Source organism: Aythya fuligula, chromosome 3 (genome assembly GCF_009819795.1).
Source record: "Aythya fuligula isolate bAytFul2 chromosome 3, bAytFul2.pri, whole genome shotgun sequence".
In the NCBI taxonomy this organism is placed as follows: domain Eukaryota; kingdom Metazoa; phylum Chordata; class Aves; order Anseriformes; family Anatidae; genus Aythya; species Aythya fuligula.
The window spans coordinates 72,199,271-72,271,359 of NC_045561.1; the positions used below are offsets into that span (position 1 = coordinate 72,199,271).

At 38.1% G+C, this 72,089-nt stretch overlaps 1 long non-coding RNA gene across 1 annotated transcript; it reads left to right on the plus strand.

The window, feature by feature from the left end:
* Window positions 1-718: 718 nt before the first annotated feature.
* Window positions 719-41,023, plus strand: LOC116487746. Its single transcript, XR_004253102.1, has 3 exons — window positions 719-867; window positions 1,724-1,788; window positions 40,808-41,023. It is a non-coding gene; the product is annotated as an uncharacterized LOC116487746 (long non-coding RNA).
* Window positions 41,024-72,089: the final 31,066 nt, after the last annotated feature.

Below are 72,089 nucleotides of genomic sequence, written 5' to 3' on the forward strand. Positions count from 1 at the left end.
CCCTCCAGGCACCTTCTCCTTTTTCATCCGCCAGCTTTTCTTAGAGTCTTGAGGGGCTCCTCCTTTCCATAAGGCAAGGTGGTTTCCTCTTGTCTTACCTCCCACACAAATGGACCTGAATACTTGTTGCTCCAACATATATTTGAAGACTTTTGTCTTGTCTGCCTACTGGATTATATGTTGTAGTATAACCAGCTCCAGTTTTCTTAGTGTTTCCTCCCAGCTTATTTACTCAAGTAAATCCTAATCATTCTTACTGAACTATTCTCAGTCTTGCCCAATTGGTTCATATATTTAGGCATTGGAATGGGCTGCCCAGGGAAGTGGTGGAGTCACCATCCCTGGAGGTCTTTAAGAGACGTTTAGATGTAGAGCTTAGTGATATGGTTTAGTGGAGGACTGGTTAGTGTTAGGTCAGAGTTTGGACTAGGTGATCTTGGAGATCTCTTCCAACTTAGACGATTCTGTGATTCTGTGATATTTTTTCCTTGGTTACTTCCATCACTGACATCACTGACCAATGCTGTGTGGAATACTGCTGATATGTCTTGACCAGGATGGGGTAGAAAGGACAGATGACTTCAGGTGCTTTATAGACTACATTTGTTTATACGTATTGTACATATTGGTTTGGCTTTTTTTTTTTTTTTTTTTCAATAGCAGGCCATTTTCAGTTTCTGATTAACAATGACACAAATCCTTTTCCTCACAGCAGCACATGCTCTGATACTACTTCTAAGCACAGAAAGAAGATTTCATCTCCCATCCCAGTGAAGGTACATCACCAGTTTATAGAGAATTTTGAAAGAGGTTGATCAAAATCATCTTCTGCATGGAAATCAGCTAATACAATTAAGAAGCTTCAGGGTAAGTGGACTTATACTAGAGGTCTGTCATATAACTATATCATAGATCGGGGGAAAAGGGAAAGACTTATTTTTTCTCCTTTTCACAGATGATCTAGGGGAAGTCAAATTATATAACAAGAGTCAGATTCAAAACAACTGGACAAGGTTCATCTCATAATGCAAATTTAAGATGTTTTTAGTTCTTGCCACAGGATGTTTTGGATGCCAGAAAAATATGCTGGTTCAAAAAAGCAACTAAACAATTTATAAGGAAAGAGCGTAAAGAGATCAACCTGTGCTCAGACAGACCCTGAGCCAAAAGCTGTTTGAATCCAGGAGAGTATTCTGAGAAAGCACTGCTCTATTTTTTGCTTCTTCTTCTCTTCTTCCCTGGGGAGCCACTTTTAGCCACCTTTATAGATGAGATTGAACCACTGGTCCATTGAACTGCTGGTATCATCATGTCAATGGCTGGCTGTATTTTTGTATCTTCAGTGCATAAAAGTACTGTCAGAATGCATCCTTCCATCTGTATTTCCCTAGTTTGCTTAGGAAAATGTGCAAAATAGTCAAAATATGAACTAATATCAGGGATGTGGTGTCTATTGTTTACCCTTCTTTGCCAGACCTGTTGCCACGTCAGAAAAATAAATGAGATTGGCCTGACAGACTTTGCTCCTGATGATTCCATATGGGTTGTTATTCAACACTTTGTTTCCACTTACATGCTTGTAATCATGTATTAATTTAGTTGTTCCAGTATTTTTCCAGAAAGTGGAACTAAGTTGATATGTCTGCATTTCCTTGATCTCTCTCTCTTGCTCTCTCTCTCTCTCTCGCTCTCTTTTTTTTTTTTTTTTCTTCCTCACTTGAAGATAGAAGCCATGTCTGCCCTCTATTTGGTTTCAGACATCTCACGTTTTTCCATGATTTGTCAAAGGTAACTGTTAATGGATTGGTGAGTTAATCAACCAGCTCTTTAAAATTCTCTGTGATGACATTATGTCAAGATTTGTCAATTTTAAAATATCTGACTTCTTGAAGTACTTTTTAACCTATTCTTTCCCTACTGAAGGTGGATGTGTTGCTTGTCTGTTGCTAGGGCTAATTATACTCTCTGATTGCAGTTGATTTTTATATTTTCTTAAAGATATGTCTCAATGACTTTTCATCTCACCTGCTTAGTGTTAAATCTTTTCTTTGCTTTTTCTCTTATCTGTGAACATATTCATAAACTTGAACATAAATAAAACATTTCACATGTCTCTACCTGTTACTCTTGTCTTGACACGTTTTAATTTTAAGCTTGTCTTCAATAATCTGACCCTATTTCCACTGCCTTCATACTTTGTTGTATAATATGTATGGAGAATTCCTCACTTAACCAAATTAATTCTTTGCAACATTTTATGTCTTTCTCCCACAGTGACATAATTTATGCCGGTGATATTTTTTCCCCCCAGAAATCGTCTGCTTTTTAACCCCTTTTCTTATTAAACTGATCTCTCATGAATTCTGTCTTGGCTTTCTTCATTGGCTTTGGACTTTATTTGTGACCTGGAGAAGCACTGTACCACAAGTGTTACTTGTGATCGGTTGCTGCAGTGACTGTTTTTTCCTATTAGTGGGATCCATTTTGGAACAAAGACAGAGAAATAATAAATGACCTGGAAGACAATCTTGAGTTCAGAAAAGAAGAAATGTCGCTATTCAGCCAGGCCTAACTAACTGCACAGGACCAACAGAGTCTGATAAAGTGTCTGAAGTTCAGTAGGCAGTTGTGTCCCTTGCTGACAGTGCTATGTTGGGCAAGTGCTGGGCTGACTTCTGGACCAAACTTTGGCCAAATAAATTTCTTTTTTTTTAATTTAATTTCTTTCTGTCATGAAAGAAATAAGTTCGGGACTTACTGTTTTCACTTATTATTTATTTTAATTAATCACAAAGGCGGCAAAGAGATCATTTCTTTCTGCATCTCTGTCAACTTTATATTCTTCCTGGGGTAAATGCAGTAGAGTTGGGTAGTCTCTCACCTTCTCTGAGGAATATTCATGGAAGAAAAACTGCAAGCTGTACAAAACAGATTTTATTTTCTTTTGATTTTCTCCTACTCCATTTTTACAGCTCCTTCTTTGCCCTCCTGTGCACCCCCTCACAGGTTTTCTGCTGGGGTTGTGCTTTTACGCCCATAATATCTACACAGTCTTAGTTATGTCTGCATGTGCTAGGGCAACATACTCAGAGAAATCTATGACAACAACTACAGGGTCTTTGGTAGTCTCTGGTGAGTTTTTGTCAAATATTTTTCAGTCTATTGGAATTGTTTAAAGCTATGTTACTTTGCTTCAAAGCCATCTACTTCAGAGGATGCACCAGTCATTTCAGAACTCCCAGCATTCCTTAACCAGATGTTTCACAGGAAAATATTTTCTCAGCTGTATGGGAAATCAGGGAAACTGCAGAAAGCAGTGGTGGGAATAATCAGCATCAACGAGACACTTATATTCTGATTTCATGTGGGAGAATAGCACAAAAATCTGAAATATGCATCTCCATCTTGCTTCTGATTTACCTTAATAAATTCCAGTTCCATCACAGCAAATGTAAATTGACAAACATGGACTAGACAGAGTGTAAAAATGTGGGACATATTCAGAAGTTATTACAGCCCATCCTGCTTCCAATCATACATTTGTTCTACTTCAGTGTGATAAATGAGTGTTCATTGCATGCTTGCAATATTTATGAATGTCAAAAAAATGTTGTTCCTGCTGCAAAGAATTTGTGGAACCGAATTACATCAGGCCTGAAATCATGACAGAGATGTGATTTGAATTGATTTTGAAAAAGAATTAAAAAAAAAAAAAGGATAAATAATTTTGTCATTTGGTGTGGTTCCTGAGCTGTATCAATGTTAATGCCAATCTTATTTATTTACATATTCATATACTAGCTTTGCATATAGTGCATTTCTGTCTCTGAATTCTCTGCCCAAAAAGGTCATCCAAATTAGTACCACTTACCTGTGTATTTACAGAAAATTGTGAACTGAAGACTGGAATCCTTGAAAAAACAAAGAAACGTTGAGCGCAATCTTCAACAGCAAAACAGCACAGATTTTCCCTACAACATTCCCCCTACTGTCGTTTTAGAGGACAGGTTGCCTGAAGCTGGCCCCAGTGCATCAGTTTCCATGTAGTTCCAAGGGAGGCAAAGAAAGGTGGCTTTTGTAGCTAGGAACACCTCTTAAAGCTGACTTTCTTGTCACCGCGTTACATGTCCCCTGTGTCAGTGTGGTTTCTAATAAAATTCTAAATAAAACATATTGATGAACTTGGAGAATTGTCCCAGCTTTTCCTGTTCAAAATATGCTGCTGTAAATCTGATTTCATCTCAGTAAAAGCTCAGGGATTAGCCTTGTCATGTGCTCAAGTTACATGTTTGGGGTAGAAATCAATATCTTCATCTCCTCTCCCTCCCTCGTATCAAAAAAGCAAAGCAAAATTAATCAAAGACTGTATTTCAACTATGTTTTCAGAGTTTTACTTCTGATGTTTCAACTCACCATTGGAAATACAAGACCCAGCTAAGAAATGTAGGCTATCTATCACAGAAAGGAGTGGTGTTTCATGGGAAATCACTCCATCCTTTACTCTTGCAACAGCTTGCAACAGAAAAGGATGGCCTGGTGTATATGATCCATTGCTTTTGTCAGGGCTGCAGCAGTTATGAGTGTAGCTGCACTTATGGTTATGACCTTTTGGTAGCTGGCTGATATTAAAATTTTGTAGGAGGAAATTGCCTGATTTTACAAGTGCCTTCAGTTACTGACTGAAGAGGTGCACTGCCATTACAGAGCAGTTTTCTTCTAATGAAGATCGGAGAAAACGTGCCCATGACTTCTGACTATTTTCAGATGACTCTAGAAACTGGAAAAAAAAAAAAAAAGGTTTACCAAAACATTTTTTTTCTGTTGTTCAGTACATTCTCTTCAAGATCTAATAACACCCTGAAAAAAAAGCATCAAAAATAGAACCCTTTCCAAAGCTGAGTTCCCCCAGGCCCATCTTGTTTCACCTGAGATCTCATGCTTTCCATGAGGAAGGCCAGATGCCCTTAGTATTTTAATTATCAGTGACTGACATGGTGTGTTATCTGGTACTGAGCCTTGAGCACTGTCTCTCTTTCCATTTGTACCTCCTGCTGCTAATGGTGGCAATATTTATAAGGGTATTTCCGATCTGACATTTTTTATGAATCTGAATTCCAGCTGTGTTCTTGTCACTGTGGAGAGCCAAATGTGCTCCATTTATGTTCGTTGAGATCTTATGTCAGTTAAGGATGTTTCCTGTTTCTGTAAATAATGTTACCAAAGTCTGTGGGAGCATTAAGGTTTTGGACGTGATTGACCCATTCAGTACTCCCAGTTTGGCTTCCTGGTCTTTTGGCCTCTCAGCACATACCTTTGTTCTTTTCAGCAAACGCTTTCCTCAGGGTTAGACTCAGAATGTCATTTTGCCGGCTCCTTCCTCTTTGTGTCTGTGAAAATCCCTTTCATTGCTTCTCCCTTTGGCACCATCCAGTGCTGCTCTCAGTCTGGAAAGCCAACAAGCGGTTCCTGTGCACACTGTAATCTTTTCCGAAGTCCTGGCGGTCGCCCTCCTTCCTCCACTCATCCCTGTGACATTGGTTCCAAAACAGGGCTCCCGGGAGCCCTTGCTGCTGGTTCGCAGGGAGCTGGCAGCTTGCTTCATTCAGCCTTGCTTCATTGTTTCCAGCTCTAAATTGCATTAGAAGAAGTCAAACTCCATTAACATTTTCCTAATATTACTTTCCTTCACACTTAATTGGTGTTGTTGCCAGGGGGATGTTATGCGATCCCCTTTGGGAAAGAAGGAATTCAGTGCTTTTCCAGTGGGGAGTGGAATGGGAGGGAAATGGGAGCAAATGCATGTCTGTGAGAGGGAGGGAGGGGATGGAAGAAGCTGGGCCAGGATCTGGGCTCCTTGATAAAGAAGGGAAAATGCACCTTTCAGTCTTTCTCCTCCTGGTAGCAGGTCTTTGTGTGCTGCTGGTGAGGATGGATATGTGTTCTGTCCTGGAATAGTTCTGAAAGGAGGAAAGAGTGAAAAAGGATCTGTGTGCCTTCACGTACAAGCATGTACAAGGGGCCGTCCCTCTTCGTGTGAGCCTGAGACGTGGTGGTGTGATCATGCAGACACAGCTGCTGTCCTAGCTGCCCCTCACAGCTGAGACTGGAAAGAAATTTAATAATATTCCCTCAGTTTAAGAAGAAAAAGGCAGATTTCCTACAGATTCACAAAATTCAAAATATTTGCTGTGGCCATCTCTCTCTCTTTCTCTCTCTCTCTCTCTCTCTCTCTCTTTTTTTTTTCTTTCACATTTAGGAACTGATAAACTGTGCCCTGATTTCCTCAGCTCTTCAAGGTCTCAGGCCAAACTCAGTTCAGTGTAAGCTGCAAGCCAAGGAAGGTGCCTGTGACTAAGCTTGGATCCTAGCCATGGTAACCCTTTTCCTATCCTGGTGCTTTAGCTAATTCCTTCCTGCAGACTGCCTGTGCCTGAGGTTCCCAGGCATTTGTCAAAGCTTTATTGAAGTTTCTTTTTGCATATGTAGACAGGAACTGCATGTAAACACTTTTTGCTGACAACTAAAGTTGTGAAATAGCTTTTCAATTACATTGTCTGTATTGGCTTTTTCCTAGGCCTTTTACTACATGTGATGCAGATCTTGGCAGCTGAGCAGTGACTGGGTCAGTGTTCTCTTTGGGGTCTGTCTGTCTGTCTTCCTCCATAAATCCTCACCTGTCCCAGGCAGGGGTCTGTGGGACAAAGGGAGGATTTATTTTTTGCAGGCCACGGAAGAGCAGCTGGGTTATTTCTGCCTTGTTTGACAGCTCCACCTCCTTTCTTCAATCCCATGCCCAGGGAGATTTCTCTGCAGGGAAGGAGAATGCTTTGAAACCCACCTTCCAGCTGACCTGCACAGAGAACTTTCCACGGGGCCTTTGACAGACTTTGATGGGAGGGAATATTTGATTTGGAGAAAAGACTAGGAAGCTGGGATGTTGTGCTGTCTTGAAGCCTTCTTGCTCTGTCTGTCAAACACTGAATATGGTATCAGAAGTGAGTTGGCTCTTGCAGGTTTCAAAATCAGAAACAATGAGCATTTCTAATCCTCTCCAGCAAAAAGCCCTTTTAAAAACAAAGTGAGCAAGAAAACAAAAAATACCTCGTCAAAGCAGATTGTTTGAACAACATATCACATTACTATCCCTGAGCAGATGGCACTGATGTGTTCAGTGAGTAGATGTACTCTAGTTCATGGTGGGGAGAAGTCAACAGCACATGGAGCTGGATGCTAGTGTCCCTGTCACTCTGTAGTGGTGGCTGAGAGTATAAGAGGTGTCTTTCTTGACCCTTTTAACCACCATGGACAGACATAGCAGAGTCTTTTCTTATGTTGCCCAGTTTTGGAGAGCTCTGCCTAGCTTCATCCTATATCCTCCTCACGTAATCCCATGGCTGGAGCTGCTCACTGGAGAGAGGGGACTCCTGCTGAGAGGCAGGTTAGGCAGTTCCTGGAGTCCACATCTCCCTGGGGGAAAATAGGGAAGCAGAAGCTGCCTGTGGACTGGCCTTCCTGTAGGTCACTCTGGATAAAGGATGCTATTCTAATGGGGTAAGTAGAATGAAGAAAGAAAGAAAGAAAGAAAGAAAGAAAGAAAGAAAGAAAGAAAGAAAGAAAGAAAGAAAGAAAGAAAGAAAGAAAGAAAGAAAGAAAGAAAGAAAGAAAGAAAGAAAGAAAGAAAGAAAGAAAGAAAGAAAGAAAAAGAAAGAAAGAAAGAAAGAAAGAAAGAGAAAGAAAGAAAGAAAGAAAGAAAGAAAGTATGAAAGAAAGAAAGAAAGAAAGAAAGAAAGAAAGAAAGAAAGAAAGAAAGAAAGAAAGAAAGAAAGAAGAAATGAGCCAGATTCTTATATTTTTCAATTCAATACATTCCATCTTTCAGGTTTCCAATTCAATACATACCCTCTTTCAAGAGTGTTTGGTCAAGTGTGCAGAGGTTAAGGGAGCTGTATATAAGCTGCTAAAACTAGTCCAAACACACTTTCAACCAGTAGTCAGAGAAGCATTTATTTAGTGAGTTTAAGCAAGAATTGGAGAAACAATGACTTAGTGTTTTGGTGACCTGACTCATGCAGTTAACACGTTTTGAATCTGATTCATAATAGGTTGGTAACTGGAATGCAAAATGCAGGTGTTTGAATGAGAAATACTTTGACATCCCACGCTAACTCTGTCAAAAGTTGTTGGCAGATAAAGCAAATTGAAAGTTCATATCTAAACACAGAGCAGAAAGGGAGCAGTCTCAGAGATAATCCACTAGTAATAATGACAGCACAGACTCCCCAGTAGCAGTATTATGCAAAAGTAAAAGCAAAACAACAAAGGAGAAGAAACCATCACAATACAGAAAAAGATCTCTGAGCACAATAGGAAAAAACATGAGAGCACCTATTCATTTGTGTGATTGCAAGCAACTTAAGCAAAGCAGTGAAGATAAATCCTTGCCCATTGCTTGTTATTATTTGGCTTGGCAAAAATAGGATCTTATGCTGCTGATCTGGGTAAGTGCCACTGCATAAATTTTATCTGGACACATTTGGGATCTCTGGAAAGTAGAGCCATTGGAACAAAATTCTGGGGCTCATACCCGTTGTGGGATAGTATTAAGACTGCCAGAAAGAAGTGCTCAGTTTTGCAAAAAGCTGTATCAAAATGAATGACTTTAGTTGTAGGGACACATAGATGGTCTGACAGATGGGTTGCAGACATATCCTTTCCTGTCAGCTTAAAGACTTAGAGAAATAAATTTGAATAGAAATAAGAGAAAATTTTTATACAGTGCCATTCATGAGACTCGTCTTGACATCCACTGGGCTGTCACTAAACCCAGAAAATATAGCAAAGCTCAAAACAGAAGATGTTAAAACTTTTTTGAAAGTGTCTAGATTTGTAAATAATCTGGGTGTTTGGATTGTGCAGAAAACCTTTGGTGTACATAGACCGAGGTGCAGCAAGGCCAGAGTTACCAGTCACTTCATGCATTAATAGTGTTATGAATACAGCTCCTGGGCTTAAAAGAATAAATTGAGGCTACTAGCTCCAGAAAGCTTTCTTCATGCACAAATGAAACTGCATCGTAGCAGCTTTCTCCGAGAAAGAAGCCAACTTATCCAGAATGGCTTAGAGAAGGACAAGAAATGTAGGGATGCTCAAAAATTTTATATCTATATCTATATCTATATCTATCTATCTATCTATCTATCTATCTATCTATCTATATATAAAAATAAATTTCCTGTTGATGAATATCATTGTATGGAAACTGAAATATCTGCAACAACAAATTAGCTTCTAAATTATTGTTGCAAAGACTGACACAGATAGAGGCTGAGCTAGTGGGAGACAGACTTGGTGGTGGGTGTTGCCTACAGCAAGTGAATGCTGGGTTGGGTCTGCATTTCTTTCACATTCTCATGTTTGTGACAAAAAAATGAGGAAGGACAGAGAATTTCAAGAAAAACAAGATTTCATAAGATAATTTAAAATCAAGGGATACCCTTTCATGGTTTTCTCTTTTCTGTCATCCTAAGTCTCACCAATCCTGGAAAAAATTGAGAGATGTATGTGTAAAAGAATAAATAATGCAGAAAAATTGCTTGATCATATTTCTGTGTTCACTGGGATGAAAAAGTATCCTGAGACTAGACTGGATGCATTCTGAAAAAGATGTATTTGCTAGAAAACTTACCACTGGCCAGCCATGAGTAGAAATACTCAGTTAGGTGAAAGCAGGTGGTCTCTTGCAAGAAGTAAAGAACAGTTATTTTCACTGCATATCTCCAAAATATATTTTATTATAGGCTTATATGAGCCTGTAGTATATAAGTGTATATATATATATATATATATATATGTATATCAAATGTACATATATTCATTGAAATTTGTAAATCAGAGCAGGGTTATTTTTTTAAATTGTTTTTCATGAACCTCACAGAAATAATCTAACAATTCTGAAGGGTCCAAGGACAGCAATTTGAAGATCACTACTGATGTTAAATCATGTGTACTCTATAGCAGATAAAATGCAATAAAATGGTTAAAACTTAATTGTTTTTCAAAATTGACTAGACTAAATTTGTGAGAGATGCAAGAAACAAATGGAACAATGGGGTTAATTATTCCTCAATGAGAAAACATTTTAAAACTTCCACACATATATATATATACACACATACATGTGTGTGGAATATATGTGTATAAAGGAAGTCCCATACAATGTTTCCTTTTAAGAAGCCAGTGAATAATAATGACTATATCTCTAGTTTTATCTCAGTCAGTTTATATTTTGCTTGCGTTTCACTGCACAAAAGCTGTTTGCTTCAGTAAAGGGTCAAGACTTGTTCTTAGGAGCTGAATAATTTATCCTGTGAATGTGCTCTGAAATCCTTAACTCTCCTGTATTAGACAACACTTTGTATGTCTCCTTCAAAGCTGTTCCCTGACTGTTATATCTGCTGATACCTGGGTACCAGGTGGGAAGATTCTATGAGGCTCCATATTTACTGAAGGTAATTTAGTACATCTTCTTGTAGGCTTACTAGGAAATATTGATATTTTATAATGAAATTATGGCCCTGTACCTATGCAATTCCCTGCTCTGATCTCTAGTATAATGCTGCTGATTTTCTTAGCCAAAAGTTGACCCACATCCATCTCCTCATTTAAAAGGCCTTTATGGATCCCAAATAGACATCATGTTAAATTATATCTCAAGTCTATATCTAACAAGACCTTTAAAGAAAAGAAATACTATCCCATCAGTCACCATTGATGTGTGTTTTAATAAATTAGCTTTGCAATTGCTGGAAAACTATGGCAAAGAAAATGTTTCCTTTCACTATCAAAGCTAAACAGAGAAATTCCCTTAAATGTCTCACCCTTCTTACCCTGATGATTTCTTTATTTTATTTTATTTTATTTTATTTTATTTTATTTTATTTTATTTTATTTTATTTTATTTTATTTTATTTTATTTTATTTTATTTTATTTTATTTTATTTTATTTTATTTTATTTTCATTTCATTTCATTTCATTTCATTTCATTTATTTTTTTTGAGCTTCCAACCAGTCTGAACCATATTGTTCAATTCAGTGCTGTCTTTGTCTTTGGTTCTTTCTGCTGACCTGCAAGAAAACTGATACTGATTTAAGTCTGTTGCTTCGACATTCAGCTCAAATATCTAATGACCATTTGTCTGTTGCTCACTGCCATGTCTATCTCTCTTTATCTGAAAGTGTTTATGTGCTTTAACTGAAACAGAAACAATCCAAGAGGGATCTCCAAACGCAGCATCAGTGAGCTACTTATTTCAACAGCAGAAACATGGAAATATAACATCACTCTACAGTAAAATGCGATGAACTTCAGCTGCAATGAGAGAGCTATGAGGAGGTATTTTATTTCTGTAGCTGTTCCAATCGTAAATCCCATAATTTCCTCATCTGATGACTGAAAAATGCTCAGGGAGGTGTTGTGTGTGCCCTAATCTATCACTGTGTCACCTCAGGCTCTCATAATGCAGCAAAGCTAATTATCATGTTCCCAGCAACACAGCATGATCTCACATTTATTTACTTGGAGGAAATATAAGTATGGTTTTCAAAACAAGATCCTTACATATATGCTGTGGTATGAATTAACAAGGGATACAGGAGAAGGAGTGAGGAAGAAAAAGAGAAAGATTCCCTTTTTACAATGTTTATAGTTCCCTAGATTATGCTGCAAACAGTCAATTTTCTCCCGTGCATTGTGTGACATTCTACATTTAGTGAGATGGTAGTATTGGATGTGCAAAGGCAAAGCAAATGCTGTGTTGTAGGAAAATGACCAAATGACCTCAAAGGGATCCTTTTTATGCCCTTTTGATAGCTTGGAGTGTTATGTGATCCTGACGAAATTAAATTTATATAGGACAACTGGCACTTCTTGAATAAACTGCCTTGATTTTGCTACTGAAAACATGTGTGAGCATGTTCAGGCACACTAGTGCTCTCACAATTCATGGCATCCAGAAAGCTTTATTTAAAGTTCTCATTTTTATTTGTTTAATTTGGTAGCAGAAAGAGATCCAATCACAATGGAAGTTTGGTTATCTTTTCTGGTGTATTCCCAAGCAGGCTAAGCACGGCAGCCGTGGCTTGTCACGCACCTCCCTGGCGGCTCTGCCATTCACATGAAGCTTCTGTTTCATGTGTCCCAGTAGAATTACATCAAACACGCTGTTCTCTGGGAGATAACACACTGATTCTAAAACATACCAGATTATAAATATCTACTGGTGCACAGAGGCTTTTTAGACAATAACAGAAAAATAACAGCTTGGTCACTATACCTCCCCCTCCACACAAAACTGAACTCCTGTTTTCTCAGTTCTCTGGGAGGAAGCCTTTTTAATGATAAATCACAAATAATGGGATTGAAAGGATCAAGGCACTACGTGGATCCAGCCCCTTGCATTGAGGAGGGGAGGACCCTGTGGTACTCAGTTCATTGTGTGCCTCTGACCTTTTCTTAAAGCTACCTAGTGACTGCACCATAACTACCTCATTAGTCAAAATGTTCCACCAACTTTACTGACAAAGAAGTTTTCCTAGGATGTGAGTGAGATGTATCTATTTTTCATCTCTAGCCTGCAGTGCGTTAATCTTGTGGAATCCAGCATGAGGATTTATTTTTCTCTCTGTGCTATTTCCTACCTCAGATAATTTGATGAGATCAGAACCAACTGAATGATAGATGCTCAAGAGAGGTGAGACTGGAAAGGTCACAAATGAGCTGGGCCCAACAGCACTGAACCTTATAAGCGGTCCCCATCTGATCCACTGAAGCTTGATGGCAAAATTTATGACTATTCCTTTTTTCCTTACTGCCATTCCTCACTCCCATTACAGCATCAGTTTTCCAGATGATGAACAGAGAGCATGTCCCATGACCAGATAGGCACCACTACCGCTTTGTTGGCTGACAAACACCCATCCAGGCAACTTGGTGAATAGGTGTCTTCCCAGTGTACGGCTCCATATGTCTTGGTTAGAAATAATCTGTGAATGATTCATGAACTGGGAAGAGTCTCAATTCATTGACTTTTCATTTCCCCCCACTATTGGCATCACACTTCCTTTTATGAATATTTTGAAGCTTAGTAATTTTAGCCTAACATATGTATTCTATTTCCAATTTATATTTCCTAAAATAAAACTCACACATACTCTTTTAGTATATCAACAATATTTAGCACATCTATGACTTGGAATGAGTCATAGCAGGTAGAAACACATATGACAATACTTTTATGATAAAAGATGAGTGCATTTTTTATAAACACTACTCCATTCAGTAAATTGACTTTCAACTACTCTTACTCTTTATAAAAAATGTGTGACATCTTTAAGCTTGAAAAGCATATTCAGGAACAGGACTTCAGAGGAATCAAAAAAGGAGACATCACCTCAGAACAGAGTCATTACCTGCACCTGAAAAAGTTGGTGGGACTAAACTTTTTCAAAAGTATCCTTTCTATCCTTTCTCTTTTTCTACAGTTTTCTTCATAGAAAATTTTTTGGGGGTGGAAGAAATAAAAATGTGTCAGATAACACCTCAGCTCTCTGTTGAATTCTTTCAATGTTGCATTCATTTGAGAACATGAATATAAGTTGTGAGTTGTGTTTGATAAATGTCACTGACATTCTGACATTTGATTTTTTTTTTTTTAATGGATTGGAGCAACTGTTCAGTTGTTAGGTAAGCTTTAATCTTTCCCTGTCATTTAGGACACTAAATTCCTTGTGCCAGTGACACCTGGGAGAGTCTATGGAGGGCTCTAATCTTTGGTGTTAGCTTTTCAGTTTAGTTTTAGTTTGTTGAAAATATCTGATTTTGAGCTTGCAGCCCCATTGCTTACCAGATGCCTTAAGTTCGACAATGGACTGTCTTTAAGACTCACTCCAATTTGCAAGAAGATTCATTTGTTTTGTTGAATCAGGTTCTGTGATTTTAGTTTTTAATCCCTATTTCCTAGTGATGGTGATAAATAATTATGGGGGCAGAATCATAGACAGACACTCCTAAGATCATGCAGACTCAACTGTATCCATGGAAAGTAAAATCTCTTATTGATAGTATTTGATTTTTGGTTTGTCATTATTCTCCCTCTTATTGCTTGATAACAATAGATGTGACTAGTACTGCTTTTTTCTTTCTTTATGATTTCTTTAGTAACAGCAGTGAAAAGGTACTTCAGACACAATATGAGGTCACAGAATTTAACTATCTCTGAATATTAATGATTGAAATCATTAAAAGAAACAAACCTGACAAAAGAGACATCAATGTTTCTTTATAATTTTAAAAATACAAGAAAAAATGCTATGTGTCCACTCCATTTTAGTCAGCTAAACAACAAAAAGAAAATAATCAATCTGTCCTCTCAACCATAAAAAATGTTATAACTAGGAAAAACTAGAAGCCTGACTCATTTGGCAATTAACACAGAGATATTAATCCAAAACCCATTGAATCTTTCTCCCATTACCACTAAAAAAGGGTGATATAAGTAAGTTTGAACAATATATTCCAAACATAATATGAACCTGAGAAATACCACTAACATCCAGAGTTGGAAAGTCTGTGCTCACTGCCTGAAAATTTATTATCCTTTTCTGATGGTGTTTCATTTCTTCCTGACTGAGCTGCCCATCAGCTCTCTGTAATTTACAGTGTGATGTCAGACAAAGAAAACATGCATAAACACCACCATGCAACTCACAATTGTGCAGGTCTAGGGCAGTTTAAAGGGAGTTTCTTTCAGCCAAGAAGTTAATTGTTTCCCCCCTCTCTTGTGCAAGCCATTTCTGTACAGTTTGACAGCCTGAAATTCATCACATAGTGAGGAAGAGCTGCTTCACTCAGATGAAGTAAAATACAGTTCCATCTACTTGCATATGGCCCCAGAAAACTCTGTAACTCCTCTGAATTCTCCCTCATCTTACTGCTTACCCTAAAATACCTTCAGAAATTCAGAAATTACCCTAAAATACCCTCTGGGAATACTTGCTTCTACCTGTTGCCCACCTTAAATTGAGATGCCTCCACACCCTGAAGAACAAAACCAATGTACATTTGAAAAGACATGATGGTTTGAGGCAGACAAAGAGGTAATAACAAGTCTTTCAATTTTCTAGGGTGCAAACAGAGTATAATTCTACCCCAAAGTGTGCAGTAGTGTGGGCTCTCACTGGGAAGTTTGGACAACAAGTTAAAGGCATTTAGTCAAATTTAGTCAAATCTTCAACTAATATGGCTTTACAAAGATGGGGTAAAAAGGATTTTGAATTTTGGAATAGACTTGGTAGTAAACTTAGAAGCTGATAAACTCTGGAAAAAAGGCTTGCATAGACCTTCTGCAAGTATTCCAAAATGCCTCTGCTAACCTAGCTGAGAAATGACTTTAATTTTTCAGTGTGTGGTCTTTGTTTCAGAGCAGGTGTGAAAGACACCTGTTCATGCCAAGTCAAGATATATTCCTCTTAGGAAAAAAGAAAGATTTACTCAGATTCAGCATGCTGCAGGCTATGCAAGAGCCTTTCATTACTTATGTAGTGCTGATATCCAGACAAAGAACAGATATTTTGTTGGATTGTGGTTGGACATATTGTATATTTAGATGTAGAGATAAGGCATTTCTTTGTGAATGTAGGTTGTATTCCTGGTAATAAATAACTCAGTTTAGTTTCTATTTCTAATTAATAATTATAGGATGTCTGTGCATGCATTTCTAGCTCTTTAGGAATGCAAACTAAATGATTCTTGAATTATACCTCTTCCAAGGGCTTGTGTTCTCACTGTATGATCAGAGTGAAAAAAAAAAAAAGAGGGAGATTTATATGTATCATCTTTAAAAAGATGATCAAATAGTGTGAAGGACATAAGCATGAATTTGGAAGGGAAGCAATATAGCTGTAAACCTGCAGTATAAAATTATCATTGACATTTCAGAATGGATAAAATCACTGCAGTTGTGTGCAGTAATCCATTCTGTACATTTTTGAAAGTATTGCTGATTAATGATAAGGAAATTTGAAGGGAATGAAGAATCCTCACCTAAACTAAGTACTAAGAAAACAATCACAGGGAACATTAGTATAGCATTTTCTAGAGATCTATCAATCAAAACATACAAAGGACAATAAAAATTATAGATCAATATAGAAATGAAATTTGGAAATTCATTTAGGTCTCTAATCACTGACTACTGGTCAGTTTTGGCACATTTCAGTTCTTCAGACACCTCATGGATCTTAATTTGGGTGTTTTGGTCACAGACAGGTCAGTATTGCTGTTTAGGGGAATCATTCTTGCTTCCGTCCCCTTGATTATTCCAGAGGGATGCTATGAAATTTTGCTTTCCTTGAACTGGCCCAGAGCAGCAGGTTTATCTGCCTTATTTGCCAATATACTAGCCTCACCTTTACCTTTATTTGCCAATATACTAGCCTCACCTTTACCTTTTTGACTTCAGTTCTCCCATTTCAGCACCTCATAGGATTTAGAAACAACGGGGAAATCAAAGAGCTTATGTCCTGCTGAAGATGGGCAGATGAACAAGAGCAAGCTTGAAGTTAGTTTAATGCATAACTGTCTGAATGTTTTTACTAACATAAAACAGAAATGCTCCAAAAAAATTAAAGTGATCATTCAAAAACAGTTGAGCTTCATCCTCTTTTTCTCTGTGATATACTGAGGCAATGGTTTCATACATATTCTTGGTGCAATGAACAACCTCATCCCTTCATGTTATTTCTTACTTCAGTTATGATTCTAACCTGTCTACTGGAATTCCAATTCTCTCAGCACTTTCCAAAACACTGTCCCAGTGAAGAATTAAGGTAGCAAATTAGTTTTATTTATTTTGGTCAGGTGAATGGAGATTTCCCTGAGAAGATTAATCTAGAACTTAATTCAAATGCTAAATTTTGCAGAAGCTTAAACTTTAAACCTCTCATGCAGACAACTCTATTTCCTAAGCAGTGAATTTTGTCTGTAGCTAAAATCTACCATAAATTCATGCAGACACTGAGAAGAAACACCCAGAAGCAAGTCTTCTTTGCTTTCTGAGCACTGTTGACTAGATGATTTTATTTTAGCCCATGGATTGGACACCAAAACTACTTCAGCAATCATACTTGCTATGTAACGCCTGTCAACTGGAGGCAGAACCAGAACTATGCTTGACAGGCTCAGGGCTGGCGCAGCACAGCTCCCACCAGGGAAGCATCTCTCCAGTCTGCTGTGTTTCTCCCCCTGTCATCTCCAGGGCTATTCTAACTCAAAAATATTTGTTCAACAACAGATGGAAATGAAGGTGAAGGGGAGGGTAAAGAGTCAAAAGAAGTTAAAAATATTATAATCCAACACAGAAGGATTGTGCTGCTAACATTAAGAGACAACACAATCTGAATAACAGAACCTTTGCAGCATTAGCACTGCCTGAAGGGGAATTCATTCTATCCTTCCCAGACATGCATAATGTACATGCCTGCTGATTTTTTAATTTGAATTTGTCATTTTGTCTCCCATGTACTTGAAAGAGGAAGCAATAATTATAAGGGTTTTTGTTTGGTTGGTTTTTGGTTTGGTTTGGTTTTGTTTTCCATGTAACTAATCCCATCACAACAGTTTAATAGCTTAACTTTTTATCTATTAGTTTTTCATGCACCAACATCATGTATGATGTTCTGCTGATGTAATTATAAATTTAAAATTTCTGTGCCAAGAGCTCAGGTAATTCTGTAAACTTTGAATCTGCTCTGATACCACGTGTTACTATTACCTTATCGCTGATTAATTAATAATATTAGTAAGTCATACAAATATTTATGCTGCCATATGTTTGGTAACCTTCAGCTAAAGTGCAATATGTGTAAATATGTGTTATCTTCTGCTTCAGTCTCAAACAGGCAGACCTGCTTCAGTGGGTCAATGTATAGACACTATCCATGGCACAACTGTTTACTTCAGTGAAACAAGAGATTTAGTGAGAGCAGATGAGGTCATTTAGATACCGCTCCTTTGGCATAAGCATATGATGCCTAATGTTTTGAAAAGGTCTGCCAATATTTTTGCAAACATGAGGAGCAGTGTAAAAAATTAAAAGTTGTCTTTTCAAATGAAATGGGCAGGATAAGAAATTTCTGATACGTGGGGTCCAGAAGCCAGACAGATTTGCTATATGAGCAACTTAACCACTTGGAGCTCTCCTCTGGTGTTTTTCAAATCCTTTGCTCTCATATGCTGTTCCATGAATGTTATGCAAAGAGAGCATTAGTCTTTGCTCTCTTGTAACGGAAGGTCTGTGCAGGGTGTTGTGTTTGTAACAGAAGACAGGTAGAGGAAAGAAGTCTGGAATGATAGGATTTAGATACTTAAATACCTTAGGAGATCTGGGCTGAGTACTACAAGTTAAACTATAGACATTACTGTCACAGGCTCCAACTCCAAATGTCAGCTCCAGAAGAGGATTACATGAAGATTTCATCTATTAACTTCACTTTAACTTTGCTCTTTACTGTTCCTGCATCTGCTCAGTCACAGCAATGTATCCAGTGTTGCCTGGCATGGGGCTGAAAAAGGAAAGCGATGAATTCTGTACTTGTCACTAATTATCTTCACAGGAGACAAAACAGAGCTTTCATTCTCCTTTTCAGACCACATGGACCTAAGAGTTGCCGTAATAGTTAATAACCCCCTGACAGTTTGCCTATAGCATCAGCTTTTGTTGCACTTTTGCTACACAAGCATGCTCTTTTTGGTGACTTGATGGGTAAAAAGCAGCCTCTCCCTTTTGTTTCTCCCCTGTTGGGTTTGGCAGCTAGCTTCCACAGTAGTGCTCATGGTGTCTTGGCTTGCCATCATACATTGCTTCCTGTCCTCTCCTTCACCTCCCTGTCCTCTTGTAGCAACGTTAATCTGGTTTTCCTGCCTTGAATTTACATTTAGTTTTGCATAACAATTTAAAAATTAAAGAAAATTGGACCCCCCCAATTTTTTTTTTTTTTTATGAGTTACAAAAGAACTCAGCCCCTTAAGAATTCAGATTTTTGCAATTTGGTGATTTTTATATCTGTGTTCCTAATGAAGTATGTATATACAGACATGCAGGACTTTAAATAGGGCGGTGCTTAGACTAAAGTCTTCATTTGGTTCTTTTCTCAGGAAACTCTCTGTCTTTCAAAAGACAATTCTATACATTATAAGAAAGCAGAATGTACCCATACCAGAGCTAACATGAACCATATGTGTAAAAACCATTCAGTGCAACACAGAGAGATGTTATCTCAGTTTAAAATATAAAATAGCTGTTTCAGTCTACGACTGTGCCTCAGCTAATAAGCCATGTTTGTTTGTGGAGAAAACTCAGGGGCAGAACTGTACTAATGTGGCTAAAATACTTAAGAAACTGCTGACATGTCTTGGGATGTTTTGTAGCCTTGGATTTGGGAGTCTGTACTTTTATTTTATTTTATTTTATTTTATTTTATTTTATTTTATTTTATTTTATTTTATTTTATTTTATTTTTTGTGCAGGGTTGTACAGTGCATAAATAAATAAATAAGTAATCCTGAAGGGAACAAAAAGGTAGATTGACTGATAGATAATGTTCACGCAGTAATTTTTAAGCAGTAACCTGATGCAATGTCATTTCTAATTTCTCAGTTAGACATGTATCAGCAAGCTTTAGCCAGAATAAATCAATACAAATTTACTAATGGAAGTTATGGGTCTTTGCACTTCTAGCAGTTTTGTTGCCCTTTTTTTTTTTTTTTTAATTTGCTGCATTGTATATAACTTTTTCTTCTATTCAAGATGAGTAGGTGCTGCAGGGGGCAATAGGCAATAGTGCAGGGGTTAGAAGTTGTATCTCACCTAGTTTTAAAGGTTATAGATTTAATCAGAGATATTGCAGCTTCCTCCATAGTCAGACTAGCAAACTATGTTGATGCCATCTACAGCAGACCTCTACTTGAGAGTAAGGTGAGGCATCGTCTCATGGTAGCTGTCCTCCACTGGTTATAGAAAAACAAAATAAAAAACAAAACTAAAAAACAAACAAAAAAACAAAAAACACCAGGAAAGTAACTTCAAGTTAGGTGTCTCCCTTTAGACAGCCTAAATTAGTCAAGAGGAAGAGGACTCAGAGCGTTCTCCCACCTGGGATAACTGCTCCAGTTGCTCCTGCTGGATGTTGTGGGCTACAGACACACACTCAAACCCTTTTCTCAAGAGACCGGCTTAAGTCACAGCCCACTGACTTGCTCATTATAATACAGGTGCAGTATGCTGTTCTCCTGGGATAAAGCTGCAGCAATTGTTTGTATTAATAGGGTTTTAAATTGTGTGAAGAGGTACAAAAGGTGTCTGGGAGCTGGAGATACAGAAATGAAAGAATAATGCAAATATAGTACTCTAAAAATTAATGATTGAATTTTACTTCTTCTTGCAGTGGTCTTAGCTCCTTGGATGGAGCAACAAAGAATGGGAGCAATTCTTTATTTCAGTCTGTAGTGGTTTTGGGATGTTTGGGATCTTACTTTAAGATATGTCTCAAAAGATGTTTTTGATTTATATCATGGAAACCTGTATGGGCTGTCTTTTTCTTTTTTATCAGGATGATTCAATCAGATTTATCTGCTAAACAATGGATGCTTGTAGTTTTTGTATTTCCCTGCACTGGCATGTCTAATTTAAACAAAAGTAATTCCACATGGTGCCAGCATATTTCTAAAGTGGGAATGTGATGGAGAGAAAAACATTTCTGCACTTCCCACAGACAAAGGTGTTTGCACAAAAGACATCTGGAAGTGTGGTTCACCATATACTTGATTTATACAATCAGAAAGAGATTTGGCATATTTGATTCACCTTTAATTTATTGATTAATGTCAAAACAAGATGTTAATTTAATTTTTAAGGAATTGGAGATGTTCAGAGATTTTTAGAGTGCATTACTATATTCATCTGTTTCCTTTTATAACCAAAAATAAAAAGTCTGCCAGACACTGTAGTGTGATGTAATTTAGCTGGGATGTTATCTCATCTGACGTCTTGAAGCTGAAGTCATTTATTTAGACACTGGGAATTAACATTGAGCTAATCTCGTTTTCTTAATCCACTGCCCATTGACACAACCACATTATATGGATCGAGGTAACGTACACACAGGACACATTAGTGACACAGAACAAATTGATGTGAACTATAACTCTACATGTCAAATAGCACTCAACAAATAAGCATTTGCTATAAATATGCCAATTTCCATAATTTTATAATTCTAAAGAGTCATTCAAACACATTTCCCTGGACAGTACTTTCATGTTTTATCAAGTACACTTGTTTATACTTGATGCATGATTTTCCATATATTTACAGAAAAGTTTTTTCTGGTACTCTTAAGCAAAAATGGAAAAAAATAGAGACAATAAAAATAAACATAATTAAAATACTGTGGTCAAAATCACAGGTACTTATTAGATGTCTCTCTTTCTAACCAAGTTTCTATTTTCCATGCATTATCTGATAAAAGTTTTCAAAGGAAAGTATGGTAAAATAAAATTTTTGAAAAAGTCTGCTTTAAGGCTTGTCAGGTGATTAGCTTTGCTCCCATGTAATGTACTGAAAAAAATAGTGTAACAACTTTACTTAAATTAAGTTATGCACTGTGATATAAAAACATGAATCAATCAAAACTGAAGTGATGGAGATCATTACTACAGTGGAAGTAGCAAGGAAAAAAGAAAAGACCTGATGTGAAAGAAAAGATTCATTCCACAATGACAGAATAAAAAGAAGGTTTGAAAGCTAAACCTGTGATAATGGAGAGCTCTCCCTAGTGTTTTTTTTTTTTTTTTTTTTTTTTTTTTTTTTTCCTTTCCTTTCCTTTCCTTTCCTTTCCTTTCCTTTCCTTTCCTTTCCTTTCCTTTCTGCTATCCAAGGAGATGCAGAATAGTGACTGTGTATGACTGCAGGTGTCACGGTTCTCACTCTTTCTTTCTACATAATCATTCTCATAGGCAGCAGGAGCATGGAAATCCATTTGCAGTTACAGTGAAAGGGAGTTTCTGCTCAGACTCTGTCAGTCTGGTTTGGCTGGTGGAAGTAAAAGGGGAGAAGTACAGCTGTCTGTGTGTAATGATCCTGAGATGGAGGGAGGGAGGGATGGCAGGAGGATGTTTCCAGGCCCACATAAAGTTTTGGAAAACCTGGCTGTAACCAGATTTTGCAAAATTATGGTATAGTGGTCAGTTTTCTGAAACAATATTATTTCTATTCAAACCTAATATTTATCAGCATAGAAAAACAAACAAACTAACAAACAAAAAAACAAACATATCTTCTAATATTCTGACATGATGGGTATGCTGAGTTTTATGGCCAAGATTAGAGTGGGATTAAATTGTGCCTCTATTAAGTCAAACAAGTTTAATTCTATTTTTTCTGGAGGACTGCACGATAGTTTCTGATATGTTTTCTGGATTTTTTTTTTTTTTTTAAAGCACCTATACAATGCTGGAGTTGAGATGTTAGACTAGGTAGCACAGAATGTGTGGTAATTTGCTTTGCTGGACTGGACAAGACCTGCAAGCTTTGTGTTCTCTGGCAATTTGTAGGGGGTATTTGTGCAGTCTTCTCTTGAACTCCTGTTAACTTTGAGCATCCTTGGACAGGGTGATTCGTTGCTCTGCTGTTCCTCTGTTTTTATTTTTCACTGATCCTACTAATGCAGTCAGATGTTCCCTAGTTCTTGAATTGGTTATGCCTGCTTGAATTTTGGTGTGAAATGTCCAAAACAGAGGATTACGCTCTTCTAGCAGTACTCCAGAGAGCTCCACACTGGCAGTGAGCCTTGCTTCAAGTGAGCTCATGGTTATCTCCACCCCTGTGCATGTGTGGAATGGACAAACAGGACAGGGAGAGCAGGTGGAAGGGTTGCAAACTTTTACACTGAGGTGTATTTTGTGTCCCTGGCCCCATAATGATACAGCCCTCTTGTTTTCCTTGGCAGTGCTCATTCCTGCAAACAATTTTTCAGACATTTGTTTGGAAGATCAGTAATCTGTTGATCACCATCTCTGCTTTTAACAGAATTTTCCAATGAGAGGGTGTTGCTTAAGAGTAGAAAAAAATACCTAGGTGAACCTTAAAGGTGAAAAAACATGAAGCAATTTTCAAGCTTTCTGCTGTTTCCCTTTAGGCTTGCTGATCTTTCTTGCACATCTGCCTGGTCACCTTGCCTGATGCTTTAGGTTTCTGCTCATTTTTCCTGGGTCATTCTCCTCCAGGGGAACCATTGACTCACTAAATCTTCTTGTCTTCCACATTTTTCCTTCAATGTTTCCTTTCTTTCCCAAAATTTCCTATAAGGGGTTATGATTTAGCACTGAAATAGTGACTGTGTGATATGAAAGTCCACTTATAAATTAGATCCAAGGGTATTTCTGTTCCTGCAGATGTTTAGTTTGAAGGACAGGCTAGAAGGGTAACAGGATAACCATTTCCTTTGCATCATGTTAGCATGCAGCCATTTGAAGTATTTACTCTGTTAATAACTTCCATGTTCCTCATTAGTGCTACTAAAATATGAAGCTTCTGTAGGAACCACCTGCAATGGTCAGAGCCTACACCAGGTGGCAGTACTAGTATCCCATCGGTTCTGTTTCTTGGGTTACTGGTTTCCAGAAAATCTCCCTGTAAATTAATTGATTCATGTCAGAAGTGGGCAAGCTTGCAAACAAGTCCATCTGGTAAGCAGCTTACGATATTTCTATATAAATAAAGGAGATCATCCAACTTTTCCAGGGTCACTCCGCCCCTCAGATCACGAGAAAGTCTGTTTTTAATGCAGAAAAGTTCAGATCCGCACAGAGCTCCAAATGCATAGCTGAGCACATCCTGCCTTGCCAGACAACGATCTGCAACTGAAGACTTGGGGCAGGGTGAATCAGGCTTTGCACAAAACCAAGCATGGATTGTCTAGGCAATCTCTCTGCTAGAATTCTCAAAGTCTTTTTCAGCTTTATGGAGATTTGGGCAAGACTTACTTCTTTTAGACTGAGTCTCAGATAATACAGTCTTAGGATGGGAGTGAACTGCATTTTAAGCCATATACCACCAGAAAAAAAAAGCCATTTCCTCTTCTGTATGGGCCCGTTCTCATAAAATGCTTTAGCTATGTGCATAAAAAGTTTTCCATCAGAATCAGATATTGTTATTATAATCATTAAAGTCTGTGGAGAAAAATAAAACAAGTATTCTGGTGCACTTTCTTCCATCTCTTTCAGTTATTTTTTGGATACCAAATCGCTTTCCTCAGGTGCTATTTTGTTGTTACCTTTTGAATTAATACACCGATTGAAAATTTTGCTTATCTTTAGGAAGATTGAGGCCTATGTTTCATCTAAAAATATCTTAAGTACATTGCAACCACCAGTGAGAACTCCCCTGCATTTACTATTCTCATTGTACTCTCTTTCCTTGAAAAATAAGAAATCAGCCTTCCTGAGCAGGTCTCTCAAAGAATTTTTTTTTTTTCCAATGCCTAGTACAGTGCTGGCAGGCAGGTCTGAGCAGAGGGGAGTGAAAGGGGTGCAAGGGAAGCATGACACCTCAGGGAGTGACCTCTGGGGAGACATGCTCCCTAAGCAGCTCTGAGAATCCAGACCCCACTCTGCTTTATGAGCCCAAGCTCCAAAACACAGCAGGTTAGGTGATCGCAGTTCATGTCTGTAGTTGCGGAGAGAAGCTGCATATGCAGGAGATACAGGGACCTACAGATATGCAGGGCACGTAGGATGGGACTCAATGACATGAGTTTTACAGGCACTACCCAAGCCTGAGGTTATCGGCTGGACTTTGTTTCCCTGAGCCTCCCCACTCATGGCTCCATTCGATCTGTTCTTCCATGGGTATTCCAGGTTGGGGAAGGACACTGATATGGAGAGCAGATGCTACTCATGGACTGTTTAACTCCTGTCCTTGTGGATGGTCTCTTTGCTACACTGGGAATTAACAACAGGAAGGCCAAGCAGCTTGTAAATTGCCAAAACCCCTTCCCAGGGCTGTTTTTTTTTGCAGCTGCAAACCAAGGCAGCCAGCAGGAATATGGTTCCCAGAGGAGGTTCTTGGGAAAAAGACAGTGAGGAGGGACGTGCAGATGGGCCAGGGACAGTGCTGAGGCTCTGAGATTTGAGGACATGGTGCACTCTCCCAGATGCATGTGCTTCCCACCTCTTGAATGTGCTCCAAGGCTTTGTGCTGATGTGCCGATGTTCCTATCAACAGAGCAGGTTTAGGGTAGAGACACGTAGATATAAATAGGGTGCGCAGAAAAAGCCCTGAACCCTTGGAGCTATTTAGTCTCTGAACTCCTGCTGAAGTCAGTGAGATTCAAGCATTTACATCTTTGATGATTTGGGCATGAGGATTTCTACACTGAAGGATTGCTATATGAGTTGAAGTAGAACCCAAAACAAAACAGAAAGCTTTCATAACTGTTTTGAAAGATGGAGAGAAGAACAAATATTTAAAGATAATTTGGAGTGACCTTCAGACTTTAAGGCTTCTCAGTGGGTGCAGAGAAAATGTGAACCCTTGTAAGAATAGGCAGTTAATATATTTCTACTCACCAGAAAGGAACAGCCCAGGGCTTGGCAAGGGCAGGTACTGATGCCTTCATGTCAAGAGCCACCATGTTCACAGGAGAGGTTCTTATCAGCCCTCTCAGCATAGAAGGCAAAGATCAAATAAACAATGAGACCCTGTCATACTCCATTACTATATTTTTCTTCTAAAACCAAATCTCATTTTTGAGCATAACTGCTTTAAAGTCTTTGTTATGAGTTGTGACCTGACTCTACTGGATCATAAACCCATACTTTAATTAAAAGTGACCAAATAGGTAGACTGACAGGCAGGGAGCAATCCATTATGTGTTTTTATAGAATCTGTGAACACAGTGCATTTTGCAGTTTTATACTTCACAGTCCCAGCCCTCTTGCTAACCTGGGATGCAAATAGTCCCTGTTTGCAGTGCTCGGCACCAAGGCCCAAGCTATGTGGTAAAACAAAATTATGTCACCCTCCCTCACATCTGCTGTTCTTCTTGGGGAATATCTCAATTCAGTGTGATTCAATTCCAAAACTGTGGTTTTCTGAGGAACTATGTACTTAGAAAAAATGCTGAAAGGAATCATTAAATGGCTTACAATCTCTTTTCCCTTGTGCTTTGGTGACCACTTATTTCCCTCACTCAAGCAAAGATGGATAACAAATTACTTGTTTTGGTTAATAATAAAAAAGCTGAAATGCCAACCAAAGAAAGGTATAATGCATTATTCATGAATTTATTTAATCTTCTCTTTATTGCTTAGCCATTGTGGTGATCCAGTGATTCAGTCAAACTATCTATTTCCAGTACTGCTTTTATAGTATAAAAATGCCTTGAGTTTGCAATTAATGGAACAGAAAAGAATTCTGCATGTGGGAAAAAGAGTGTCTGGGAAACAAAAATTACCAATTTGTTCTATTTCAGTCTGAAAAAAAAATCTCCCTCATCTTAGACCAGACAATTTAGGGGCTGGTTTGGGTAGACACTCTCTGCAAACATCCCTAGTTCTCATCTCTGCAAAGCCAAACTACAGAGCTCACAAAATAGGCGAAAACATCCTTCTTTGCTAAATTAATGGCTCACATAGGACTTCATGTGTTGCTGATCCACAGGTGCCACTGAGCTTGTGACTCTTCTCCTGGTGGGAAATCTGGGCAGGCTTCCAGCTGTGACTCCACTGCTCCACAGCCTTTCTAAGCTGTCAACAGGCACACACTATCTCTCTTCAACATTTAGTCTTGCAGAATATGGCATAGTAGTGCTCTTATTTTTCCACTTGCAAAAAATATATATTAACACATCGTTGTGTCTACATTCTTAAAAGTACATTTTGAGAACATCAGTAGATGCAAATCCATCAAAATCAATATCAAAACTGACCAACCATACTGTTCTTAGGATAAAGTGAAAGACAACATATAACAAGAAAATTTGGACCTGTGACAATGTTCTGACTCAGACACACAACTTAACTAGACAGTATGAAGAATACATAATCAAAACATGAGATCAAATTCGACTTACTCTCTTGGAGAGTACATGATTTTCTAAGTTTGCTTTTTGAATAAAGAACTATCTGCACTGACAGTACCTCTTTTAGGGCACAAGTAGCAAAATGACAGTGTATGGAAAGCAAAAGTCTCGTTTCCTGAAACCAGGCATCAGTGACATATTCCAGTTGCAACAGTAAGATTACATCAACACAAATCCATACATTCATGTACTACACAGCCCCATGGTCAGCCTTGCCTGTACTACTTTGAGGATTCCTTCCATGAGGAAATGCTGTCAAAGCAAGCCCTTCATTTCCAGGGCAGTGTGTCTCTGACCTCTGTTAGTGCATTAATTGCACTAAATGCCATATGATATATGAAATGCCATAACCATTTGATAAATGGTTAATTTAACAAAGAGTTTGAATGGACTGATTTCAGATGATTATTTTTTTTCTTGTTTTTAAAGAGAGCTTTCTGGGGTTTAGAGGGAATCTAATTATATAAGAATATATTCAATATAAAAATATCTACAACCTTATAGAATACTGTAAAGAAAGGGTTCAGAAACACACTTCATTTTCTGTCAAAGATGAAAAAGGTTCTTTTCTCTGAAGTATAGTCACAATACTCAGATTTGAAAGAACTGGGAATCCAGAATGGGACAATGGGAGGATAAACTTGCGTATGACGATATGATCGCCTTTTGCCTGTGTGTTGTAATAGGTAAACATAAATCACTCAAGATATGCACCTGGTCAATCACTGAAAAATATTCTTCTAAAAAACCTGAAATTGTTTTGCCACTTAGGGCTGTTGCAGGCATAGTTTTTGTGGAGCTAAAATAGTCTCCACTTCTACTGTGTGCTTTTAATTCCCTTGGTTGTGTAAACTTGAATGTAAAGAAATGGCCTGAAGCTGCATCAGAGGAAGTTCAGATTAGGTATTAGGAAAAGGTTCTTCACTGAAAAGGTGGTCAGGCACTGGAACAGGCTCCTCAGGGAAGCCTCCCCAGCACCATGTCTGCCAGATTTCAATAAGTGTTTGGACGGTGTTCTCAGACATATGGTCTGATTTTTGGGTGGTCCTGCGTAGAACCATGAAATCGAGTTGAGGATTCTTGTGGTTCCCTTCCTTTGATTCTACAACTTTATTGTCCTATTCCTCTAATCCTCTGATTCTACAACTTTAGGTGGAGACTGCAAAGTTTTGGTGTCTTCCTATGGATGAAGTCTCCTCTCCTCTCCTCTCCTCTCCTCTCCTCTCCTCTCCTCTCCTCTCCTCTCCTCTCCTCTCCTCTCCTCTCCTCTCCTCTCCTCTCCTCTCCTCTCCTCTCCTCTCCTCTCCTCTCCTCTCCTCTCCTCTCCTCTCCTCTCCTCTCCTCTCCTCTCCTCTCCTCTCCTCTCCTCTCCTCTCCTCTCCTCTCCTCTCCTCTCCTCTCCTCTCCTCTCCTCTCCTCTCCTCTCCTCTCCTCTCCTCTCCTCTCCTCTCCCCTCCTCTCCTCTCCCCTCCTCTCCTCAAGACATTTCATTTCCTGTACTGTATTCTTTTGTTGTTGTTATTTTTTGTATTTTTTGTTATTTATTTATTTATTTTTATTTTCTCAATTTACACATATAAACATATTAACCACCTCTTGTAACTAGTTTCTCATTAAAATACTCCACATCTGCCAGCCCAGAGTTCATCTGTGCCCTAACGAACTCTTTTGGTTCCAGTGTGAATAAATGAGAAATGTCACTTACTCCTTCAGGAGTGCTAACTTTGGCGATAATGTTTACTTTCAGTAATGAGCTTTAATTACTTTAGCAATTACAATGTATTTGACTAAGTTTCCACTGACTGCACATGACATCTGCGCTGGTAGGACCATACATATACCCTCTGATCTCTGCCCAGGGCTCCTCTAGAACATGATAACAGCTGTAGTCCATTAGTCTATAAAACAGTAGGCAAGCAGACATCCTTCAGATTTACACCATTAGATTTAAATCAGTAGTTCTTGCCTTTTGTGTCAAGCAGAGACTAAGACATCCAAGATTTTGTCTTGTTCTCACCTAATGTAAAGGTTTAATCATTCAGTGTAAGCAGTCTTCTCACAATCTGATGCATTCTGGGTTGGTTTGAGAGGCTCTGGCAATGTTGCTTTCTGAGCAGAGGTCTAATGTTGATGCTTTTGCACAGAGCATGTCAAACTGCCTTCCTTCAAGTGGTTGCCCCATAAAGTGAGTGCTACAGAAAGAACCCAGTGGGAAATCTGTATTCCTGTTAAATTATACGTGGTTGTCCATATTTCAGGAGTTAAAATGTTGAAGCTCATTGAAAGATGTAGCTTTGTTGTGTTCTTAAAGATGCCATTTGAAATTATGACAGAAGGTGGTAAAAGTCTTCTTGGTAAAAAGATGTTATTTGCAACCATCTTCCACATGTGTATGAACTAGATAAAAAGAAGATTAAGTTTCAAAGCCAATCAATCATTTGTTAGCAGATGACAGAGCTGAAACCTCTTTTTCAGCTTTGTGCCTCTGGTGACATGCCTCTACCCTTATTCTCTAGTCCGAGGGTCTGTGTGTGCCTTCTCTGATGGATGGTCTTCTACAACATGAACCATGTCTCTTGGATCATCATCAGCATGTCTGGGAACCTCTGAGCTCACAGGAGCAGTGCGAGCATCCCTACCCACTGCTCTCATGCCTTGCTCCTAGACTGTCCTTGCCAACGAAGAGAATGATAGTGAAGCAGTCCTACATAGTGACAAGCTGGGAGTGCTGATAATGAGCTCTGCGGGGATGTTGCTTGCTCTGCTCTGCTACCCTGGTTCTGCATACGTGCAGGGCATGCTTGGTGTGGGCAGAATGTTTAGAAGAGATTTCTGAGATAAAATTCCACTGAGCTTTCTGAGTCTGCTTCTGTCTTTCCGGGAATGGCAAGAGGATACGTGCACAGCTTTGAGACCTCCAGGAGTAGCACTGACTCATGCAGTGCACCACAGCACTCTGTGCAGCTGAGTGACCTTTGAGGTACTCTGGGCAGTGGGAACAGTCATCCTGGAAAGTGAGATAAACTGATCCTCCTGTAAAGAAAGCTCCTTTCAAGAGGAAGAAGACAGGAATTTGCCCTAGGAAGGAGCAAAGAGCAAAAGGAAAGAAAACAGACTTTTGCTTCAGCATCCAGAATCCAGTAGGAACCCAGAAGGCTATTAACTCCCGGTTTCTCTGCCATCTCCAACAGTTCAAAAAATCAACAGATCACAAGGATGCCTTTGAGGTGATTAAAGATTAGATGGAAGTACAAACAAGCCCACTGTAACCCTGTCTCTCCTCACCCTTCCCCACTCCCTGCACATAAGAAGTTTGTTCCCCAGCGGATGCCAGAAGGGCCAGGTGTCCTCGCTTTCTCTCCTGTCACTACCATGAAGTTTCAGGATGCCTTTCAATGCCCTCCTGGAGCTTTGCAGCTGTGCATTATGGCTTGTGAGGGGAATTGGCTAGATAACAGGCTTTGGCTCCTCAGACAGTAATTATTTCAATGGAATTACCAGCACAAATGTATATTTCTCAGGTGAATGAGGACAGAACAAACATGCAAGTTATTTTCCTGAAAGCTGCAAATGGAGCCCAAACATTCTTGCAATGACTCGTTCCAGTGCCAGCTCTCTCCTCCCCTACTTTCTGTAGAGAACTGATAGGAAGGGGGAATAATTTGTGCTCATAAATAAGTTTGCATAGAAGAATTAATGAGCTGTGAAACTGTTACAGAGCTAGTCAAAGACAGATATTTCAAAGGAGGGGTCACATAAGCAAGGCTTTTTCCTTGATAAATGAAGCCAAGAAAAAAAAAAAAAGTGGAAAGATACATATAAATTCAACAGAACAAAACAGAACATCCAAAATAAAAACAAAACAAAACCCCAAACCAGCAGAAAATGATCTTTTTTTTTTTTTTTTAATTTATTTTTTATTTTTTATTTTATTTTATTTTATTTTATTTTATTTTATTTTATTTTATTATTTTATTTTATTTTATTTTATTTTATTTTATTTTATTTTATTTTATTTTATTTTATTTTATTTTATTTTATTTTATTTTTTTATTGTTAAGATATGAAAAGAATGTCCTGGGGTTGATTCACAGAGCTTTTGGAGGAAGGCATGTAGCCTCCTCCACACTTCTTGGAAATCTCAGTCACGATGAGAGAGATCTGGGTCCCAATCACATCCTTCAGTCCTTTGCCTGAGGCTGTGGTTTGACATGACAGTGTGTTTGGTGACAATACCACAAGCTCCCACCCTTTTAATTGCTCCAGCAGTTGATCCATGTCAGTTTGTGCAGTCACACTATGATGTGAAACATGGATGGATCTTGCAGAAAAGTGAGTGGTTGCCTTTTTTCCCTTATACGTATTGGTTTATCTCAGTGGTTCACAGCACATCTAGGTGAAGAGAGGGCAAGAGTAAATGAATGACAGATTTTAACAATTTAACAAGGCACTTAACAATTCACAGCTTAAATCCCAACCAAAAGTTACTGTAGTGATAACTCTGAAAGATGTGACATAATCATTGGGCTTTAAGATTTTCTTTAAAACCCCAAATGGAATGCACCTGCTGGATATTGGTAACTTTGCATAAAACCACTATTTGTCTAGAAGGGACTGATTCAAATAAAAGTGCACCCAGAAACTACTTAACACATCTATCAGACTGGAGAAATATTTCTAGCTGTAGCTCTCCAGTTGTTAACAGCAGATCCCTGCAAGAGCAGGCTGCTGACCCATATCCTGGTCAGATCACAGTGTCACTACTACAGTTAACTGTTTTTCTGAGTGACTGGTGTTCTGTTTCCCACTGGTTAGGGCAATGAACTAATCCATCAGTGGAGGATGGATTCTTCCTGGTCCTGAAGTGACCCAGAACATGGGAGAAGACTTTTGCTCTTCATTTAACTTAAATGAGAGAACACATCAGCTCAGATGTGAATGGACTATGGTCATGATCCAGCACGTGGACAACACGTATGTGATCCCACCATTGCTGACTACAGGGAAGGGGACTGAAATTGCCTTCTGTCATTGCAGCTGGATATTTTTTATAAACTGAACTTCCTCACCTCAGCTTTAACAGAGCAGACAGTGCTTGGCCAGAGTATAAGGCAAGATACTCCCTTTCTAAATGTTCATTCCCTTTCTTTAGAGAAGTAAGACATATGTGCCTATGTTATCTGATTATTCTGTCCTTCTCATCATCCTATGTACCTGCCTGTCCAGCAAGTGGAAGAGGATTGAGAAGTACTGTGGAGTCGGAAAGAAAGGGTCTGTTCTGAACGCTGTTGTATGTGGCTTCATTTACTCCAGTGGCTTCAATACTCTGTACAGGCAAGAGTGGGAAAGAAAAAGAAAAAGAAAAAAAAGATATTTATTATTTTCTGCTCCAAAAGGAGCTTATGTAAATGAAAATCATGCACTATTTGTCAGACAGAGAGAGCCCTACATTCACGGCAGGAGTAGTAATTGAAATAATGATTTCCTACTATCCTCGTGCTTACTTACAGTTACAGAAAAAATCAGCAGAAACACGGTAGGCCATTATTGCAGAAAAGCTGTTGCCTGAGTCAGGAGCCACCTTTCTTTAAGGGAAAACAAATGCCTGGTCTTTGTAAGGAAATCCCACAGTCTTCAAGCTGCTGTTGCAGTGGTTTATCTCAACAGGAAAGTGACTTGCTTTCTAAGGACTCCTAAGCAGAAACCTGCTTGCTGTACCAAAACCCATGCTGAGCAACACCATCCTGTTCTGTGTCCTGGAAGGACTCCTATCTTAAATGAAAGATGTCAGATCTGAAACTTAAGCTATCAGCTATTAATGTATTTATAACAGCACAAGGGGACCAAAGTTTTTGAGAGATTTCTGTTAGAGGAGTAAGAAAGGATAAGAGCTGTAGCTATTAGATTTAACACATCTTCAATTCTACAGATGTCCAAAATGGAACTGAAGTGCTTTTGAATTTTGTATTTGCCTTTCCTCTCTTCTTTTCTGAATGGCAACAGATCAACAAAAATCTCAGGACCCAATAATTGTGTGAGCTGAAAAATTTCATTGGTTGTTTTGATATGAATTGATAACCACTCTTAAATTCAGCTGATGACCAGCACCATCATGATGGAAATACTGTTTATTTTCTTTCAGAGGGGCTAAGATGGGATTATCTTCTGGAATTTGTGGAAAACTAATGAACATCTTTGTACATGGCTTTGATATTAGATATTTTATTTAACAGATTTTTATTTTTATTCAGAGAAGGTTACAAATGCAAATCCAGGGAAATTTATGCTGCCTATGGTCATGCTTTTACTCTAGAAGAAAAAAAGGATTTGAACAAGAATTAGTCACAATCAGCAAATTATATTTCGCTTATTTTATTTTATTTTATTTTATTTTATTTTATTTTATTTTATTTTATTTTATTTTATTTTATTTTATTTTATTTTATTTTATTTTATTTTATTTTATTTTATTTTATTTTTATATTAATTCTTTGAAATGTTTTAACTCCTGAACTGTTATTTCATGTTTAGTTAGTATTCAGTTTCATTGCTGGTAGGCAAAATGCATATACAGAAATAATGGATCTTCCATATGCACCCTCTGAAGTAACAGGGTCAGAGTGCATTCCTGTGTCTTATTCAGAAGACATCCGTATGAGAAATGTATATATATATATTTAATACCTACTTCTCTTATTTTTTTTTTCCACTGCATTTTATATTTTCTGCTCACATTGATTTTACACTGCTTCATCTTCACTGACTTTGGAAGAATTATATCAGAGCTACATGGGTGTGATTTACTGGGAATGAAGCCCATTATACATAATTAACTGTAGTGTATTGTTATAATTCTTCTTTTTATTTAAGATAATTTTTTCCTACCTTTCCCCAGAGTGTTTTCCATCTGCTCCAGGAACAGAAGTAGAAAGGAAAGCTATTTATTTTTTCACTTTTTAATGGCATGTAGAGCATGAAGAATGCTAGCTGAGTTCCACTGTTGCAAGCCTTTTTTTTTTTTTTTTTTTTGCCCTGTACATTTCTCACTGATACTGTCTGTATTGCTGGGCCAAAATTATTGAGTCCAAGGACAAAGCTATTCTGGATGTCAAGAAGATATTTGAAAGAGATCAAGAGGCAACTGACTAGAGATTTAATTGAGGCATGGGCATTGTTCCCCCAAATCCTTATCGAGACTACAGACTGGCTATTTGCAGGCACTGATCAAGGAACACCAGTTCAGCATCTGAACTCCATCTCCTCTTTCCTTTCAAGAGACATGTTGAAAAGCCATCATGCTTGTCCCTATTGCTGAGCTGGTTATATCAGATATTTTCGTGTCCACTCCCTTTGAAAGCCTGCATCATGTATTTATGTAAGGAAACTAAATTTCTCAAAAAAAAGACTTGGACAACTGGATGCATGTAACTCATTGCTGACCTTTGAAACGTTGGTGCATTGTGAAAAGTCAGAGTGTGAAAGCAGTGTTCTTGGAGGAGGGCGATGCCTCCTGGCTTCAGAGGGCTGCTGAGAAAACTGCAAGGCTTTTTCCTTTGTCTCAGTAACAATCATCAGCTTCACTGAGTATGTTTTTAAGTGCACTGGTCTGAACAGAAAGAAAGGGAAGGCCCTGGAAGACAAAGCCCTGAGAAATAATTTTGATACACTTTTCATACATCAGAAGCAGATAGAAAGCATTCCAAAATATCTCCAGCATGTTAGTTTCCTGCCGTTGATTTACAGGCTGTGACAGAAAATCCATTTCTGTTCCTGTAGATGCTAAATTCATTACCTTGCCACAGAATTCAGATTCTCCACTTCTCCTTGAACTTCAGCTTGCTGCTATGGCAACCAGTGCCAGACAATATATTTTTTCCTTCCCACTATTTTCCATTGGCAAAGATGCATATTGCAGTAAAAATAGTATCCTTTTGCAATATTAAAAAAAAATAATAATTGTGTTTTATTACAAGGGTTCCCCCTATACTGTGCATTAAGGTCATATATTATATATACAGCATAAATCTGATTAATCACTGTAAAATCAAAAGCTTTATAAACTAACAGGGCACATTTTCCTTATAGCTGTACTCAAAAAGAATTTTATTTTCTTCTTTCAAACCTCTCCACAGATGGACATTTTAGGTTACAGTAAAATGCTTTTGAAGTGGCCATGAAGATTGCATTTTTTGTCAATAAATAACTGGTCATTCTTCTTTGTTTCAGATGTTGCCTCCACTTAGAGTTGTCAGATATACTCAGGGAGTAGCTTGCCAATGAAAGTCCATGTTGTTTTAAGCTAGTTTCTCTCTGAAGTCTTGTTAAAATTCCAAATTGGTTTCTGAGAGGGGTGTCTGATCTCTGCTGCAAGAAATCCAAGGAATGTCAGGAGGATGGAAATGAAATCAGTCAATCAATAGGTTGCCCTTGCTCTCCTGAATGAGACATAAGACTGACAAAGCAAGTCTTGGTCCCTCCCAAATACAAGTTCTGTGAGGCTGCCAGTGAACACCACTGGTGTGGCACAACATGGAAGGCTGGTCAGTAGATGAATGAGAAGAAGATGAGAATTTTCTGGTTAAACTGGTTGGCAGTGCCTTGTCCAGAAACATTAGGGTTTTTAAAAATGTTCCGTAGGTATTCAAGAATGATGAAGTTGGGAGTAATTTATTTGTAGCAGTGGTTAACATACATTAATTGAAAGGATGCTTTTACATACATATAGAGCTTTGTTCAGCCATCGCTATACATATTGTTTATTTAGATTGAAAGATTTTTGACACCAGAGAGTGCTTTGCATGACCCTGGAAATTGTACAGATGCTTACACTGTAATAAGTGTATGTAGGAGATGTGTTAAAGTTGCAAAAACTCTTGGTAAACAGGAGCCATAATTATTTTTGCTCTTGTCACAGAGAATGGGAATATATTACTCTGCATCTCTCTAACCGCATGCTTTCTATGTGTGTTTAATCTTTCAGCTGGTTTTACTGCACCATTCTACTACAATGCATAAGGGAGATACAGCCACTAATAAATTGTTTTTCATGATAGCTCTCTGAGACGAAAGCGTACTGGCACCCAGGTTTGTGAGAAGACACCTAAGTGACATAACAGTTAAAGCCCCAAATGTATAAGACTAGTTATCCAGCCCAAGAAACCCACAGACTAATTTACAGTCTTTATCTTTCATGATGCACATCCAGGACACAGACAATCCTAGGCTGCAGTTACAGCTCTGAGTGCTCACTAATTCTACAGACCTAACCCTTCCACAAACCTCATTGCCAGCATAGCCCTGAGCATAGCCTCCACCATGTGTATTAACCAAGGTAGGAATCCTGTATGAAATTATGAAGGTGAACACACAATCAAAGTTCATATTAAAATGCATATACAATGATCAAATCAATGCATGTTTTGTCTAGTTTTGGGATTACCTAATTTTTGTGTACTTAAACATGGAGCTGTAATATTAATTTAAGGCTTTGAAAATTATTACTTCCAATAATTTTTTTTTATTTTTAAGAATTGTTTTTATTTTGTCTTACCCAGCATTGCTGACCATTCACATGTAAATAGGTATGCTAGTTTTGTATTTTGTTCTTTTTGTAGAGATCACAGAATCACAGAATTGAAGGGGTTGGAAGGGACCCTGAAAGATCATCAGGTCCAACCCCCCTGTCAAAGCAGGTTCCTTAGAGCAGGCTGCCCAGGTAGGCATCCAGATGGGCCTTAAATATCTCAAGAGAAGGAGATCTGTAGCCTATGTTTTGGTATTCTTTTTCCAAGGAAGAACTAAGGAAGTCTTTTGTCACCCCACAACCCTATACCCTCTTAGACAATCACTGGGCTTGTTCTCTGCATATATCCTCCACTCAGTGCTTTCTAATACAGTCAAGCAGCTTATTCCTTGTGGTGAAGTCAGGATGAGCAGTGAGAACATAGAAAAGGCATGATGGGATTTTTCTAACTTAATGCTTGATGTCTAAAATTTAGACCTCTAAAACTGAAGCATAAACTGAAGGATCATTTGGCAGTAGATAGTGAGAAATACTGTCCTTCAGGGTGGATGTGTCTGAGTTTTGAGATAAAATAAAAGGAGGGTGAGGCCTGTGATTCACTTCTGCTGTTTTCAGTTTGCTAAAGACATCACTTTTTTACCCATAAGGCACAAGACACTGCCTGCTTCAGGGTGGGTTTAGTGCCTAACACATTTGGGCCCAGATTCTTTCATCTTGGCCCACCATTACTTTCCATTACTCTATATTGATGAGATTATGTGATTTTGTCATTTTTGCTCATACTCATTGTTGTGACTGTGTGCATAAGAAATGAAAACTACAAAGTTTCCTGAAAAGAGCCGCCATCCAGGCCTTTCCAGCACTGGCATTTCACTATCAGTTCTATTGCTCATTTTTATTCAATAACTACACTGAAATTGAACGTGCTAGAGTTTGACACTATACAAATAAATGCCACAGAGAGATGTACATCTGGTTTCAATAATAACAGCAATAATTTCCAATATTTGTTTTCATACTGAAGGACCAGAGTCCAACAACATTGCTGGTGAGAAGAGCACTGAAATTGAGAAGGGAATATAATTTATTACACATACAAAAACTATGTTAAAAGAACATTATTAAGGTTGTAAAGTCAAACACTCGAGACTTAGGAAATGCCAGAATTAAGGTGGTCTGTGCAACATTAATTTGACCTCGTGAATGTATTCCTCAAGACAGTCTTTAGTTACATGATTGCATGTGATTTCTCACCAAGACACCCACCTCAGTCAGTGCACAGAAAGTGTAAGTGGCCCATTCGAGCACTGCTATGCAATACTTATTTTTCTTCCCGTGTCTGGCATGTGATGCTTTTACTCTGCACTTTACAATCCTTGCACTGAAGAAATGACTATTAGCTTCCTGCCCAGTGGTTCCTCTTGCTCATCACTGCTGCAGCCAAGCACTTTGTAGCATCATTTTTACAGAAATCAGTGCTTGTGTTAGCGAGTGTGAAGTACCACATGAAAGAGTCGATGCTGGGGGCCTAAGGCTCACATTGCAGTGGTTTGCTGTATCCCAGCAGCATATTTTGAACACCCATGAATAGTTGGAGGGCATTAGGTGGGGATACCAGCAGAACAATTCCCAGCTTAATTGTACCCAAAGAAATCTTATCTGTGCCCCATCAGGGCTCAGGAATGCAAACTGGAGTATGGTGAGTGGGGGCAACAGGAAGGTTAGCTTCAAAAACACACCACAGATTGGACTTACAAGGTTATGGTAGGCACATCCTGCAAGAAGAGCATCTGTTTGACAGATGGAGAAACCACACACATGGAGGTTAAAACAAAAACCATCCACTAATTTTGGGTGCTGAATGTGAGATACCATGGGTGTAGAATCTTCTGACTTCCCACTTCCAGCATTCCTTGCTCAAATCCCCTTTCTGACAACTCCTTGTTACACTCACAGACACTGATATTCTCCTGTTTGAACATTTCATCCCTGTTGTAATTCAAGTCGACCCCTCAATGCACACTGGAGTCAGTAAGTCAGATAATCTGCTTCTATATTAGAAAACTACACAGAGCCAGGGCAAGGGTCACAGCACAGCTTGCTTCCACATGGCTTAATTTTCTCCCCCCCCTCCTACCATCCCCAGAAAGCCTCATCCATTCTACTTACTGGGTACATACCTGTGCCCATGCTATTCTCCAAGCTCTAACTGGGCAGCTGCTCTTGATAGGACTATTTTCTCATCTTTGGCCTGGTTAATCATGCAGTTTCCATAGAACAGGGACTATAACTCTGTTTTCCTCCCTTACCAACATCACATTTCCCATATGGGGAGTATGAGCTCATGTTTTTTTCCATGTCCACAGAGCCTGAAATAAATCCAGCTGTATATAGCCAGGAAATTCCAGCACTTGGTATTTCCATTTCCTTAAAACATTCTATTTATTTTATCTGCATTTAATTTCAGCTGGAGGATAGGGCTGACAAGTTGCTGATCTGTAAACTTTGCTTGGTTTCATCCCCAGAGCACCATGAACTTTCTGTATGGAGGACTGGTGCATACTCATAAATACCCATGCTGCAGGCACCTTCCTCATGACACGATGTGGGAATGTGGATTTTTTTGTCCAACCATCTGATGCAGAGCTGTCTGGCACCCATGAAAGTAGAAAATTACTTTTTTTTTTTTTCTTTTTTTTTTTTTTTCCCAGACTTAATCAGCATATTTGCTCCCACATCGCCCCAGAACAGTAGCACATCTGATATTGCTTTGAGTTTGGACTTGACATCAGCCAATCAGTCAAATTTTCCAAATGTCCAGTATGAGGTATGTTGATGTTTAACAGGCAGTCACAACCACCCATCCCAAACCAAAAAACAAGTAGCTCATCTTATTAAATTACATTGCTTGAGCTGTATTGAGCTGCTTTTTTAATCATAATGCCAAAATAATTGCTAATAGGAGACCGTTAGAAACACTTTCTTGTCCTGAACATGATGGAAGATGTTCAAGTAAATGAAAATCTTGTTAGTGTATGAACCACAGCCATAAACCACTACTATACACATTTTTCATAGTGGATCATCATGCCATATGGGTTTTTAATAAAATATATGACCCAGTTCAAACCTTGGCTATTGCTGTTATTTGTCATTTGTTATAAAGACACCAGACATGTTTGATTTCCCTAGTTAGATTAAATCTGTTTCTGTCTTTAGGTTATTGCTTCTTGAGAATGACATCTACCATATTCCTGATTAGTTTTAATTATCTTTCTTGCTTTCTTGCTTTTTCTATCTTGATAAGAAATTTTTTTCCAGGTGTTTTAATATATATATATTTTTTTGATGGCAAAGTATCTTGCTTAGTGCATGTTTATTGAATGTTGCCGTTTAAGAGCTAATTATAGTGCAGATAGTATTTCTCTTCAAGGCAAATGGACTTAAAAACATATATATATATATATTTTGGCAAAAATAAATAATTAACAGCTACTTTGAGTATCATACTGATATGTGTGAGAGCTTGGTGAATGAATGTTAAGGTTCATGACCCTGCTTTGGTATCCCCTACATAAGAAAAGACCTTTAGTTACTTTAGAAGGAAAGATCACATATAGGGCGACAGTAACAAGGAAGTAACAGATTATTCTGAACTATTTTGTGAGATCCATATATATGGAAGAACCTATATAAAAGTTTAAAAACTTGAGCTAGTTCCCAATCTGAAGTGAAGCTGTGTGGTGCAATTGACTTAGTCAGAATTTATTAAGATTTTCTTCAGGAAATATGACCCAGATGGTATTGTTTCCTCATGTTGTTCTCTCTTATTTGTTTGCTCATTTTCCAGCTGATTCTACTGACAGGCCTTTCCAAGCAGGCAGACCTGGTAGAAACCAGACAGGAGAAAAAGCAGTATGTTAACACCCCAGCTGACAACACCTGACATTATTCCATAGGTTAAGATGAAGGCATATGGCAAATGTAGACCACTAACATGGGGATTAGAGAATTGTTAACATCTTGTTTTCTGGTGTTTTTCTCTAAGATTTAGTTCATTGCTTTTTTTTTTTTTTTTTTCATTATAGGAAAGAAATCCTTCTTTTGCTGCCCAGACCACTTCATAAAGAAGATACAGATCTTCCCCTTGTCTGCTATTCAGCACATCTTCAACAGCTGAAGGAGGCCTTGGTGCCACGTAAGCAAAGAGCAGGAAAGCTCATGGTGAGAGCCTTCTGGAGCTATAAATGCCAGAGTATTTTTATGCAAAACAAATGTCTGTTACCTCATACTATGGATTTAATATCTGCTATTTTCAACTTTCACCATTTTATTAAAATAAAGTAAATGTCTTTTTTATTTTTTTAATTTTTTTTTACCTGTCTGTTTTTAATTTTCTCATATATATCTGGAATGAGGAGGAACTGTTTCAGAAGACTTGAAAAAATATAGAAGCAAGAAAGAGACCCTTTTTTTTTTTTTTTTTTTCATCACAGTTTTAGAGTTTTAGTATAAGGTTCCGGCAGCTTATTTGAGCTGCTCAGTTCTGATGTCATAACACCTTAAAAAGGAGGCATGCAGCCTTGACTGATGGTTCAGGATACTCCAGATTGATGCACGAGCTCACTAGAGGGATAGACAGAGTGGGTTCAGAAGTGTAGCCCCAAAATATCTGGTAGAGTGCAGCCCATGGGGGTACTCTTGGCCTGTCACCAGTATCTCTCTGGATGGAGCTCATGAGGTTGAACCAGTGCTGTGCATTGTGTGATTCCCATAATGTGGGATGCTGTGTTTTGGGGAAGCATAGGCATTTGCTTGTTGAACTTATGTTTTGTTTTCCTTTTTCTTTTCTTATGGAAAAAGCACAAGGTCCCTCCATGCCACATCACTCTGTCATGAGAGAACTTTGGCAGGAGCAAGGCATTAAATGGCTTGTACAAGGCTGCCTTTATGCATTCGCAGGTGTCTAAGTTGAGGTATGTAGGGAATTTCATAGACCAGCCTGGACCTTGTTTTCAGTCACATATCAAAATGCATGCCATGCCTACTTAGCACATATCACATGAAAAACATGCCAAACATGGAAGCAATGAAAGTCTGAATAGGAGAATATCACCTTTTAAAACCCATTAATAAAGTTTTCAAAAATAAAAATAAGTAGAATTCATTACCCTAAAATGTAGCCTTTAATCTTTTCAAGGCTGGCATGAGCCCTAACCATAGATTTTGGAGTAATTAAATGATCATATAATAATAAAATGTTTATGTGGGCTTTCGCAACCAAATTTTAGACCTGTTGGGCTTTTCAGTATGATCTAATGGCTGGTGCACAGAAGCTGTTGTTAAGACTCCCAGGCTCTGTTTCTCCTTTCTGCCAAGATTTACAGCTAATGAGATGCTATTTTCTGCACTGCCTGGCTAGTGCAAAACTGTATTTGTTAAGGGTTGTTTTTATGAGCTAAGATTTACAGTTTCTAACGATCACATGCAAAGTAAACCTTTTATTTACTTAACCACCATGAAAAACTGCATGTAACAAAATCATCATATAATTCTTGCTGCAGAAACATAGCTGCTTTATAGCCACTGTGATTTTTTTAGACTTATACAAAGAACCAAATCTTGTCACCTTTGCTTATGCTGAGTGGAATCTTTGCAAGCAGTCCTGTAGAGATGATTTTTCAGTTTCATGAATAATTTTCTGAGACTTTGGTGGAAAAGAACTCTGAAAACTGAAAAAAGTGGAATGAACAACATTCTCAGTGCCAAGGAGCAAATTGGTCTTTTCTGTTCAGGTATGTGGAACTGGTTACTCAAAGAGAGAATTACTATTCAAATTTTGGTTATCAGAATCTCGCCCGGAGTAAACAAACTTTTTCATATCAAAGCCATAAAAACTCCATAATATGCCCAAATTTGAACAATTTACAGTAGCTCTGAAGTCTTTGGTTGTTCAGAGAAGGACTTAATGTTGTTTATGATGTTCAATGATAATTCTGGGAATTAACTTCCTTTTACTTTACATTTGTATCTGTCAGTATGTCCGTGGCTTGCTGTTCAGAATTTTATGCAATGATTTCAGGTCACATATATTTAAGATGTGATGCTTGTTATATTATTATTTTGACAAGGTTTGGCATGAGTGAATGCATAATATTTCAGTAAACTTCTTAACCTGCTTAAGCTGAAATGAAACAGATTTATTATTGTTGTTATTATTATTATTATTATTATTATTTATTAATAGATTGAACTCTTGATTTCTGCAGTCTTCATCTGTTTTTTTCTTGTGGTCTCCGCTCTAAGATACATGCTTAGATGTTTTGCATGTCTCTTCAAGCAGACCAAACAATAAGAAAGGGACACAAATCCTCTCTCAGACAGAGTTTTTCTGACACCAGATTGATACAATCATAATATATTAATATCCAGGATAATAACACTGTATCATCAGTGCCATCAGTGCAATAATTTGTGCTACATGATTGTAGCTACACCAATACAGACATGAATATTTTTATCCCAAAGTTCAAGCCTCATAGTCTTTTGTGTCTTTAGATTGACCTAAGCATATCTACAGTACTTGTGGTTTTCCATTCTTGTGAATTGTGTGTAGGAATAAAGTAATTTTCTGGACCTGTATCTTCTGCCACTACTGCATTTTGACTTACAATGCTATCACACTATCTTTAATGTAAATACATATAATGAGGATTAAGAAGAGTCCTTTATTTTGTTGTTTATTTATTTATAGTTTTTATTTATGTTATGTTTTTGAAAGACCATTGTTTGGATTTGGGTATATCCTAAACAACTGCAGCCACTCGAACCAAGGGAAGAGGACCCCTACCAGGTACAGTGTGTAGGTGGCCAGGTTTTTTTTATGTGCATAGAACAGTCGGGTGGACATGTACAAGTTCATCACAGTTGTGTGTTGCATTTTCTGATTGGCTGGGTTGTTTTTTTAAGACCCTAAAGGGACAGCAACAGAATTCTCTGAACTTCTACAAGGGAGAATAAGACAAAAGTTTATGTCCAGCAAATTGGAGCCACAGAAGAAGCACAAAGGAGTGATGCAAATATTGGAACTACTAGATATTCTGCTGGTCATTCTTTAGAGAAATAAAAAAACAATAACAAAAGTAAGCTCATCAAAATGTATAAAAATAGGACATACTTTGTGCTACATCTGGATTTGTGTGTTTATGTCTTTCTACAATCTAATTCAACAGCTTCTTCTAACAAAGACAAATGTTTGCTCATTGATGTTGAGAAGACAGCTTGTTTGTAGAAGGGTTATACAATGAGTGAAATTTAGAGTAGTAGTTCATGAAGCTAATAACAAATAAGCAAACAAAACTAATAAAACTACTTTAGGCAGCTGTTGTCCAATTGTAATTTATACAAATATTGAAAAATACACTCTGTCCAAAATATTCACTCAGGACTGATTTGAGGCGTATTTGATTTACAGTCACAGAATTCACTACAGTGTAGTGCAATGATTTCCACACAGGCTTTACATGTACAATCAGTCAACCCCCATATCATGGAGCTCAGACAAGAAGTTGATTGAAGAGTATGTTGTGTACCTGGACTTAATACAGTAGTCATGTCTTTGATTGCTCTGTAGTCACTGCCTTAATAGGTTGGCCATCATTTACACTAAAATCATCCACATTTGTCCATTAGTACAAAAGAGCATTAGTACAGCCTCCATGTTAAGGAGACCTGGAATCTAAGACAGGAAGCTGGGAATTCCCTCTAAGTTTATCATGGAAAGATTCAAAATTTCCACGAAATGCTGCTGTTGGGAGGGCACACTGTGAGTAGAATAAACGACCATATTTATACTGTTAAATACTCTTATAATACTTATAATACTCTTATAATACTTATAATACTCTTATACTCTTAATAGGCTAATGGAACTTTTTCTCCATAACACAGGTTGCTGAATAGTAAAGCAGAGTTGTTACATAGCAAATTCAAGCAAGAGGAAAAACTAACATGCAGAATGAGGACAAGAGTTTTGATTTAAAAGTTCATGGATTGCAAATGAAAGCACTCAAATAACAGAATAATAAAAAAAAAAAAACAAAACAGGTTTGCTGGACAGTGAAGAAGGGGCAGAATATGCACTCATGAATGTGGATTATGATTCAGCATCTGGGCCTAAGTCTTTGAAGACATGGAAAAAATGTTGGATCAGTGACCATCCATTTCCAGATGTCAAGTGAAATGTATATTTAGATAGCATGACACTCCAGTCCTGGAGCATATATCACATGGAGTCAGGCCCACTGGGGCTTTTGGAAAGAAATGGAGATCATATGAAAAAGTCAGAGTTATCGTTAAAACTCATGGCATGTTACAACCATTCAAGTTCTCAAAACACTACCACCCGAGAGCAGGAGGAAAATAAGTGCATGGGGAATCTGGAGTTCAACTTTGTTCTGCTGACTTGGTGATATTTCTGAATTATTTGTAGTATTACAACAGATTAATATTTATAGAGCTTAGAGCAAAGATGCTGGAGAACCCAGCAGCAAGATCCTCAGTAATGACACTGACAAGCTCTGTCTGTTTAGCCTAGATCGTAGTTTGGTTTTCTCTTTTTTGTTTGTTGTTTGTTTGTTTTTGTTTTTCTTTTTCCTTTCTCTAGCAATTATAGGAGTATCTTCTAATTAGAAGATAGCTAGTTGTCCTAGCTATCTTCTTAGTTTGCTTAGTTTGGACACTAAGTGAGTGTCCAAAGACACACAGGAATAGTAGATTTGAGAAGTGCAGAGAGCCATTGTTCATTTCAGGAAAATGTTAACCTGAGGTCTAATTAAGGAAAATTAATGACTAACAGTGGTGCTTTGGTCTTGCAGGAGAAGTTTACAAAACTGGGTGAAGTATGATCAATGTATGATTAATTTTCCCTTTTTCTCTAATGTGAACAGAGCAACCCTCATAGAGGGGAAATTAAAAATGCCTTCCTTAAAACACACTTTCTCACTGAAACCGATGGTGGTGGTACGTTTTCAAAAAGGCCAGTGTGGTCAGTAGCATGATTTTCTGAACCAGCTATGAAGCTAGGGACATTACAGTCAAGTGCATCCTTTGTGTATCTCACTTCCATATTCCCCAGGGAGGTGCCTGATGCAAGATCCTTGCTGGCTGTGTGCCCACACCACACCCTACATGCTGCAAGTAAATAATAGTGTTTTTTCTACATGTAAGGAGTGAGGAAGGACGGTTGTGTGACTGGCCCAAAAGGGAGCCTCATTCTGCTCTTGGGCCTCATTTGGTGGCTGAATAGGGGGAGGTAGGAGTGGGAGGGGGGAGAAGGGGAAAAGGGGGGGAGAAGAGAGAGGGAAGGGGGAGAGAGGGTCAGGGAAGATTTCTGTGCCACTTTTGTCTCTGCAAGTGTCAGTCCCAGATAATGTGCCTCCTCTTGAATTATAAAGAACCAGCAGTGGCTATAGATCCTCCTTGCTTTCTATAGCCACCTCTTCTGGACGAAAATCCTCTCTCACCGTGCCTCAGAAGGTAATCTAGCAAGCTTTTGAAATTATAGTGCATTGTGCCGCTCCAGAAATCTATGAGAATGATGCACGTTTTCCAAACCCGCTCTGCACACCAAGCACTGTCAAAAATGTTTTTGCCTTCCTGCTTGCACAAATCGAGCTTTTGAGTGTACCCAGGAATCCTGCCCCTCCCCCTGGCTTTATGGATGTGGGATTTCACTTGCAGGAACGGCTCATCCTCTGCATGGGAGCCTCTGTCACGTTTCCTCTCTGTGCCAATCCATCCCCCATGGAGAGAGTTTATAGCAACCAACAATGAACAGAGGATTGAAGCAGATGCAAATAAAGGGCTAGTGAACATTTTTAGCTCAAAAGAATGAACCATGTTCACAGGGTTTCTAAGCAGGCTGAATTGCAGAGTCTAGTTGGTATATACAGCTTGCTCATTGTGCAACAGATTCTGACTAATTCCTGTCTTCTTGACCATCACTAATAACATTAAAATTAATTAACATGATTTAATTGCCAAAACTAATAACTTCATCTACAAATAATGCTAGGTGCTTCTTGCTGCTCCTTTTGAGTTATTCCAATGTTCTTAATGATAATGTGGCTCAGATATATTTCATACATATTATACTTTATAGTTCATAGATATAAAGATGATTTAAATATATCTGATATAGTGACACTGTCCATATGTGATACACTATATATGGTAATATATATAGTAAGGGGTTTGTTATAGTCTCACATTATACTTCCATTCTGTATGAAGACGTATAATTTATTCACACACCAATATCTAAACACGTGTGCAAAAGCAAATGTGAATGTATCATATATGTCTCACATAGAAATGAGTATACACCAATGGGATTTAAGTATGAATGGATACATAGTCAAAGATTTTTGACTATTCTATTAGCAACATTGTTTTGTTATTGATCACATCACACATCTGAAACACTTATTCAGCATAAAATATCTGCTTTCTGCAGAAGCTGCCATCTTTTTTTTTTTTTTTCCTTCTTCTTCTCCCCCCCCCCCCTCCTTTCTTTCTTCAAATCCTCTGACCTCCCTTGGGAAGGCTTTTATGCATGTTCAGTATGCTCACACAACTATTTCTACCGGCACTGTTACCATAGAAACCAAGTGATTTTTTTTTTTTCCCCTCCTCCACTGTCAGGGTTTGGACCTAGTGCCAGACCTTTTTACTGTTAGCAATAATATTTTTTCAATATTTGGACAGATCCTTTAGAAAAAATAAAATGTGTTTACATTTTCAAAATATGGTATTTTATTTTGGGTTACAAATTTGCAGGTATTAACATCAACCAATTGATTTACATATTTCTAGGAACTAGTCAGCTCTTTCTTTTGCAACATTTAGACCATGACATTTTGTAAGGAAGATGCCAGAATTAGTTATTAATTGTAGGATTCAACTCAGAACATGATGAAGTGATTTATTTAGCAGGTCAGTGGACTGTGGCTCACATTTTAAATTTTTTTTAGTACTCATTTTCAACATGTTTCTTTAGTATACACAGAAATAGCTTGATCATGCCTAATCGACAAAGAGAGATGTGTAATTAATTACTATATAATTTACAACTTATTGATTGGCATAATGTGTAGTGTTCACATTAACAGCTTCCTCATATAAATTTCTAAGTACTTTGATTCTCTGACTACATATCATATTGATTTTTTAAATGAGTCTACGCTTGGTTAGATACACAACATTATAACTGTTCTATTTGGGCTGAATAAATTATTTCAATTAATATGACATAGAAAACATAGCTTTTCAGTGAACCATTTGAAATATTTTAAGTGTAATTTAATATAAACAAAACACACATACACATTATATCATATCTATGCTACAATTCAAATGTCTCATAGCTTTTAGCCACTGCCTGCATTAGTTGATATGCAGTATTATACTGAAATAACATATTTCCCAGAAATTCTGTCTGCTGATAACATACACTGCATATTTTGGGTGAAAATATCATATTGTACCAGCAAAATGTGGCAGGAGAGAGACCTGAGATGATTGGAAATTGTAATTTTTCTTGATAGGCAAGCACTGGCCTTGCAGACTCATGTCCAAAACAACTGACTGTCCTGTAACATAATTATTAGTAGCAACGCCACCAGAGTGAGCTTTGGTCTTCTTCTTTCCCTGCAATATCTGTTCAGTGTGAGAGGTAATTATAATTATGGAGAGATTAAAATGAATTATAGCATGCTTTAGTGTGTTTTGCGTGCATTTTTTCTTCAGTGACAGAAGAGGGAGCAGTCCTTCCTTCTCACTGTCTGAACGTTATATTTGGCCCCCATCCCCCCTGCCTATGCCCCTCTTGCCAAATGCAAACCTGCTCTACCATAATCCGGACGTGTACGGGTTTTACTGTGGGGGCAAGCTGCACCACCGTTTGGGGCAGAGGGTGGAGGGGGACAGACCACCCACTTCGTCCCTGGAGGAACAAAGGTGAAATTCTTTCTGGGTTGCCACTTTCCCTAAGGATATAGTCAAATATCAGGGTCCTTTGTTGTGCTCTACTGTATATTTTTATTTATAACAAAGCTTTTTTTTTTTTTTTTTTTTTTTTTAACCCGCCTTATCACACTAAAAGAAGCAGCCATGGTGTGTAGTCAACTGGAGTGAATGTGTACATTCTCTGGGCCTGGTCTTGTGAGACTTTGTCCCACTGTTGTTCCCACTCAAAGCTGAGTAGAAACCACGCACGTCTGAATAACAGAGCCCTTTCTGCCTGTTGTAATCCCGGATTGTTACAGTCTAGGGGCCAGCCATGCTGTCACCGTCACAAATTGATTTAACCATCAATTGCAGTGGTCATTAAAGCTGCTAGAAGTCCCAGCCAAGCTGATGAATTGCAGCTGAATGTGAAATGAGCCTCCAAGACCGTTTCCCACCATCTCATATCAAAGCCTATTGTGTCCTTCCAAAGTAAAGGGTCGGAGGTTCAGCCTGGAGTTCAACAATGGGCTCAGTCAGAAGATAGAGCCCCCTTCGCCCTGGCATTCCCAATTACAGTTTTCTTTCCATACCTTATTGTGCAGTATTTGCATCCAACTAATATGTTGAATTATTGACATACCCCAGTGTCAATGGAGCTTTTGAAAGATTTATCCCCCAAATATATGGAATCCCAAGCATCTGGTGGCTCCCCAATAGTGACAATGAAATGATATCCTGGTTTTCCTTCTCCAGCAGCCTTGTCGACTGATCTGATCTGAATGGCTATCTTTACTCAGCAGAGATTAGCTGCTTCCAGGCCTCACGCAAAAGAAAAAAAAAAAAGAAAAAAAAAAACACAAAAAACAAGTCTGCTTCTGGAAGTCCTTTTCCTTCAGATCTATTGTTCCCTGGACTTGTCTTGCTACTCATTTTTATGTAGTACTTAAATCTGCTAGACTTGTGCTTAGTGTCAAAAAATATACAAAAAAAAAAAAGCAAAAAAAACCCTAACAGTGTACTCCAATCTCTCTCTCTCTCTCTTTTTTTCTTCTTCCTTTTAACTTTATTATTATTATTTTTTTTTCCCACTGCATCTGCATGACTGATACAGTCTTCCTGCATTTCTGCATTTTCATTTTGTTTTTAAGCTGTGCACACTACAGGCTACCAGATGAAATCGCACCCCTTGTGCTCGGGAGGGAGCATTTGCATGCTGGGCACACACACGCTGCTTTCTCTTTCATGCTCTGTCTTGTCAAAGGGTGCCATCCCTGTTGGAGAGGGACTCTGGGGTACAGAGTATGGGGCAAAATGCTGCAGCTGTGATCTTGTATGTGCAAAATCCAGGAGGGTTCCTGCTGCATGCGTGGGCAGGAAAAGAAATTGGGGGTAAGAGTGGAAGATTCGGTAAAGAGGTCAGAGGTCCAGACTATTCTAATATATTAATAATGAGCCAGCAGACAATTCTATGTCTGTATTTGCCTAGACTGTGTTTATTACAGACTGAATGTCTCTACTAAATCTGCATGGAGATGCTGTTAGCAAAGAGGATGAACTGTTACTGCTGGCCTGAGGTCCTCAGTGGCTCCCGTGGAGGTCATCGGATGCCTGTTCTTGAAAGCTTTGTTGTCCTAAAGACAGAATGAGCAGATGAATAAATAAATACATACACTTTTTAGTTAAAAGGCTCTTTAAATCTGATTGTGTCATAGAAGAGCAGTGTTTTTGTTGAACTCTTCCATCTTTTTGACCTCTGGACTTTTTCACTGCATGTAGCAGTGAGCTTTCCTTAATGGAAAGTAATATCATTGCTGCTTTAATTCTGTTTTGGCCTTACTTGTTCCAAGTGAAGCATCTGAAAAGTCCATCAGTGCATGCTAGTACCAAGTTGTCTCCACAAAAAAATGGATTGAATGATTAAGAGATTAAAAAATAAAATAGTACTCTGTCCTATTAATTGCCCCCGGTAATGATTTCATAGTGATTTCATGTCTCATGAGAATCTGGGATTACAAAAAAAAAAAACAAACCTGCACCAAACAAACGAAAAACCAACCCCACTCTCCAGTGAGGAAAATGCCAAAACATTTTTTTTTTTTTAATTTTTATTTTTTTTTAAGAAACAGAAAGACAGTTCCAAGTAGACAATAATGTGGCAGCGGAAGACTCTTCTGGGTTGGAGTCACCCAGGTTCAAATTCTCCCAATTCTCCCATTTTTTTTCTACAGCATGGACAACTACCCCACCCACCTGATGATGTGAAACCATTGAATGTTGATTGTCAAGATTGCCTCTCTCAGTCTCTTTTCTGAATAAATAAATATTCATTGGGCCAGAGGCACAAATCTGAGGCTCTTACAAAATCACTAAGCAAGAAAGAAAGCAAGGTACAATTTTTCACTGAATAAATATAGGGGTAGCTTCACCCTGCCTGTGCAAGCTGAGTGCCAATAATCAGGGAGAGGAGGATGACAGAAGGTAAAAATGGCATCTGACAGCTCCTAGTCATGCTACTCTGTGCATATGGAAAGTGTTCAACTACCACAGAGTGAGGCCTGAATAGTAAAAGGAATAGGACACAGATTACAGTCCACCTGACTGTTTCGTCCAAACTTCAGTAAGTTGGAAAGGTACAGGTGAGCCAGTTTATAACTTCAGGTACTTCTGAAACAAACTTGTACTCGGAGACCCTTCTTGCTTCTCAGCTGAGCTATTGCAAATATCCTTCTGCCTGGTTTCTACTAAAGATGAAATAAGTGATATTGGAGCTCTGGTCATGTAATTTTCTTGGTTAATTCAAACTCTGAAATATGATGGTCAGGGATCATATAAACAATCTTAGCACATTATCATTGCCTAGTTCCGAGGGAGCAAGGTTGCATCAAGATTTGACTTTAATGGGAGTAACATTCCCTTCAGCTCAACTGTCAAAATTGCCCCTGCATTGACTCCCGCACAAATCAAAGCTAAGAACAACAGCATCATTTCCCAAGACTCGAAGTCTGCTTGCTTTCCCAAGGCTTGGAAAGCTGTCCACTGCAAGGTTACTTGACGGATCCTTCCTGATTAACATTTACAGTAATTCTTGAAAAAATGATTGTTTCCTTTTGGGCTGTTGAGCAAAAGAGAAACACTTCCACTTTTGTGAGGAATAAAGATATTTATGTTAGACAAACTTGTCTTCCGTTGACAGAAATTAATTTTGTCCTGGAAAAATTTATGTTCATAAAAACACCTACAGATCTTGGGCTCAGACTGGGTTCACTGGTAAATGAAGATACTTTTTACCTGCAGGACCAGGTCCTCCAAGGCCACTAATGACACAGGTTTTTTTTGCAATATTCAACTATTTCAGTGAACAGACTAAGCTGCCCATAGAAAGCAATTTCTTCTTTGAGCATTGGAGTGGAAGAAATTCTCTTTCCTACAGCTTAGAGTCCCTGGGCCTTTAAGCCTCTTTCTCACAGCATAAACCCAGCTCTTCCCAATGCCTCTGATGGTACTGCTTCTCAGCATAAGCCAGGGTGAGTGCAGGCAGTCGTCTATGCGCATCCTGCCTGGCTGTCTAATATGCACATACTGCATGTCAGGGTGACAGACCTCTTTTGGGCTCTGCCTTCTCCTGGCTAGGCACTTTCACAACACTTTGAGGAGCTTGCAGACCTCTCCACTTTCACATGTGAAGGGAATTAAAATGTTCAAGAGTGACTAGCAGGCAGGCAGGCAGACACATATTTCATTGCAGCAATTATGCATCTTGTGGTCTAACGACAAGTAGGGTTAAAACTCAGGAGTCCATTGCAGAAGAGTTGCTGGGATACGAGATAGAAGTGCTGAAATGTAAAGATACTGAATTTATATTTGCAAGGAAAGATATTCTGACAGTGCTTGTGTTTAGCTGTTTGACACTTAAAAGAAAGTATTTTATCCTCAAGGCAGGCAATTGTTCTCCAAAAGCAACTAAAATTAGTACCTACTTATGTTATTAACCTGTGTATGATTAACTTATCAACTTCTGTAGAAGTGCCTTTTCTGTGCCTTTTCTGACCTCTATTCACCTTGCATTCTAGAATTCACATTTAATTGTCCAAAGTAACATTAGATACATTGCTTATCTGTGTATCTGTGATCAACAAATGCAAATAAGAGATTAAAAACAGTAATAATGTCATGTTAAAGAATAAACATTTTATATAGAAATCTATTTTACATAAGTAACTTTAATGGAATAAATATATATATATAATTTTACAGAAAATGTTACTCTTCATTTTTTCATATGCAGCATCATGAGCAAATAGCATTGTAAAAGCATCTTTAAGCATCTGCAACTAGCACAGTCTTGTATCAGGAATGTCAAAGGGAATCTAGATCCTTGACAAATTTCTTAATTTTGAAATGTTTAAATAAGAAGTGAAGCCTTTTAACATTAATTGGAGGTGAAACAAATCATGTAACCATTCACAATTCACACAAATATTATGCAATAAATGACAATAGCAGTTGCACAGTTTCCCTGTCTTTCATGCCTTTCCGAGTGTGACAATCAGTGGTACATGAAGCATTTGCAAGAAATTTTCCTTTCTTGATTTCATTTATGTATTGTTAGGTTTTCTCCCAAAATGGAAGGCAGTTCACTAGCTTTTCAAATCTTACTCACAATGCAAACGTAGTAGTTCTTGCTTAGAGGTGTTGCAAAGCTGCTATAGAAAGTGTTCCTGCTTCACTTAAAATGCAGGTATGATCGCTTATGCAGAATATGCACATTCTCTGTGGTTCTCTGACTATCTGAAGCTGTCTTATCTATGAGGTTTTGTTGGATGTGGCTAAGCAGGCTGCTGAAGCCCTTTTATCTCTTCCTTTTGAAGCACTTGTGTCTGTACAAGCACACAATGTCTTTAACTCAAGCAGATGTCCATCTCAGCCAGTTGGGTTCACTGAAAAAACTTCTCTAAAATTCTGTAACACACATGTCCCCTGTGGCCAGAAAACTCTCTCTCTCTCTATGTATATATATATATACATTTATATATATATATATATAAATAATATATATATATATATAAATAATATATATATATATATATATATATTTTTCTGCAGCACACGCTATTTTGTGTTTGGGGGGACTTCATATTGCATAAAAAAACATCCAGGAGATAAATAACCTTGTTAACTCTGACAAAATATAAGCAATAAGTAAGGCTGAGATTATTTGTTGTGATCCTAACTGATGAATTTTATTTAGAGGTTAGAGGTTGATTCCACTACCAGAACACTTCAGTGGCCTTTTTTTTTTTGTTTGTTTATATTGGTTTATGATATTTTTTTCCATATAGTTTTTTTTTTTTGTTGTTGTTGTTGCAAAGTTGTTTTTTAACATTTTTATGTGTAGCACTGGGGCTTGTGTGTTTTTTTTTTTGTTGGTGGTGTGTTTTTTTTTTTTTTTTTTTTTTCTTTTCTGCTTCTAGCTGTAAAAGCTGAATAAGAATTGCTTCTATGGGAAAAAGAAATTAAAGAAATCATTATGTCAGTTTTGAAGCCAGGAAAAAATAAAACAAAGTTGTTGTTAAACCACTGGAAAGAATACATAAATGAAAGTCAAGGTCATTAAGGCTGTAGTTGCCCATTTACTACTAAGGGAAAAACATATTTCTGGGAAAAAGTGTCAAGGCCTGCAGAAATATCTTGCTTCCATGTATGCCCCCGTGTATGTCTTACTTTTATAGGTCTCTTCCCCATCCCTTTTGCTTATCTTATGCTAGACAGGCATTGCAAAATACATTCATACTTGAGCTCATGAAAGCAAAAACACACTGACTCCTGTTATGTACCCCTAAATCATCAAAATGGTGCCATATTATTTCTGCCTCTCATTCAGTTTACCTGGTCCAGATAGACCATCAGGTTCTGCACTCTGTTTTCTTTCAGGTGGATTCCCAAAGGAAATGTGGTGGAGTTCCCAGGTCACCACAAAGCAGAGGTCTGCTGCTCCCGTTGCCCCTAAATGTGTACTCAAGAGACTTGCCTTCTTTTCTGTTCATGTCATGTTTCACTTGACTCCCAGGCAGCCATGGAAAGGTTTTTCCAAATGCATACTCTCCTCACAGATATGATCAAAAGCCTATGGAAAGCAGTGCAGATACTCCTGCTGATATTCAGTGTGGGCCCTGTGCCATCTATTGCAACTGAGAAGCCATCCGTGCTCAATGCTTAGTGAGGAATGCTGCAGCTTGTCCAGGGAATACTGAAGTCACTTAGCACTTACATTAAAAAACACCAAATATAAGTGGAATGGTGTAGCTAGGTTGCCAAAAATATATTACATGGCTGGCTGTAAAAGTAGGTGGCAGGCACAGGAAATAGGATTACTGTGTTCCAGGTTTTCTTTGTTGCAATCTTCCCTTGCCTCTTCATGGAAACCGACATTAAGCTTCAATAACTGAAAATGATCTGTATTTAAAATATCAGATCCAATCTTGTCCTTGATTTACTACTTGCCTAGGAATAGGTTCAGTGATGTGCTGACAGACATCATTCTGCCTATCAAATGCAGAGGCTGTGGGTATTTGACATCGTTTTTAACTACTGGACAAGGGGTCATTATTCTGAATTTCAGAAACCACCCACTAACGTTTGGGGAGACTTCAACTCCTAAGTCACTCGGATGTTTCTGAAAAAAATCACACACCATCTTTCTTTTGGAAAGGAAAAAGCCCCAGGCGAGTTTTGTAAGAATACATCTAATTAAATAGCACAGTAATGAAAACAAAGAAATAAAAGTTAATCCAGAGTTAGAATAAATACAAGTGATGGGATTGAGTTTCTCCTGGAATAGAACTCTGCTGGCATCAGTCAGCTTGGAGAAGGAATGAATCTATGCCACCATTTCTGTTTACCTTACAAAGCCAGGAGAGAAATATGGAAATACACAAAGAAAATTCTGAGAAAGGCTGTAGCCTACTAACGAGATAAATGTCCCAGGTGACTTTTGATAGTCCAAGCAACGCTTCTCCAGAGGATGATTCAGAGTGGGTACAGCAGGATCTGGCTGTTCCTCTAGAGAATTCTCTTTCTTCCAGTGACTATAGGAAGGGAGCATGGAGTTATCTCACTGGCCCCAAAGCAGCCTCTGGAAGTGCCCACTGAAAGACTCCACAAGGAGTCCAACAAGTCCAACAGTTTCAAAGCACTAGCTGTGAAGAGAAATCAAACCACAGGACACCTCCTCTGAGCCATGATAATGCACCCAAAACTACCTGAGAAGCCTAGTACTCTTGGCTGTTCCTCTTGAACTGGTCCTGCTTGGTGGGCACAGGTCCTCCTACTGGTAGTCACAGGGACCAAGATATGTTTTCCACTTGCTAAATCAAGTATAAGTATTTCCAAAACTGCAGACTCTGATGGAGCTAATTTTTAAAACTTTCATACATAGAGGCAGTGAAAGTAGGCAGCCTTTTGGCCCACAGCAACTGCTGCTTTGTTATCTCATTTCTCCATATCTCTCCCCACTTCTGAGTAGCTATCATTTACCTTGAAGAGCAACCTTTGAGCATTTGCTCTGCTTTCTTCTGCTCAGAAGATTCTTCAGTATTATTTTGGACTTCAGTAGCAATTGGACTTTTGGTGAAAGGACTAGTATAAGTTATATAACCAGAGTTTCCTGGAAATTTGTAGGACTACATGGTCGCCTTCCATCTGTTTTCCAGAGTTCTACCAAGCATAGAAAATAAGCCATGAAAATATAATAGTGTGTTAACAACTATCAGGGCCCCCTGCTGTCTTCTGTTCCATCTCAGCAAGAGGTTAAATTATGCGATATAATGCTATATAACACAATAGTGTACTTTTTCCATTTTAGGCTATGACATCAATATTCTTACAATCATAAAACAAAATCAAAACCAAATTCTCCTCTCTTCTCATTAAGACATGAACTATGTATTTCAGATCGTCTCTTGAGAAAATTTTACAGACAAATATTATAAAACATGCAACACATGTTTATGATCTCTAATTCCAAGTAAAGTCCAGCCCAGAAACTTAATTGAGGCACATTTGCACTGATTTTGAGGGAGCTTTGCACAGATGAGGGTTGCCAGTTCTAATCCATATTTGTTTCTGGACACTTTAACATTTACATTAAGTACAGATGGACTTGAACAGAATCCAAATTTAAATTAAATCAAAGTTTGGGTTACCTGTCTCCAAATGCTCATGATTCTTGTGGATATAAGAAGAAAGTAGTGGATTGCTAGGTGAGTATGTTTCAGAGATGCTCAGCGTTGTCTCAGTTTTTTTACTACATGTTGCTGGCAATCATTGTTTTTGTAAAGGTGACATTATTTAAATTCAACTTGTGCCTAAATGGGGGTGTTTAGTAGAGATTTCTTTACTTGTTGCCTAGAAAATAAAACTTTCCAAGATTTTGCTTATATGTGTAGTGACTGGATGAGGGCATTGAGTGCACCCTCAGTAAGTTTGCAGATGACACCAAGCTAGGTGCGTGTGTCGATCTGCTTGAGGGTAGAAAGGCTCTGCAGGAGGATCTGGATAGGCTGCACCGATGGGCTGAGATCAACTGCATGAAGTTCAACAAGGCCAAGTGCTGGGTCCTGCACCTGGGATGCAATAACCCCAAGCAGAGCTACAGGCTGGGAGATGAATGGTTGGAGAGCTGCCAGGCAGAGAAGGACCTGGGAGTGATGGTGGATAGTCGGCTGAATATGAGCCAGCAGTGTGCTCAGGTGGCCAAGAAGGCCAACGGCATCCTGGCTTGCATAAGAAACAGTATGACCAGCAGGGCTAGGGAGGTGATCGTCCCCCTGTACTCGGCTCTAGTGAGGCCACACCTCGAGTACTGCGTTCAGTTTTGGGCCCCTTGCTACAAGAAGGACATCGAGGTGCTTGAGTGGGTCCAGAGAAGGGCGACAAAGCTGGTGAGGGGCCTGGAGAACAAGTCCTACGAGGAGCGGCTGAGGGAGCTGGGCTTGTTCAGCCTGGAGAAAAGGAGGCTCAGGGGCGACCTTATTGCTCTCTACAGGTACCTTAAAGGAGGCTGTAGCAAGGTGGGGTTGGTCTATTCTCCCACGTGCCTGGTGACAGGACAAGGGGGAATGGGCTTAAGTTGAGCCAGGGGAGTTTTAGGTTAGCTGTTAGGAAGAACTTCTTTACTGAAAGGGTTGTTAGACATTGGAACAGGCTGCCCAGGGAAGTGGTGGAGTCACCATCCCTGGAAGTCTTTAAAAGACGTTTAGATGTAGAGCTTAGGGATATGGTTTAGTGGAGGACTGTTAGCATTAGGTCAGAGGTTTTACTCGATGATCTTGAGGTCTCTTCCAACCTAGAAATTCTGTGATTCTGTGACTAGAGGAGAAAAAGAACAGCCTTTTTGAAACTTCAGACACACTCAGAGTTAAAATACTTCCCTGACAACTCTTCTCTATGAGTGGGTAGATGGTTAGAGTACAAAAGGATGTGGTTTAGATTTCTCCACCAACATAAGCGTTTTTCCATTTACGTGTACAAATTTTGAAGGCTCTTGCCTGTTCAACTTAAAATATAACAGCACATTTATCTTACAGAAATGAGGGGTTTTCTGTACAATTCATGTTGTGCAATGATCTCAGCAACCAAGTGACATTCCAGACTGAAATGAGAAAGAAATAATGAAAACAGAAACAACAGTCTGTTTTCCAGAAGCCCTCCACTGGCAGCTCCAAATCAGAGCTTAAAAAAAAAAAAAAATCTCATGTAAAAGTAATGCAAGGTCAACATTTTGATTTCTGTCATTTAATCCATTGTACAAAATTCCTTTCTTTTTTCTCAGTCGACCGTAAATATTACTTCTGGAAATTTGTTAACATGAATGACCTATTTAACTATCTCATATATATTGACTTCTATTGACTATACTAACTGTCAGCATCAAATCTTTTCTCTAGTGACCAGAGTGTATCTATAAAGGGCTCTCTTTTTTGGTTTGTCAACAAGCTCTGTAGATACAAGTGAGCTACCTCCAATTACACTAGAGTCCATACAAGCCTTTATAAGAAGTGAGACTTGGATAAATTCTGGAATAAGAAGATAAAAAATGCACGGTTTGGCACTGTTTTTGTATGAAGTAAACTATACAGGGAAAGTGTTATCCACAGTTTCCAATGCTTTTATTTTATGCTCTATTTTTGCTAGTCAGGTAGTATTAGAGCTCTGTTGATTAAAAAAAACCAATGAAACAGCAACAACAACGAACAAGCAAAAGCAAGCCCCAAACAATGCTTCTCATTCTATCTATTTCCTGGTAAATATATTATTAAAGTGAGAAAAAACATACTGAGTCAGAACTGAGGGTCACTGAGCTCATTTTTCCATGTTAGCATTTATCAATAAAGTACTTAGTGAAAAAGTATCAAAAAATATGAAACCATAAGCCAAATAGGTTGTTGCTCATGGCAGCAGACTAATGGAGGAAAAAGCTGCTTAAGAAACATTGGATAGTGAAGGGAAGAATTAGAGTTGTGACCCTATAATTCAGGAGTGTACACCTTAGAAGAGCATTGGCTGAAGGGATTTCCTATTGCTCTGGGTATCTGGGGTAGAAAAAAAGAGAAAAAGAAAGGAACAGTTCCTCTAACAGCACAGAGCCCCATGAAATCTATAATCCTCTTCAATATCCTGATCTCTCCTGGCCTCATTCCTAATACAGAGCTATTCCAGGTCTCCCTTCTCCTTCAACTTTCTTTTCATTCTGAAACTTCTCATCTCCAAAAATTGTTCTGTTTCTCTCATCCTTCTCGTCCTCTGTTTCTCTCATCCTTCTTGTCCTCCTTTCCTTGTGTATGTTCAAAATTCACGTGGACTTCAATGTTAAAATTTCATATATGTTTCCCTTTAGGTCCATTGTTTTTGTGTATGTGTGTATTTTTCTGCTGGAATGTCACTGGATTAGACAATAGTCTACTGGGAAAGCTCAAACAGATTATTCTTTCCCTAGAAGAATAATGCTAACATTAATTTGTCTAAGAAATATGAGGGGAATCAAAACCATTAAAAAAATAGAAAAAAAAAAAAAAAAAAAAAGAAGAGAAAAGGTGGATACATTTTCCTAAGATGTTATGAACACCTAAATAAGTAATAACTGTAGAGTTTGCTTTATACGGGAAAGACTTAAGATGCATCACAGGTAAAACTGTAAGCCATGCAGTCCTTCCACTTTTTCTATCTAATAAAATACTATTTTGGATGGAGAGAATTGAAATAACACCTCTCTGTGTACTTGATTTTTGTTTCTGAGACTGTTCAACTTGTTAAAACATACCAAATGGAATAGATGACAGAAGAGTTCTCCCTGTCTTTCCTTTTTAGAAGCATTGATCTCTTCACCCAATTTTAATTTTCTACAAAATATTTTACATGAATAATTGCCTGCGGGATTTCTACCAATTTTTAAGACATGGCTGAAATTAGACAAAAATGTTCTAAGGATATGGGGGATTCTCAGGAAGACTGGTAATGTGTTCCCCTAAGACTATGTTTCTGATGCTTAAAACCAAGCTAAAACAGTTTTATTTCTATATTTTTTCAAGTTGATTTTCATTTCTTAGATCAAGGTTACATTAATTTAAATCTCTTCAGAACAACAGAATCACTGTACAGCTAAGATCCAAAATGGGTATTAACTCCAAGCACATAAACTGAACGTGCACATGAATAAATCAGTAGCGCATGCGTGTTCACACACTCTCTCTTTCATTCTCCCTTTCTTTTTAAGATTCATTCTTTTCAACTCAATTGGTTTATGTTGTTTCAATATTTTAGCTGATTGATATAGAGAAGGCTGTAAATATACACAATGGGCTTGCCGGGTACAAGAATACATGCATGCTTATTTTCTAAGGCAATAAACATTTTCTATAAAGTCTCCGTAGCCAAATTACACAAGCCAACAGCATAAATGCTAAGTGATGTGCTTTTTACTGTTGTCTTTTTGAGGAAAATATGGGTCCCAGTTATTTATTTAGTTCTTTATTTATTAATACAGTATCTGCAAACCACCTGCAATGGCAGCTTCTTCTGCAGACTGACTGGCACCCTGGTTTCCATGGCAACAGAAGAAAAAAAAGGAACGAAGTCAAATGAAAGCAGTGAATGCCTAAGCTTTACTGGTAACTGGGGGAAAAAAAGGAGGCCTCATTTACATTCTGGTGCATAAACCAGCTAAGTGATGTTTCCTGAATAATTTCTGGTGGCTTGAAACTGCACATTCGCATAGAGTTTATATTTTTTTATTATGACAGTACTAAAAATTCCCATATCAGATTATTTGTACAAATTACAGGTGGTGGAAAAACACAGATGAACAACTGAAATGTTTAGTTAATTGCTCTATCTGCTCTAAAAAGAAATAAAATGGACTGCTAAATTATAGTGACTAAAACAAGAGAGTTGGTTGGAAAGTTTTCTTCATCTGTGACACAAATATGTTGTGTTGAAGAAACATCTGCTATGCTAAGTGACCCATTTCTAAACAAACAGCTTAAGAAAAGAGAGAAATCTAAATACAAACAAAGCTCCTTTTGGTCTTTTAGACAATTCCTTTGACAATAACACATTCCAAGGAGACGTGCATATATTTGGACTGTAAGACTTCTTGGACTGCCTTTTGATTTATTACTGCCCTCCATACAAGCAGGGCCTTAATCCTGAGGCTTTGAGGTGCTACTGTGACAAAAGTGGGTAGTAATAAACATATATATCAAAGTTCTTTATGAAAAAAAATCAAGAATATATTGTATATAGAATTCATGAAAACCTTAATTCCTGACTGATTTAGGGGAAGATTATCTTATTTTAAGAAAAGTATTTTTAGGATTTATTTATTAGTTTGTGAGAAATCATCCCTTTCCACACATTAAAAAAAAAAAAAAAAAAAAAAAAAAGGAAGGAAAGAAAGAAAGAAAAAAAAAAAGAGATACTTAAAACACCTTCCAGGCTTTAATTTTAGTCTTCCAGTTAAACATCTGTCCAAACTCAGACAGAAGTCCAGAACTGCCTAGTATTCCCATCATTTGAACCACAGGGTTCATTTGAACCACAGGGTTCATGAAGTCTTTGAGCCAAGACTTCATATCACAGTAGAAAGAACCTCCATAAGAGCACCTTTGCCAGGTCATTTTACAGGTAGACCTTAAATTCTGATTTTTCCTACATGTGCTGGTCTCACTGAGTTCCATTGCATTGATTCCCATTCCATTCCATTTTCCCCCTGTACTCGGCTCTGGTGAGGCCACACCTCGAGTACTGCGTTCAGTTTTGGGCCCCTCGCTACAAGAAGGACATCGAGGTGCTTGAGCGGGTCCAGAGAAGGGCGACAAAGCTGGTGAGGGGCCTGGAGAACAAGTCCTACGAGGAGCGGCTGAGGGAGCTGGGCTTGTTCAGCCTGGAGAAAAGGAGGCTCAGGGGCGACCTTATTGCTCTCTACAGGTACCTTAAAGGAGGCTGTAGTGAGGTGGGCATTGGCCTGTTCTCCCACGTGCCTGGTGACAGGACGAGGGGGAATGGGCTTAAGTTGCACCAGGGGAGTTTTAGGTTAGATGTTAGGAAGAACTTCTTTACTGAAAGGGTTATTAGACACTGGAACAGGCTGCCCAGGGAAGTGGTGGAGTCACCATCCCTGGAAGTCTTTAAAAGACGTTTAGATGTAGAGCTTTAGGTTTAGTGGGGATTGTTAGCGTTAGGTAGAGGTTGGACTCGATGATCTTGAGGTCTCTTCCAACCTAGAAATTCTGTGATTCTGTGATTCTGTGATTCCTCTATAAAATGTCAAAATTTTATATATTTAATGTTAAGCGTGATATTTTCATCTGAATCTTGTGATTCTTGATACAGTTTTGAAACTTGGTCTACTGGAACCATAACTGTTTGAAAATACTTGCTTTATTTATTTATTTTTTTTTAAAGAAGCATTAAAGATTTTTTTGTTTGAAAATACGAAACTTAAAGACCTTGAATCCATGAAGCAAGTAACAAGTAGAAATACGTATTAAGGATTAATATCTCTTAACTTTCAAGATAAATCTATACTTTTCTTCGAAAGCTTGTGGTTGGTATTCTAAGTTCTTCTCATCATGCTTGGCTGCAGAGGAGACTTGTTCCTTTATTGAAGTACAAGTGGATTGGGCTTAAAACTACTGGATGGACATTTTTTATTATTATTATTTTTTATTTATTTGAGTCACTTTGTAATTTTGTTTTTCCTTGTGAATATATGTAAAATATAAAATGCATTTATATTTTTTTCCCAAGACATGTCTAATTACATCACTATTGTACAGTAGTCTGAACCCTGTTGATTTATTTGCAAGGATATCTTTCATTTTAGGTGTATAAATGCTCTGATAGATATCAGCAAAGAGCAGATGGATTCACAAAAGACATGCAAAAGCTGCCTTCCTTCTGCCAAAAGCTTTTCACACTCTCACTTTGTCTGGCTTCAGTGGGATTCCTTGGAGGGAGAGAGCTCTCTGTGGGCCCCACAGCTTTGGGGAGTACAGTAATCAGTTCTGCATTGATTTATTAATTTGCTTACCTTCAGTGACCAGAGTCCTTTCAGGAGGGCTACCTCCCTGCATCCACCTCTGGAAGAATATGTATTCAGTATTTTCAACTGGGATAAGTATTTAGACTAGATGATGACAGTTTATGAACTCTAGGGGATAGGTCTCAGAAAACAGCAGGAGTTTAGTGGTTGTGGGGACACCTCAAGTCATCAGCCTGGCACCAGTGCTAGAGCAGATCAGTAACACAGAAACATCTGGAAGATGCTTGTCATGACCATTGATGAAAGCTAATCTTTAGTAGATTAGTCCAAGTATGAAAAATCCAATCGGTCCATTTCAAATAAACTGTGGCTGCTGTGCATTTGAGATGTAGAGAGTTACCAATCCTCTTTCACATTTTTCTGGGTAACAACACTGAGCACTCAGAGGGACACTAGAGAGTAGGAAATGTAAGCACACGTACAAAAACAAACAAAAAAACGTCAACAAAAAGATGTTGATAACCCCCAACAAAGACAGCCTTAGCCTTGTTCACAAGATTGTTTTTGAGGCAATAATATCATGTTTTCTGTTCATACTTATTTTGTAAGCATGGACTTCAAAGGATTTTCAGTTTTATGTTTCATTCCTTCAAATAGGCCGGCATAATGCCGTCACTATTTTTCATGGTTAAAATATTTTTTAATAAATTTTTCAATTGCAAAGTTTTGTTTTAGTGGATGAGCACTACAAATAACTACACTGATGTTCAAACATTTTATTATTTGACCAACTCTTCTATTCCTAAAGCAATAGTAAAATGGTACAATGCTGATGTTGACAGAGGAATTGTACAGATTTTTTTATTTTTTTTTTCCTCTGGAAAAAGAATGATGTCTTTGGTAAGATATGAGTAGTAGAAGGAACTCATTATTATGTTTCTATGTTGAACAATAGAAGGAATCCATTACTATGTTTCTGTTAATGTAGTTTTAAAAGATGCATTTGTCTACTCCTGTCTGCTTTATTTTCCTAGCGTGGCATCAAGACTTGGTTCTGCTAGAACTGATCACATATCAAACAGCTTCAAAAAGCTGAAAATTATGCTCTAAAAACCACGAGAGGTTGAGCATCTGTCAGGGGGCACACAGAGCATCTTTGCCAAATGAGGAATGGCCTTCATCCACTCACAATATGTTTATTTGCAACTCTATGGATTGCACTCAATACTGTGTAAAGGTAAAAGAGAGTTATCTGCAATGCCTTATATTTTACGGTTCTGGTGTAAAGTTTTGACAAACTGGTTTTGTAACCAACCTGAACCTTCACTGGTCTTGGCTAAATACAATCAGGTTTTGATAGTGATATATGAACCTGTACTCTTTATTTCTTACAGTATACATAAACCACGAATACTCCATCTTTCTCTGTATCTACAACTTTACCGATTTACCGTTGCATGTTTTGATTGGAATAAATTGAAATGTTTATATTTCTCACACTGCATGTACCTCCTGTCTGTTAAAACAGAAAGAAAGGCTTTATTTTTTATCTTTGCAAAAAACAGTGGTTGATTTTTGTTCTTGGAGTCTAATTTCCATCATTTCATAATCATCATTTTTCAAGGTGTAAATGATTCCATTTATCATTTACTTGATAAATCATGGATATGATTTTGTTGCTTTTAAACAGCAAATTTGAATAACTAGCTTGGTAGATGTGACCCAGATAACTGTTACATATTAGAAATTTGAAATTGAGATTTCTCTAGTCTGACCTGCTATCCACACAACATGTTGTCCTTCAGCTTGTCAACAATATTTAGAACATTCTTGGCAGTAATCATGAACCATCTATGTCATTATCACTTAGACATCTGACTAATCAAAGAAAAAAAGCTAGCAGGAGGCATAAGAATAAATCTATGCCTCTGTTTCTTCTACTCAATTACTGTTATTGCAAATGAAAGACCCCTTCAGCTTCAAACAATGTTGTAAAGTTTTCTTGAATAAAACTTGTTCTCCAGGACAGGAGAAAATGTGCTTATTTTCTTAGATTACAAACCAGATTTGCTCTGATTTGCAATTACAGATGAGCCCATGAATATGAGGCAGCTTTTGGCTGTCTTCTGGGTCACATGGCATGAGGCACCTCAGTTTCCACTTGAAAGACTCCACCTTCATTGCTTGATCCCAGCAGCCTGTGCCCAGCAGGCAGAGGATAGTGGTGATGATTTCATCAATTGGGTTGCTTGCCTGCTTTGCAGCTGGCAGAAAATCAGAGTTCCTTTCTCTCTGACTTGCTTTCTCTTCCTTCTAAGCAAGTGGGAACACATATTATTGCTGGACAGTCCCTTTGCTTGAAGTCTTTGGTGCTAACTTGGGATCTTTTCTCTTCCCAGGGGAAGTGAGAGGCTTTTAGAACACATATTATCTCCTGCCAATTATATTTTCAACTCATTTATCTCTCTTATCAATAATCATATACAGAAACATCTCCTGTAACACTGTTTTTCCTACTGTCTGAAAAAAAAAAAGCTAACACATTCCAAGATGTGGTTGGACTACCTGTGTCTTGCTATATTTCTTTTTGATACTTTCAGGAGAAGTGGGATTATTACATTGCAGTCTTATGCCATGAATGGTTTGCTTAAAAATAGCTGTATCCATGAAAAACTTCAAAGTTTAGAATAACTTTATATATATATAACCTTTTATATATACATACACATATATATACATATATATATGTGTATATATATATATATATATATATATGATCCTACCTATCAACAGTTCTGTTTCCCACTCACTGCTAAGCCTCAGAAAACACTTATTTACTTTCAGGTAATGGTCCTGATGACCATATCAGATTTAATAAATTTGTCTGGATATCCATTACCTTGTTTCTCCTGTTTATACTGTAAAACTAGTCTGAGCATAAGCAAAGTAGATTGTTGCCTAGAGTATCAAGCTATAGGAGATGAGAAGGCTGCTTTTGTCCTGAAGCCTGTACTGCCTTTACCAGATACCTGAAAATCCCCCGGTTTCCTGGGGTTGCTGCCTTCAGGGAGCATGTGGTGGAACCTACACCTCTGAAAGCAGAATCAGAAAGTTGCTACTTTGTTTTGGCCCCATAGCATGCATTGTCCAGAACTAAAATTTATTTTTTAGCTCACAATACTCGGACAACTCTACTTTCCTCCCTGACAAAAAGCAATAGCTGTACTCTGTCCTGGGACTGCGTTCAAACTTCCCTAGTTTCTACTAAGTAGGTCAGCATTTTGATTATGTTTGAAAGCTTTGTTTTTCATCTGTTTATTCCAAATATTTCATTATCCCTGAAGAGAGCTCCCTGTAGCAAAAGCCACAACATTTTTCTGCAAATAATGAGAACTTGAGATGGATGCTTAGCTGTCCTAATGGCTGTGATTTTGACAAACTGCAAAACTTGGCAATATTATAAATGTTAGGATACTTCTAAATCTGCCATTTATATTGATGTGAATTATTTTATATAAACACACATACATATACATATATCTACACACATTTATTTAAACACGAGAGTGGCAAATGGAAAGAAAGAATGCTTTCACAAACAGCTGAAAGTGTGGTAATATGATTCTTGGGGAATAACTGCATTACAGATTCTTGCAAAACTGCAGTTGGAGCCTAGCAAAATGCCAGAGATTCTCCTCTTTTCTTTGCATTGGTATTTGTTATATGAGACCACATTCTCAGGATCAGTTACTAGTAGCTTAAACTAGTATAACTAAGTTTACAATGTGGGAGATGAGCCAAGAATCTTTAAAGATGCAATTAGCAGTACTCTTTGCACATTGTTTACTACCTTGATCAGAGTACTTTAGAAGCTTTGTTTGTGTGTGGAAGTGTGGGTCTTCCTTTTCTTTTCTTTTCTTTTCTTTTCTTTTCTTTTCTTTTCTTTTCTTTTCTTTTCTTTTCTTTTCTTTTCTTTTCTTTTCTTTTCTTTTCTTTTCTTTTCTTTTCTTTTCTTTTCTTTTCTTTTCTTTTCTTTTCTTTTTTTTCTTTTCTTTTCTTTTCTTTTCTTTTCTTTTCTTTTCTTTTCTTTTCTTTTCTTTTCTTTTCTTTTCTTTTCTTTTCTTTTCTTTTCTTTTCTTTTCTTTTCTTTTCTTTTCTTTTCTTTTCTTTTTTTTTCTTTTCTTTTCTTTTCTTTTCTTTTCTTTTCTTTTCTTTTCTTTTCTTTTCTTTTCTTGCTAGTACTTATCACATACTAAAATGTAAGTGTAAATTAGATTAAAGAGAATACAGACTGCTACATTCTTCTCTTATGAGAAAAGTCTAATAGAATAGCACATCTATAAATAATTTTCTGATAAAATACCATGATAATAATAAGTTACGTTGCTGATGGGTTAAAATAATTTCAGTTGTATGGAGTCAGTTACTTTAGTAAAGTAATCTCTTCTAAACCATTGCAATCTATCAGAGTGTGGGCAATTTTAAACATTTTCAGTATCACAGAATCATAGGATGGTTGGAAGGGACCTTAAAAATCATCTAGTTCCAACCCTGCTGCCATGGACAGGGACACCACTGACTAGATCAGGTTGCTCAGGGCCTCATCCACCCTGGTCTTGAACACCTTCAGGTATGTGACATCCACAACCTCTCTGGGCAACCTGTTCCAGTGCCTCACTGCTCTCTGAGTGAAGAATTTCCTCCTAACCTCGAACCTAAATCTCCCATCTTTTAGTTTAACCATTTCCCCTTGTCCTGTCATTATCTGCCTGAGTAAAAAGTTGCTCTTCATCTCTTTTATAAGCCCTCTTTAAGTATCGAAAAGCTGCGATGAGGTCACTCCAGAACCTTCTCTTCTTTAGGCTGAACATCCCCAGCTCTTTCAGCCTATCTTCTTCATAGGAGGAGTGCTGAAGCCCCTTGATCATCTTTCTGGCCCTCCTCTGGACCTGTTCTAACAACTCCACATCCTTCTTGTGCTGGGGGCCCCTGACCTGGATGCAGCACTCCAAGTGGAGCCACACAAGGGTGGAGTACAGGAGGACAATCTCCTCCCTCAACCTGCTGGCCACTCCTCTTTTGATGTAGCCCAGGATGCAGTTGTCCTTCTGTGCTACAAGTGTGCACTGTTGGCTCATGTCGAGCTTTTTGTCCACCAGAACCTCCAAGTCCTTCTCTGCAGTGCTACTCTCAGTGAGTTTTTCTCCCAGTCTGTATTTATTTCTGTGATTGCCCCGACCCAAGTGCAAGCTTGTCCACATCCCTTTGGATGACATCCTTTCTTTCTATCATATCAACTATACCACTCGACTTGTTGTCATCTGCAAACTTGCTGAGGGTGCTCTTGGTCCAACTGTCTATGTCATTGATAAAGATATTAGACTGTACCAGTCCTAGGACAGACTCCTGAGGAACACCACTCATTACCAGGTACCAGATAACACTTTCAAATCTTCTTTTCAGCAGGGGTTGATGGCAGAATTTAAGACAAATACATACAAGTGAGTTGCTAATGTGCTTCTAATACACCTCTAATTTTGCTATAAAAGGTTATTCAGTGTTTACAGCCACACAGTAGTATCCCATCCTGATACAGCATTAGGTCACAAGAATCTGCAGGGAAGTATGTTATTGAAATGAACAGACTAAGTACAGTTAACCAGAGAAACTTTTCAGTATTCATTTAGCAGTGAGCCTGAGGGGAAGTTCTAATGATGGTTGTATGTGCAATGTGACAGATTTGGCACAGCCCTTAAAAGATTTTTGGAATGCCTTTTTGGATGCATGACCAATATGTTGGGTTAAATGAAGTCTGTGAATAACAGTAATAGGGCATCTTCCCTGCAATTCCAGCTTGCAGATGTCTATAAACTGTGCAGACCACCAGAATAGTGAGAAATGCCAGAGATTATTGTGTTAGAAAAGGACATGACACATGGCTAGATGCTTTCTGAACTTTTGTCTGTTTTGTCAGCTCAGGCAACAAGAGAATCTTAAAGGTGGTAATCATAGTCTTTTAAAAATTAAAGCGTGTATGTTTTAAAGAATATTTATTTACAGCTTCTGAAAGATAAATGATGTTATTTGAGATAAGTCAACATAGGGAGAGATGCATTAGTATTTTTCTTCAATTGGAATGGCATTTTAAGGCCTGATATAAGCTATATTTTTCTACTTTGGAGTTCAATGACAAAGTAACTTGGGCTACACATGTCCCTCATTTAGAATGATATATTGTCCAGAAACTGGAACTGTCTGTTTCATGCACTACTCTCATTTCAAAATTCTCTCCTGACTCTCTTTTACTAATTTGATAGATACAATCATGCTTGAACTTCTCATTACTGGAGGAAAATATTGACCAATACTGCTGCATAGACTTACAAACAAACTGGGAAGAAATTTCCTTAATAATCCAGAGTTCATGGATACATTCTGTAAGAAATTCAGACTCTGCAGTGAAGCATAAGGCAAATTTCTCAAAATGTGTTATGAAAAGGTCATTTGAAAACATCATCTCTCTTACCATTTAAAATATGTGAACATTGGAATTCCCACATTTCGCTGCCAGCTCTCTTGAGTCTCCAGAAATAAAGAAGGGTGGAGAAAATATTTTAATAACAGTGTTTCCATTGAAAAAGCTATCAACAGCATCAACAACAGTGCCAAAAACTTGAAGTGTAACCTTGCCCCCATCACTGTCCGCATGCAGCAAGAATGCATCCCTCTCCCTATGTCTGGCCAGATGCGCATGACAACATGATGGACCTTCCACAAGTATCCATTGTACTGTAATGAGCATCACAACCTTCCTGCAGAGAAAACGCATCAGACGAGGGTGTGGGAGGACTGTGAACAGTACTATTGCTGTGGCTTTTTGTATTAGGTACAGGGAATGATACTGGAACTATTTTACAGCATGTAGAAGCAGCTGTGTAACTGTCATGAACTCCTCAGGCTTTCCAGTCATTAAGCTATTTTTGTAATAATTTTGAAAGTCCCCCACAGAACTATTTTGCTGTGGGTCTGTTCTGCTTGGTTTAGAATGAGTAGGCTATGAGGAAAACCTGAATTCATTGTGTGAAGATACTGGATTTTGATCTGCAGTGAACTTATGCTTATCACAGATGAAGGAGAGTGTGGGTAACAAGGCAAACGTTCCCAGAATAAAACAGAGTGAGCTTGTCTACTGGATCTGCTTGTCAGTGGGTTAGCCAGTCAAGACCATTTTTATTCTACATCCATAGTTAGAGAGTAGCAGTGATGGTTTGTTATCATCTAAAAATGCAACAGTTTCCATACTTTAAATGCCAGTTGGATATTCCCCAAGAAACCCCAGAGTTACCGTATCTCAGATATACTTTCTGTATCTTCATTTATGCTTTTAGGCTCATCTACATTGTCTTTGCAGATTATGGAAGAGAAAATGTTGGGCCAGTTTTGTTGCAGCATTAATAGAAAGCACTAACAGTGGATACGTCATAGCTTCCTTGAACTTCTAATGTCTTACATTTACCAGCATTTTTGAGATAGCTGTATTTGAGAACTCCTCTGTAGGTGTATAGGAGTGGAGGGGGGCTGCACATATCCTTATGGTCCCTTCTGGTACATACTGGCTACAATCACATTATCTGTCTTCAGGGTCAGGTCCAAAGAGTGGCCATGAACTTTAATAACTCTTTGCATGTTTTTCTTTTCAGTTCAAAGTAGCCAAAACAATGAAATATGTTTCAATCCCTCCATTTTTATTTATTTATTTATTTTTTTTCAGGATATGGTTTTCATATCCTGAGGCACCTAGCAAGAAGATGAGTCAGGAGGCAAAAGTCTCTCTATGAAAGTCCTTGAGTTTGTCATGTATCGAAGGACCCAAAGTGAAACAGTCCCTATCTATACTGCCTGTCTGGAGTAGTTCCTGTCAGCTATTGCCAGGCTCCTTCAAAATCAAGGAGCTGGTTAAGCTAAGAAGGTGCTCAGAAGAGATCTAGCAGCTCAACAGTGGCAAGCAGGCAGTAAAACAGGAGAGAGAGAAGACTGACAGCATAGGCTCATGTAGGATTGTGCTGTATGGTTTACTTGGACTGTGGGACAGTTTGGTTTTGGTGGAAAACAGTTCCTCTGTTAAGGGGCTGGATGAGTGTCTATAGAATTCAAAGTTGTGCAGAAAAAAATGAATCCAAATTCATTCTTGCAATAGGTATGTAATACTACAGAAAAGACAGAAGTAGGCTTGACTTGTTTCAACCAAAGCTGTGATGGGTCCTTGAGAAAAAATTAATCGTGCTCAAAATAAGGATGCCTAGAAAACTACAGATCTCCCTAAACACTTCATCAGCCAAATAACAGATGCAAAAGATGTTTTAATGAATTCCTGAGCATCACTGCTGTTAACCTGCTCCTTGCTGCCTATGTAGAGTGATGTACAACTATGACATCACTTTACCTGAAGTGCTGAATAATAATTTTCCTGCTGAATAACAATTTCTGTTTGATCATTGTATTGATATTGGGCCTCTTACTTGGTGGCCTGTTACATACTTATCTGTCAATGTTATGTAAATAGAACAGGTAGTTTGATTTGTTATCTAATAATGAATAGATGGATAAAGCAGTAGCTGATCCTTTTTAAGCATATGGTGTTGGATGGGGACATACTTTGTCTGTTAAGTTAACAAACCACACAACTCCAGTTACTTTTCCAAGGTACTGATCTATAATAAAAAGTATCACACAGCAGAAATCGAACAGCATGAAATAGGATGTTCCACTGTATTGAATCATCTCTTACTACACCACCACTGACATTTAGAATAGTGGAAAGA